Source organism: Haematobia irritans, chromosome 3, assembly GCF_050003625.1.
Source record: "Haematobia irritans isolate KBUSLIRL chromosome 3, ASM5000362v1, whole genome shotgun sequence".
NCBI classification, from domain to species: Eukaryota; Metazoa; Arthropoda; class Insecta; order Diptera; family Muscidae; genus Haematobia; species Haematobia irritans.
Window position 1 is genome coordinate 26,420,601 of NC_134399.1, and position 72,089 is coordinate 26,492,689.

Consider the following 72,089-nt stretch of genomic DNA (forward strand, 5'->3'; position numbering starts at 1 on the left):
GAAAAAAAACTTGGCGTTTAGGTGTGGTTCACATTCAACATCGGCCCTTACAGCCTCTGAAGCATTCTCCCAAGATGGCTGCGATGATTTTAGATCAAACGTCGAAATTTTTGGAAAAATTGTTTCTTACAAGTCGGAAGGCGAAATTCATATTTAATTGAATATTATTTTCGGTTGTGGCAAACAAACTTTAGCTCTGAGGTGGCAATGGGAATAAAATCGAACTTTTATATGTTGGCAGGGAATACCGATTTGAATAGAATTGGACACTAAACATGAACTGATAATCAGTTAATTTGTAAAAATACATATTTGCGTATATTTTTTTTTACATTTACTGGTCAAGTGACAACTGAAGTTTCGAAAGACAAAACCAAAAAATTTTTTGAAAGCGATTTAATTTCAAATCGTTTTCTTTTCTAAAAAACGGAAAAAAAATTAAAACATATGCCTTGAGTAATTGAAAATCCGGGATTTTTGGCAAATTTTGTGAAAGATTCGAGACACTTCCTGGAGACGAAATTCCGGGACAATCGAGGCGAATCCCCGCCATCTGGCAAGCCTACTCACATCTTGTAAGGTCTATATTGGTTTAACTCGGATACTTTCATTTCTAACTGCAAATTCTTTATTTTTCTCGGTAAAAATTTTTTGCAAATTTACATACTCAAAGTTCTCCGCTTAATTTGTTGCTAGAACTTGTCGATCGCGCGACTTGAGACTTCAAAAAAAGAATATAGTCCATATTTTTTTTGTCATTCCAAGGAGCTTTTGTGGGTTATTTCTGCCTTTAATATTATTAATAGGGGCCTTCTTGATCTCTTTTAATTTTCTGTTGTAGATGTTGGATGTTCTAAATTGGTATACCTTAGATAAATCTGGTTGCATTGTGTCCATATTGAAAGGTTCTACAAGATCTAAAACTGACTCATTGAAGCCGTGTTTATCTTAAATCTCAACTTACCATCATTCACACTTCTTAGCTTAGGAGAAATCACAAATCTTTCTAGACCTCTTTCCCGCTTGGAAGTTTGTCCGTCACCCTCTCTTGTTTCTGAATGTCGAACGAGCTCTATCGATCGACTGAAAAGCATAGAAACATCTAATTTTTGGTGAAATGATATTACATTTCACAAAATATCAAACCGACTATATCCTTTAATGACTGCTTTTGTCGATAACTTTTTTTCATAATCATAATCTTGTTTATCTCAACCTCATTTTTCCAATTCAAGTATTTTTGCTTATCCTTGTCTGTGGGGTACTCCTCTTCACATAGAATACTTTTTGACGCCGAATGCCGATTTTTGGCCAATTATCGATTTTTGGCCGAATGCCGATTCTTCGGTCGAGCTCTAACTGTCAAATCTGAGGGTCGGTTTATATGGAGGCTATACCTAAACATGGTTCGTTCGGAAGCTAGCGTGATTTCAAAAGACGTACACTGCTAGATCGATTCAGAATTTCACCACAACCCAGAATAAGGTATATGCGGTCGGAGATTAATATTTCCAGATGTTATAAACGGAATTACAAAATTAGTATACCCCCATCCTATGGTTAGGTTAAAGTGGTAGCCCCATTAAGTTTTCGGCTCACTTAGACTATTCAGTCCATTGTGATACTACATTAACTAAAAGTACCTATTACACATGGGCACTTTCATCCTATGGTTGAGTGCATAACATGGCTAATTTTTCTATCCTCAAATGCGACCCATTCCTATACAAGTATGTGAGTTTGTGTGAGTGTTCGGTATTAGTTAACCATTATCGAATTGGACAAAACATATAAAAAAAGCTCATTGCTCAAACAGTTTATGTTCGCATCGAAAGTTGGCAAGCCTGATAATCCACATCAAATGCACCAAAGACTCTATGGAAATTCATTAGCAAATTATACTGTCGACAATTTGCGGCCACGACACAATTTCCTAACGATGATAAAACTTAAAACACGAAGCTTTTGTATTGCTCTGAGAGCAGTGTGTGTGTGTGTGTGTGCAAATGGCAAATATAAACAGAGAATCAAAGAATGCACCACAATAGCATTAGCTGAACTATGTATATGAATGCACATTATTTGCACTACAAGTGCAAAAGCTTATTGCGAGAAAGAGAATGAGAAAAGCTCAAGGCTTTGCTAGCAGGCATAACTGTAGTATGACTAAATGCTCATAGAATGAAATAGAAATCAAAGCAAAGCGAAATGAAATGAAAAACCTTTGGCAAATGCTGCATTTCCTCAAAAATCATGTTGATTCTATGGTCGTCGAATGACGTCATCTAGAAAAAGAGCTTACAAAAATTGGGCAAGTGTTTCAAGATACAAAATACAGATGCACCGCAAATCCTTCTGACAACATATGATTTACATATTTATGCCATGGGACCAATGAGGCAGCGACATTGCAGTTGTCAGGTACTTTACCAAATTGTTGGTTAGATGTATTCCTACCTACAGGTTAACTAGGCCACTTGAATCCAAGGGTAAGAGTCAATCGTTGTGGACTTCTTCCTCTTCAACCCATCGTATCGGTCGTCGATAGGTGTTGCGTCAGCCGTGTTTTGGAGCTGTTGTTCGTTGTGTCCACATTAATTGTTCAGTTAATTGCTCGCGCTCGGTGTGTGTTATTGATTTGGTCGGGGGTACGTACAGTGAGTGATTTGCATGCATTTTGCAGCAGTAAAGATGTCAGTCCATTGCATTGTAACAGCTTTTAGTTACGAGTGGAGCGCACACTTCGCTTTATGAGTAGTGTCTATGTGTCGGTATTTTTGCGCGCTTTTTGTTGTGTGCTCAGTTCGTACTCAACAGCCGTTGAGTTAGGTTGGGCTTTTTTGCTTGTGCTAATATTCTAAACTGCATAGTAAAATCTAACGTGAGCGCGTGCCTCTTCTCCATTGGATAGCAGAAAACTAGAGTGGTATTGCAAAAAACAGCCAAGAGGAAAGACAAGAGTCCCCAACTAACATTCAAACGAACACGCATAGGCAGGCATATACGTGTGTGTACTTGGAACCGTTTGTTACTTGCTGCAACCTAGTTTCGGAAACTTTTGCTTTCACATGTTGGTGATATGGGGACACCAAGGGTGGGGTGTTGAATAAGGGATATAATCGTCAAAGATATCACCGCCACCACCAACTAACTAACCAGTAAGCATCACTCCCACAAATCATAACTTGACTTTGAGAGTTGTGCAAAACAGAAAAAAGCAATCGAGTATTTGAGAGAAGCAGGAGGAGGCAAGACAAAGAAATACTGTCTGCATCGCAGCAAATAAGCAAAGCGGATTACCTTAACATCATTGTGCCAAAGTAGTAGTTGCAAAATATCAACCATTACCACGTCACATTTAGCAACCCCTGCTGCAAGTGCGGCACTTGACGGCGACGAAGGTCCCCTAGCCTATATTCAGTTGCCAGTTTGTTCTACGAATACGGCCACCCACAAAATTGGTGGCAGTCAAACACTGCAGTCTTCGTCGTCAGTTATCATCATGAGTAGCCGCAAAGATGATCCCGTATTCAATGTGAAATTTGTGCAACTGGTAGAATCGAAACCTTGCCTGTGGAATTCTACATTGCCCGAGTATAGCAAAAAAGACGAAATTCAAAAAGCTTGGCAAGAGGTGGCCAATGAAACAAAAGATACGGGTAAGTAACCACAATATCAACACAAGAAAACAGCAGCCAGCCACTATGCATGCCACCATAGCCAAAGTAGAATGCAATCAAGTTAATTCTCAGGTCCGAGACCATCACACATACACACACGCACCCAAAACAAACACATATAGGAATAACGCCGTGCATTTCTAAATGGTGGCATTGCGTCGTCGGCTGGGGCTGAGGTCCATAAGTGCAGTATGCTTGCTATAATTTGTTTGAGAATGGGTGTATGCTCACTCTCTCACACTGCGACTTTTGCTCAATGCAAATATAACGCATTTATACACTTAGAAAAGCTTAGGCCTCTTAATGAAACGGATGAAAAATATGATTTAACGATCTCGCTAATTAATTCCTTCTGAATGAAGTTATGCTCTGTTCTTTAAAGAAAAAATTTTTATTTCATAAGATTCATGGAGTGTTGGTCGCAAAAAATTGCCGTTACATCTAAATTTTGGATTTACAGCCTATATTATATGCGCATTAAAATTACGATTACCTTTTTTTTGTAATAGAAAAATTGTGCAGTCTTTTCCACTTAGATTTCCATGAAAATTTTTGTGTGCTTTTGAACAAAACAAGTAGTAACTGCAGCTAAACTTTCAATCACTTGCATCGTAACACAGAATACAAGTGATCAGAAGTAGTCGCCGGTTAGCCCCCCTCCTATCTATCTCGTCCCTGACTCCCACTGTGACATATAATCACATTACCATATAATGGGAAACCCCACATCCAAGTAATACCCTATGCTTAATATAAATAATTATATAAATAATCATATAAATGATACAATATGTTAAATCAACTACACGGATGAAAAAGACTGTTTTTCATATGATTGGTGCTAAGAACTAAAAAATCTCGTGGAAGTGAGAAAGATGTGGGGGAATATACAATTGGGCAGAAACAAAATTTTGAGCATTCAGGTCGAAAACCTATGTTGTTAGCACCTATATTACCTGTTTATTTTCATAATTCATTATGATTGTAAATATATAAATAAATAAATAAAATTTTGAGCACAATATTGTTTGGGAGAATTTTTTTTAAGCATATAATATTTTTGGGTGCAAAATGCTTCCAAACATATTATATGTTCACATAATAACATATTGTTTTTTGGAAGACAACATTATTGAATTTGGATGCAAAAATACAAAATGTTTGGAACTTAGACTACCCAAACATATATTGTTTAGACCAATATGCTTTCAAACATATTATATATTGGAAGAGATCAAACATATAAATGTTTGGGCAATACCCAAAAATATATATGCTTGAAGCAAAATATGTTTGGGAGTATATGTTACAGAAGCGATTTTTTGTGAGCGTGTACATACACTCCCAACCCAAACAATGAGCAGATTGTCCTCAATGATAAGAAAACAACTCTTAGCGCCATACGAAGCGTAGGCCCGCAACTTATTTACATGGTGGATTAACCCGGAACAACCAGTCAAATCACCATACAAATGCCGCTTAATATATATACCAATATATATGGTGGTTCCAATGTCTCAACACTGTCTTGCAATGCACCGTCCATAGCGTTGCTACACGCTCACAAAAAATCGCTTCTGTAACATATACTCCCAAACATATTTTGCTTCAAGCATATACATTTTTGGCTATTGCCCAAACATTTATATGTTTGATCTCTTCCAATATATAATATGTTTGAAAGCATATTGGTGTAAACAATATATGTTTGGGTAGTCAATTTCCAAACATTTTGTATTTTTGCATCCAAATTCAATAATGTTGTCTTCCAAAAAACAATATGTTATTATGTGAACATATAATATGTTTGGAAGCATTTTGCACCCAAAAATATTATATGCTTAAAAAAATTCTCCCAAACAATATTGTGCTCAAAATTTTATTTATTTATTTATATATTTACAATCATAATGAATTATGAAAATAAACAGGTAATATAGGTGCTAACAACATAGGTTTTCGACCTGAATGCTCAAAATTTTGTTTCTGCTCAAAATTTTGTTTTGTTTCTATATTCCCCGACATCTTTCTCACTTCCACGAGATTTTTTAGTTCTTAGCACCTTTTTCTGTAATACAAACATTGTAGAAGAAATTATTCAATTTTATGATTTTTTTTATTTTAATTTTACCTTTTGCCGGACGGGGATTCGAACAGCGGACCACACAGTGTGTAAGGATCAAAGAAGTATCCGATCAATTGCCCAAGGAAAAATAAAATGTTAATTTTGTAATAACAACCACCAACTTAATTCAATATCACTCCCTGTTAAATAGCGCTCCAAGCTACTAAACACATATATGTTTATAGGCTATTTCTAAATTAATATATGTTTGCATCCAAGCATATTATATTTACAAACATTTTATATCCCAAACATAATATGTTCTAACATATTAACATATATGTCCCAAACATGTTATGCTAGTTTATGAACATTATATGCTTGCACTCAAAAATATTGTGTTTAAAAATTTGTGTTCCAAACATATAATGTTTATAGCCAAACATATGAAAAACAGTCTTTTTCATCCGTGTAGGTTAGGTTAAGTTTAGAAAATTGAAAAGATTCCCAGTGTCCTAAAACCACCCTCCCCTCCTACAAACCATTCTGACACCCCTGTAATCTTTACCCTACTTCCTTCCATGAAGTAGGGTAAACATTCTTGTCACCACAGCCATATCCGTAAATCAATCTTCTCTAATCCTTGTACTAACCTGGAAAACATTGTTGTCCCCACAGCTGCAATGCATGTTCAGTCAATTGCCAATTTCAGAGACAAGTTCGTTAAAATCCCGTGGCACCTAACATCCGAAACAAAATGAGTCAACGCTAGCGTGCGAGTACCCACGTGATCAAAGGTACGAAATGTTTTGTTTCTGGCGCGAAGTAATGGCCATATCATACAGACCATAGTATGGATTAGGTTAGGAATATAAGCAGTACGATAGTTTAGGCTCAATTGGTGATACAAATGCCGATTTTATGGTAATCTCAATGACAAGGGACCTCCTTCTTATAACGTTATGGTGTGGGGGGTCTTGGAGTGTGGATGCACGATTTTGAAGAGACAAAAAGGGCACATTCAGCTTATAAAAAGAGCACATACGGGAAAAAAGAGCACGCTCTTTCAAATAAAAGAAAAACATTTAATTCCAATTTATTGAAATATAATTCATTTAAACATAACTACACCACTTTTTAACACTTGTAATTGTTTGTGGAATGGAAAATGTTATTTAAAGAAGTTTGTTTACATTTAGAACAGAGTACAAAGTGAAGAAGCAACATCGACGTGCTCTTCTTCGATATACGCTCCTCTGATATATAAAGTAAAACACAAGTAATTTAGAAAATAACAGCGTAGGAAAATCTCGTAGTGCGACATTTACGTATGTCCAGTTTACTTTTACCATTTGTTGAATCGCGTTAGAGTAATATTTGTTGTGATGCATAAAAAGAGCACTTAACTAAAAATAGAGCACTTTGGGTGCTCTTTCGGGCTATCTTATTTTAAGAGCACATTTTGTAAAAAAGTCGGAAGTCTACAAAAACACACGTTTAAGATGGTAAAACATAGGATATCCGATGAAAACTACCGGGTGCATGACTGGCCTGCCCAATCGTCTAATTTAAACGTCAAAAATAACATTTGGAAAATTGTAAAACGAAAAATTGGTATTAAAATTTTGCAAAAGGCTTACGATCTTTATTTGAACCTGAGCCATAAGATATTATCGACCATTTAATTTTTACCAATGGCAAGCTATGACGCAAAAGTAATCAAACGATTGGCTATAGTATAAACTATTAACATTTATCGTTCAAAGTTACAAAAACCTTAATTGTCTTTAAATATATGGGACGCTTAATATTAGTTGCAAATGTTTTGAACAAGTCAAAACTCTTTTTATACCCTGCGCCACACTGTGGAACATGGTATTATAAGTTAGTGCATATGTTTGCAACACCCAGAAGGAGGCGAGATAGACACATGGTGTCTTTGGCGAAAATGCTCAGGGTGGGCTCTTGAGTCGATATAGCGATGTCCGTGAACAAATTTTTGTAATCAAAGTCTAGGTCGCAGTTTTAGTCCAATCGACCTCAAATTTGGCACAAGTATGTGTTTTGGCTCAGAATAGATCCATATTGATTTTGGAAGAAATCGGTTCAGATTTAGATATAGCTCCCATATATACAGTATGTCAAGAAAGTCTTTTGACATTGCCAAATATTTCAAATTCTAGAAATAATTGAAATATTAAATATTTTATTAAATTTTTAATTCTGTGTACGTATGTATACTTTGCAAAATACATAATAAAATATTTTTTTAAAATTTCATTATATTTAATTTTGGAACAAAACATAATTTTTATCCCATTGTCAAAACACTTTCTTGACAAACTGTATCTATCGCCCGATATGTACTAATACGGTCCCAGAAGCCAGAGTTTTACCCCAATTTGGTTGAAATTTTGCACTAGGAGTACAATTAGTAGTGTAGCCAAGTGTGCCAAATTTTATTGAAATCGGTTCAGATTTAGATATCGCTCCCATATATATCGTTCGCCCGATTTATACTCATATGACCACAGTGACCAATCTTTTACTCCGATTTAATTGAAATTTTGCACAGGGAGTAGAAGTAGCATTGGACTTTCTTTATTTGTTTTTAAATAATTTTATAAATTATCTAAAAGTCTTTGTCGTTTGTTCCCTTATTCCCTTAAAACTGGCCTAATAAGCAACAATATTGTATTAACGTCTTAGTTTTAATATTTTTTATTTTCATTATAATTTCGGTTTATTTTCAACAGGGGGGGTGGTTGCAATACACTGTCATACAGTGCAGTGTATTGCAACCACACCGATTTCGACAAAAGGGGTCACATCACATGCTCTTAATAGCTCCGTTCGAGAACCCGATAATATTTGATAATTATCACAAATTTTTAATGGAATTCGTTCGTTTACACCAAAAAGCCAGCAAAAGAGAGCTGGAGAGAGATTACAAGTTTTTGCTGGAGATTTTTGCCCCAGCAAAATCTTGCAAACCATAGCATAGATAACAAACAAAGCACCAGTACAATGTATATGTTCCTCAACTACAACTGGAAGTTAAAAAAAGAGAATCCGTTTTTTGTTTTCAATATTTTAGAAGTTAGGTTAGGTTAAAGTGGCAGCCCGATTAAGTTTCAGGCTCACTTAGACTATTAAGAGAGAAGTTCACCACTGTGGTATCACAATGGACTGAATAGTCTAAGAGAGCCTGATACATCTGGCTGCCACATAACCTAACCTAGACTATTTAGTCCATTGTGATACAACATTAACTAAAAGTACCTATTACAAATGGGCATTTCCAGTTTTAACCGCAAAACCTTCTCGATTATTTATCACTGTTGAACCAACCAGATTGTTCCAAAAACATAAGCAGACTGTTAACGTTTTCCAGGTCCGCCAGTAATCTAAAGCTATATGCCCCTAAAATTCGCTTACGCCTTACACAAAATGCAGGATACTCACACAAGAGGTATTTAATTGATTCCTTTTCCTCCGCATCATGACAGCTCATACAATAGTCATTATAATTCGCGCCAATAGTTTTTGCAAAATCGCCTATCAGGCAGCGACCCGTTATAGCAGATATCAGGAGTGATATCTGACGTCAGGAGAACACTAGCATATCTTGTGTGCGGTTTAAGTTTAAATGGGGCCATATTTGCTTGGTGTCGTTACAACCCTTGCGATGCTCCAATCGAACATTTGCCATCATGACAGCCTTCTCACGCAGTAAGAGCTTGTAGATAGCCAGAGGCATACCAACAGATTCTAGTTCCCCTGGTATATCTAAGGTAGTTCCTAGTCTTGCTAACTCATCCGCTTCGCAGTTCCCCGGTATGTTCCTATGGCCAGGCACCCATATTAGGTGAATATTGTACTGCTGAGCCATCTCGTTGAGAGACTTGCGGCAGTCGATGGCCGTTTTCGAGTTAAGGAACACAGAATCCAAGGATTTTATTGCAGGTTGACTGTTTGAGTATATATTAATGTCAACATTTTTTGGAACATTACTTCTCAGCCAATTCGCCACCTCTCTTCTTGCTAATATTTCAGCATGAAAAACACTACAGTGATTAGGTAATCTTTTCGCTATTCGAAGTTCCAGATCTTTAGAATATACTCCGAAACCCCCTTGTCCATCCAATTTGGACCCATCAGTGCAGAAATCTATATGACGTTTATTCTCCGAGATCTGTGTGCACCACGCCTCACTGTTGGGAATAAGAGTTTCAAACTTTTTGTCGAAAAGTGGTTTCGCCAGAGTGTAATCCACTACCTTTGGCACATCTGGCATTATGTTGAGGACCGAACTGTGACCGTATCTTTTTTCCGTCCACAGCGATAGCTCGCGCAACTTTAGAAGATGAACATTTGAATGTGCAAGAAGTTACTGGATGACGTTCGAGTTCTTTTCAGCAATTTTAAGCAAAGAGAGTAAAATACAAATACATCTCTAGTTTTTTATTGGATATTTTTTACTGGAAAAGTACGCGAACAGACCGAATATCAGGTATTTATGTTCAGATTGAGGTAAAGTTCACATTAATATGTAACCCTTAATTTTTTAAATAATCAAATGCGGTTTATTTTGTCAAACCTATTTCAATGATATCCCATGCTTATGTTTACTAATTCAATAAGGTTGGTTTGGGGTATGATATAGTCAGTCTCGTCCGACTTTCTACTTTACTCACTTGTTTCTTAATAAAATTGAATTAAACCAAATTGTACTGCAAGAAGAAAATTTCGGGATAACGAAAAAATCCCGGAATTCTATAGTTTTATATCCCGAATGACACCTCTAATACTTACCGAATCTAATAGTAAGTAATGAACTACAGCATCATTTTGCGCCAATGGCATGTTTTTTTTTTTTACTTTTTGTTGATTTTTATTAGAAGGATGAATGGTAGTTACAACTTCAAAACTGTTAGTAAAATGTCGTTATTTTTAACAACGCATTGTGAAAATCTACAAAAATGGTATACAATTGAGTTCAATTCTGGCACAAAGTAGTTCATTTTTCCCACAAAACAATTAATATTTTTCGGTGTATAGGTGCTCCAGCTGAGATTAGATCTAAACAGTTCTTTAAAATTACTTTCTTCTCTACTATAATTGAGAAATTTGTCTGCAACATTCTTAAGCTTTAACCAAGGCTCTATAAAATTAAATTTTATTTTGGACCACTTCTTTGATATATTCTTCAGTAAGTGTAAATAAAGGCTAAAGGTTCCTCATTCAAATATCGCTAAATTTTCAATATGTAAATGGGAGCATTGAATTACTCATTAAGTACATTAAGGCAATTGGGATTTTAACCATTCTTTGAGTGTATACATGTGTGTGGCTATTGATGATTCTCATCTATGTCAACTTTACTATGGATATACACACATACATGAGTCAACGTTGCTGCTCTTGGCGCTACAATTGTGTTGTTGTTATTTTTGGTATACAAAAGCCTATGCATTTTCTCTCATACACCTCCATATGTACATGCTAGTGTGCAAATTCCTCTATGCACTTGCATTTGTCTCTTCGCGTGTGTAAGACTCGCGACATTGGAGAAAAATACCCAATAAACACAAACGTTTGAAAAATGCTAAATTTCAACAATTTTTCATACATTTTTTCAAAGGATTAAGGTAATATTCAAGTTGAGAAATTGTTGAGAAAATCGCGTTCTCAACAAAAAACAGACATTACCCTCAACAGTGAAATTCAACACATTAGGAATAATATCTCAAGTGTTCTCCTCAAATTGAAATACATCGCTACTCAATACTTTGTCAAACAATTTTCGATGCGAGTCAAATTCAAAATTAACATCGTTGCAAATACTTTTCAACCTAAATTTGTATGAATGATATCCCCACTTCAAATTGAAAGTCAAAGCCAAAATTCTATGAATTTTGTATAATTTATTCATTTTCATCAAAATAAAATATATAATAATACACTACACTGCATAATACACTACAATACCAATTGATAAATAATAATCTTATTAAACATATCAACAAATAAGAACAAAAAAAAAAAAAACAAACAACAAAAAAAATATCTTCAACATTATTAGTAAACACTTTTGCATTGATAATTCGATTTCCTTCCTTTTGGTGTCATAAAACAGCATTAAAATTTATTAACATGCGGGCAATTTGAAATTAGGAACGTCCATTTTAAACTGTTAATAGCATATGAATTAAACTGACGATGTGATGCACATTTTCGTCCAGAAGTTGTTGATTTCAACAATTTGTTGTTTTTAACAATTTTAATTGGTTGCACTTGTAATGTTTCTGGAAACTTTTTCTTGTCGATAAGCCACTCATTTTTCATTGGTCAGCTTCTTAATGTTTGCAAGAATGTAGCATCCAAAGATCTTAGTTTTCTGCAAAGAAATTTAAATTTAGTGACTTCTCAAAAGTGTTGATTTAATTTTTCATATTGACGTACCAATTATTATAAACTATTTGAAGCAGTTCCAGTTAATTGTCCACCATTTTCTCTTGGGTCAGCTTTTTAATGTTTTCAAGAACGTAGAATCCATAATTTTAGTTTTCTGCAAAGAGATATACATTTAGTGATTTCCTTAAAGTTTTATTTCATTTTTTATTTTCACTTACCTACTTTTATAAACTATTTGGTTATTTGTCTAAAATTTTCCATTTTTTTAATTTCTTGCAATTGACCACGAACTTCGTTGCACAAATAAGTATTGAAAACCACATGGTTTTTTCGTTGCATTTTAGGGTAGTGTTTTGTCAAAGTTTTCTCACATTATCTTCAACACCTTTTCAAAGATTTCGTCAACAGTTTGGCAAATTGGAAGTAATTCGCAAACAATTTGAAGATGTATTGAAGATGAGCTATTTCAAGTCAAGTTGAATTTATGTTGAAAATTATATTTACACTCAAACTGAAAAGTTGTTGCATTTGAAAAACGCTCATCCTGTGTTTATTGGGTACTTACATGTGCTGCTTTAGTTTGCCTATCGTTGTTATTGTTTTTTATTTCTATTAGATTTCAGCTTTTTATCTCACATCTAAGTTATTAGAAGCTTTTATTGTTGACGCTTTTTGTGTGTTTATATTGCACTTTTGAACAGATATTGGAAAAGAAGTATGTTAAGTTCTTGAAGCTAAAAACCCTCATACGCATTATATGCGTTAAACCTGCAAAAGCTATACCACACCACATTTTTGGCATATTGAAGATCAATAGAATTATTATTGGTAATAAGGTGGGTCGGCTTTATAAAAGCTCTTGAGAACTCTTACAATTATAGATATGTTAACTAAGTAATAGATGACCCATCGGTGTCAAACGCAGTCTGACAGTTCCCAAAATGAGGAAAAACAAAGAAAATAGCGAGAATTACAAATTCTCTCTGAGATTCGTTTTTACATTTTTCCTATTATATCCATAATTTGAACATTTTTGATACACCAGATGATTTATAATCAAATTAAATATTCAAAAATTTACAGTTGAACAAAAAATTACGACTAAAACTGCGAAACTACAAAATTTAATTTTGAACAAATTTTCTCTTTACGAAAAACACAAAACGGAATGCCAGAAAATTCACTTGGGCTTCTTCAACATTTTCTGGTCGAAAAGGTCCTTCGATATGATAAACATCTTCTGTAATTTAAATGGAACATCTTCTATAATTTAAATTCTATAAAATGAAGAATTGGAGACCATTATATAGTCGGGGAAATCATGTACCTATTTTTCGTTACCATTAATTTTTTTTGCAGTCATTGTTTCACACTTCTTTTCTAATTTAGATATTTTTTTTGATTGAAAATACATATATAAATGAACACATAAAATATAAACACGTATATTTTTATAGATATCTATTTATATCTAGAACCAGTACATGGTCATAAAGGTCACTTACGTGTCACTAAATGTGTTACTTTTTTACTATTTTGCGCCACTTGTTTTTGTCATACTGTGCTACTTTTTAACTACATTAATTTATACTGTAATATATTTTAAAAATTCCGATCGAAAATAGCATTAAGATAACAGATATGATTGGATTCTTAACAAATAATCGAGTTCACAAGTCGAATATTATGTTATACAGTGCACTCGCGGTAACGTGAACACCCTTTTTCTTATACCAACTACTTCGTAACGCAGAAAAACGTGAAATTTGGTGTTAAAGGGTGATACGGTCAAAATTTGGTCTATAAAAACTTGACGTATTTCTTTCAATTTTGCATTTAAAAAACCTGAACAACCCTCATTTTGAAGGTGTGTGTGTGTAGAATGTTGCTCCTATTTTGATTTTGGAATTCACTCTTCAGTTGTCAAAATGCCGTCCAAGCAAGAAGATCAGCGTATCAAAATTTTGCTCGTGCATCGCGAAAATCCGAGCTACTCGCACGCAAAGCTGGCAAAATCGCTAAAAGTTGTCAAATCAACCGTTACAAATGTAATTAAAGTGTTTGGGGAACTCGTTTTGTTTTTTATTGTTGCTTCTCTTCAATCGTTATTGTTGTTTTTGATCTCAGCTTAAAGCCATGCATTGACTAAACTACAAGTGTAGCTTAACCAACAGAGGAAAAGTATGCTTGTCAAATTTATTTGGGCAAAGCCCTATAGACTGCAAGATGGTTGGATGTACAGCTGTTTCGGAATTACCACATTCCTCATCAGCATCCTCTACTTGCAGCAAAACTATCAACCAATTATCAGAATAAATTCGGGTAATTCACTCAACCCAAAGTGAACTACACTTGAACCTCCCGAAAAAGGGTTTGATAGTCGGCTACTGCCTAAACAAATTTGCCAGCATATCTCTTTTCCTTTGCCAAACTCAAATCATCGATTTGAATGTATTTGGCTGGGTTTGTTTTTGAGCGTGCTTCCTCTATCTTCATTCGTTTTGTTTTTTATTGTTGGCTTCTCTTCTTGTTGGGGAACGTTTGTCGACATCCAGGAAGTCTGGATCGGGGGGAAATCGAAAACCGGAAGCCGCTGAGACGACAAAGAGAGTCGCCGGTAGTTTCAAGCGAAACCCTAACCTCTCTCTCCGAGATGCCGCAAATAAGCTGGGTGTATCGTCTACAACCGTGCTCCAAATCGCGATGATAAACAAAATACGACGGCCAAAGCGCGATCCCGGAGGCTGTACACGCCGATGCTGACGAAGTTTGACTGCGTGGTAATGGACGACGAAACCTACGTCAAAGCCGACTACAAGCAGCTTCCGGGACAGGTGTTTTATACGGTAAAAGGAAGGCAGGTGTCAAGCGTGAGGCCCGGCAATTCGGATTTGGAAAAGCGAAAGCCTAACTGAATATTTTTCCTGAATTGTATACTAATTGAACTTGAAAAAGAAATTTAATTTGATTTTTTAAATAAACGATTTCACCGATTTACACGCGTTTTCCCTTGACCAAATTTTGACCGTATCACCCTTGAAAGGCAGATTATTAATGCCAAACTTACGGTATTTTTTAGTGATCTTATCGGCTTTTTTTTCGTGAATTTTAATTATTAATTTAAATTGCTTTATAATTCCATACCAACTGATATTTTTCCGATCTCTTGTTTTTCATTTTTTCGTGAAATTAAATTAAGTTTTTAATATTACTAATAACAAATATAAAAGAATGTCACGCTAGAACGTGTAAAACTTCCGAATATGACTATGTTTTGTTTTGAAATTTGCTGAAGTTCGCTAACGCGAACATTTTCGCTAACGCGAACATTTTCGCTAACATGCACTCTCTTTGTTTTAATTATCTCACGTTACCGCGGGTGCACTGTATATGTATTTTTTTACCATAATATTATCAGTGTATATTTTTACCGCCTAAAACTATGCACGAAGCTAAATCGGGTTAATCTTCTGAATACATATTAAATAAAGTATTTTCAATAAATAAATAAAGATTTTCAACTAAATGGACATCAAATTAATGTTAGACCAGTTAAGATCTAAATTAAAAACAAGTATACACGGCCGTAAGTTCGGCCAGGCTGACTCTTATGTACCCTCCACCATGAATTGCGTAGAAACATATACGAAAGACTGTCGTCCACAATCGAATTAATTGGGTTGTGGTATCTTAAAACTTCTTATGATCGTCTTCTAAATTGTAAGTTAGTCCATACGTGGTAGTTTAGGTTAGGATAGGTATAGTGGCGGCCCGATATATCAGGCTCACTTAGACTATTCAGTCCATTGTGATACCACAGTGGTGAACTTCTCTCTTATCACTGATTCTATGTTAAGCTTAATGACAAGGGACCTCCTTTTTGTAGCCGAGTCCGAACGGTGTTCCACATTGCAGTGAAACCACTTAGAGAAGCTTTGAAACCCTCAGAAATATCACCAGAGTTCCTGAGGTGGAATAATCCACCCCTGAACAACTTTTTGGTGTTTGGTCGCAACTGTGTTTGAACTCACGACCCTGTGTATGCAAGGCGGGCATGCTAACCATTGCACCACGGTGGCTCCCATACGTGGGATATATTAGACAAAACAGGTATATATACTAGGTAAGTCTACAAATAATTATGAACCGATATGAACTTTTGCGCGGTAATTAGAGAGCCAGAATTGAAATATTGGGGCTGCTTTATATGGGGGCTATATATAATTATGAACCGATATCGACCAATTTTTGTATGACTGGGGGCTATATATATGGACCTAGTTAGGCAAAGTTGTTAACGGCCATTTACTAGCACCATGTACCAAATTTCAACTGAATCGTATGAAAAACCAAATCTGAGGATCGGTTTATATGGGGTCTATATATGATTATGGACCAATATGGGCCAATTCTGGCACGGTTGTTAGAGACCATATACTAACACCATGCTCCAAATTTTAACCGGATCGGATGGATTTTTCTCTTCCAAGAGGCTCCGGAGGTCAAATCTGGGGATCGGTTTATATGGGGGCTATATATAATTATGGACCGATCTGGACCAATTCTTGCATGCTTATTAGAGACCATATACTAACACCACGTACCAAATTTCAACCGTATCGGATGAATGTGGCTCCTCCCAGAGGCTCCGGAGGTCACATTTGGGGATCGGTTTATGTGGGGGCTATACTTAAAAGTTGTCCATTTGCAATACCATCCGACCTACATCAATAACAGCTTCTTATGCCAAGTTTCAAGACGATAGCTCATTTCGATTTCAACAGACGGGCGGACGGACGGAAATGTTTAGATCCACTCAGAATTTCACCACGACCCAGAATATATATATACTTTATGGGGTCTTAGAGCAATATTTCGATGTGTTACATCCTATGGTGGAGGGTATAAGTATAACAGGTTGACTGATAAGTCCCCGGTCTAACAAAGAAAAACACATTTTTTGGTCAAAATTTGTTTTTATTATTCAACATAGTTCCCTTCAGGAGCGATACAACGATTATAACGACCTTCCAATTTTTTGAAAACATTTTGGTAGTACTCCTTCGGTTTTGCCTCCAAATAGGCCTCAATTTCGGTGATCACCTCTTCATTGCGGCCAAATTATTTCCCTGCGAGCATCCCTTTGAGGTTTAAAAAAAAAAAAAAATCGCTGGGGGCCAGATCTGGATAATACGGTGGGTGGGGAAGCAATTCGAAGCCCAATTCATGAATTTTTGTCATCGTTCTCAATGACTTGTGGCACGGTGCGTAGTCTTGGTGGAACAACACTTTTTTCTTCTTCATATGGGGCCGTTTTGCCGCGATTTCGACCTTCAAACGCTCCAATAACGCCATATAATAGTCACTGTTGATGGTTTTTCCCTTCTCAAGATAATCGATGTGTGTAATAACAGGTTGGCTGATAAGTCCCCGGCGTCACATAGATGGCGTCGCTAGTATTAAATGCATATTATTTTTATATAGTATCAACCTTCAAATGATTCGTGTCAAAATTTGACGTCTATAAGTCAATTAGTTTGTGAGATAGAGCGTCTTTTGTGAAGCAACTTTCGTTATTGTGAAAAAAATCTAAAAAGGGAATTTCGTGTTTTGATAAAATACTGTTTTCTGAAGGGAAAAAATACGGTGGAAGCAAAAACTTGGCTTGGTAATGAGTTTCCGGACTTTGCCCCCCAGGGAAATCAACAATAATTGATTGGTATGCAAAATTAAAGCGTGGTGAAATGAGCACGGAGGACTGTGAACGCAGTGGACGAAAGAGGTGGTTACCGACTAAAACATCAAAAAAATCCACAAAATGATTTTGAATGACCGTAAAATGATATCAAAGATATCAAAGGAACGTGTTGGTCATATCATTCCTCAATATTTGGATATACGGAAGATCTGTGCAAAATGGGTGCCGCGCGAGCTCACATTTGACAAAAACAACAACGTGTTGATGATTCTGAGCGGTGTTTGCAGCTGTTAACTCGTAATACACCCGAGTTTTTCCGTCGATATGTGACAATGGATGAAACATGGCTCCATCACTACACTCCTGAGTCCAATCGACAGTCGGCTGAGTGGACAGCGACCGGTGAACCGTCTCCGAAGCGTGGAAAGACTCAAAAGTCCGCTGGCAAAGTAATGGCCTCTGTTTTCTTTGGGATGCGCATGGAATATTTTTTATCGATTATCTTGAGAAGGGAAAAACCGTCAACAGTGACTATTATACGGCGTTATTGGAGCGTTTGAAGATCGAAATCGCGGCAAAACGGCCGCATATGTAGAAGAAAAAAGTGTTATTCCACCAAGACAACGCACCGTGCCACAAGTCATTGAGAACGATGGTAAAAATTCATGAATTGGGCTTCGAATTGATTCCCCACCCAACGTATTCTCCAGATCTGGCCCCCAGCGGCTTTTTCTTGTTCTCAGACCTCAAAATGATGCTCGCAGGGAAAAAATTTGGCTGCAATGAAGAGGTGATCGCCGAAACTGAGGCCTATTTTGAGGCAAAACCGAAGGAGTACTACCAAAATGGTATCAAAAAAATGGAAGGTTTTTATAATCGTTGTATCGCTCTTGAAGAGAACTATGTTGAATAATAAAAACGAATTTTGACAAAAAATGTGTTTTTCTTTGTTAGACCGGGGACTTATCAGCCAACCTGTTAAACTCAACGGTACTCTCCCCGTCTTTCTTTTGCTTGTTTTGGTCTATACGAATTACTTCCGGAACTAATATAGACATTTTCGAGGCAAAATAGGCGTTTTAAATTTTTGGAGAAAAACTATTTATAAAGGGTGATTCTTTTGAGGTTAGGATTTTCATGCATTAGTATTTGACAGATCACGTGGGATTTCAGACATGGTGTCAAAGAGAAAGATGCTCAGTATGCTTTGACATTTCATCATGAATAGACTTACTAACGAGCCACAACGTCGAATTTTCAGTGAATGGGCCCTAGAAAAGTTGGCAGAAAATCTGCTTTTTTATCGACAAATTTTGTTCAGCGATGAGGCTCATTTCTGGTTGAATGGCTACGTAAATAAGCAAAATTGCCGCATTTGGAGTGAAGAGCAACCAGAAGCCGTTCAAGAACTGCCCATGCATCCCGAAAAATGCACTGTTTGGTGTGGTTTGTACGCTGGTGGAATCATTGGACCGTATTTTTTCAAAGATGCTGTTGGACGCAACGTTACGGTGAATGGCGATCGCTATCGTTCGATGCTAACAAACTTTTTGTTGCCAAAAATGGAAGAACTGAACTTGGTTGACATGTGGTTTCAACAAGATGGCGCTACATGCCACACAGCTCGCGATTCTATGGCCATTTTGAGGGAAAACTTCGGAGAACAATTCATCTCAAGAAATGGACCGGTAAGTTGGCCACCAAGATCATGCGATTTGACGCCTTTAGACTATTTTTTGTGGGGCTACGTCAAGTCTAAAGTCTACAGAAATAAGCCAGCAACTATTCCAGCTTTGGAAGACAACATTTCCGAAGAAATTCGGGCTATTCCGGCCGAAATGCTCGAAAAAGTTGCCCAAAATTGGACTTTCCGAATGGACCACCTAAGACGCAGCCGCGGTCAACATTTAAATGAAATTATCTTCAAAAAGTAAATGTCATGGACCAATCTAACGTTTCAAATAAAGAACCGATGAGATTTTGCAAATTTTATGCGTTTTTTTTTAAAAAAAAAGTTATCAAGCTCTTAACAAATCACCCTTTACATACAGAGAAGGAATATGATCACCTCAAACATGTTTCAAGAGCAAAATGTTATTTTCGTACAGGGAACATGTAACATGTTAGTCGGAACCATTTTCTTTTCTCGCAATATATGTATACATATATTTGAATTTCGGCAAGCATGTATATGTGTGGCGAGAAAACAACATTTGTTTGATTTAACATAATTATATGATATAGCTTTTATCAATTTGAGTTCATCCATAAGCACAAGCTTTCCAATGACCACAGCATTTGCAGCAGTACATTGAGTGTTGGCGAAAACAAAGAAAAACTAAATGTAGTTTTTTAAGAGTATTTTATATCCAATGTTAATGTTACACTAGAGCTTTAATATTAAGCTTTTTAACATAGCCCAACAGGTACAGAAGATGCTCGTATTCAATATGCTTTCAAAGAATGTGAACGTTAATCAGTAGTTTGAATTCAAACAATTTTTATGCGGAAGAACTTTTTGCAAAGCTTTTGCTCGTTTACATATCTTTGCAGAAATGTGGATAGACAATAACAACAAACTCTGATTGCTATTTATTTATAATTGGGTAAATCAACTTAGTTATGCAGTGACAGGTGTATAGTTCATAAAATTTAAAATCGAACAATTTATTCCATGGTTTGGATAGATAACAGGTTGGCTGATAAGTCCCCGGTCTAACAAAGAAAAACACATTTTTTTTGTAAAAATTCGTTTTTATTATTCAACATAGTTCCCTTCAAGAGCGATACAACGATTATAACGACCTTCCAATTTTTTGATACCATTTTGGTAGTACTCCTTCGGTTTTGCCTCAAAATAGGCCTCAGTTTCGGCGATCACCTCTTCATTGCAGTCAATTTTTTTCCCTGCGAGCATCCTTTTGAGGTCTGAGAACAAGAAAAAGTCGCTGGGAGCCAGATCTGGAGAATACGGTGGGTGGGGAAGCAATTCGAAGCCCAATTCAACGTTCTCAATGACTTGTGGCACGGTGCGTTGTCTTGGTGGAACAACACTTTTTTCTTCGTCATATGGGACCGTTTTGCCACGATTTCGACCTTCAAACGCTCCAATAACGCCATATAATAGTCACTGTTGATGGTTTTTCCCATCTCAAGATAATCGATAAAAATTTTTCCATGCGCATCCCAAAAAACAGAGGCCATTACTTTGCCAGCGGACTTTTGAGTCTTTCCACGCTTCGGAGACGGTTCACCGGTCGCTGTCCACTCAGCCGACTGTCGATTGGACTCAGGAGTGTAGTGATGGAGCCATGTTTCATCGATTGTCACATATCGACGGAAAAACTCGGGTGTATTACGAGTTAACAGCTGCAAACACCGCTCAGAATCATCAACACGTTGTTGTTTTTGGTCAAATATGAGCTCGCGCGGCACCCATTTTGTACAGAGCTTCCGCATATCCAAATATTGATGAATGATATGACCAATACGTTCCTTTTATATCTTTAAGGCCTCTGCTATATCGATCAACTTCATTTTACGGTCATTCAAAATCATTTTGGGGATTTTATGTTTTCGTCGGTGACCAGCTCTTTCGGACGTCCACTGCGTTCACCGTCCTCCGTGCTCATTTCACCATGCTTGAATTTTGCATACCAATCAATTATTGTTGATTTCCCTGGGGCAGATTCCGAAAACTCATTATCAAACCAAGTTTTTGTTTCCACCATATTTTTTCCCTTCAGAAAACAATAACAAAAGTTGCTTCACAAAAGACGCTCTATCTCACAAACTAATTGACTTACAGACGTCAAATTTTGACACGAATCATTGGAAGGTTGGTACTATATAAAAATTATATGCATTTAATACTAGCGACGCCATCTATGTGTCAGACCGGGGACTTATCAGCCAACCTGTTATCAGTTATTATTTGTACTAGCCAGGCCCGATTCGTAGAACTTTGGCAAATTAGTCAGTACAGTCATCAATTAAACAATCAGATAAAGGGTGATACGGTCAAAATTTGGTCAAGGGAAAACGCGTGTAAATCGGTGAAATCGTTTATTTAAAAAATCAAATTAAAATATCTTTTTCAAGTTCAATTAGTATAAAATTCAGGAAAAATATTCAGTTAGGCTTTCGCTTTTCCAAATCCGAATTGCCGGGCCTCACGCTTGACACCTGCCATCAGATTTTGTATAGCCACCTTGCCCACCTTCTTCGCCGCAGAAAGCCAGTTTGCCTTGAACTGCTGCTCGTCCTTAGCAGTTTTTTTAGTCTTCTTTAGGTTCCGCTTGACAATAGCCCAGTATTTCTCAATTGGGCGGAGCTCTGGCGTGTTGGGAGGGTTCTTGTCCTTGGGAACCACCTGCACGTTGTTGGCGGCGTACCACTCCATGGCCTTTTTACCGTAATGGCAAGATGCCAAATCCGGCTAAAACAGTACGGAACAACCGTGTTTCTTCAGGAAAGGCAGCAGACGTTTATTCAAACACTCTTTCACGTAAATTTCTTGGTTGACAGTCCCGGAAGCTATGAAAATGCTGCTTTTCAAGCCACAGGTACAGATGGCTTGCCAAACCAGATATTTCTTTGCGAACTTTGATAGTTTTATGTGCTTGAAAATATCTGCTACCTTTTGCCGTATAAAACTCCTGTCCCGGAAGCTGCTTGTAGTCGGCTTTGACGTAGGTTTCGTCGTCCATTACCACGCAGTCAAACTTCCTCAGCATCGTCGTGTACAGCCTCCGGGATCGCGCTTTGGCCGTCGTATTTTGTTTATCATCGCTATTTGGAGTCACTACCTACTTGTAAGTCGATAGTCCGTCTACGGTTGTAGACGATACACCCAGCTTATTTGCGGCATCTCGGAGAGAGAGGTTAGGTTTTCGCTTGAAACTACCGGCAACTCTCTTTGTCGTCTCAGCGGCTTCCGGTTTTCGATTTCCCCCCGATCCAGACTTCCTGGCTGTCGACAAACGTTCCCCAAACACTTTAATTACATTTGTAACGGTTGATTTGGCAACTTTTAGCGATTTTGGCAGCTTTGCGTGCGAGTAGCTCGGATTTTCGCGATGCGCGAGCAAAATTTTGATACGCTGCTCTTCGTGCTTGGACGGCATTTTGACAACTGAAGAGTGAATTCCAAAATCAAAATAGGAGCAACATTCTACAAACACACACCTTCAAAATGAGGGGTGTTCATGCAAAATTGAAAGAAATACGTCAAGTTTATATTGACCAAATTTTGACCGTATCACCCTTTACTCTTATTTATTAACCAATGTTACTCAAATTTAAATTTTTGATGTACTAGCCGATCGTATTTATACGTACTTGTAGCTCTTACATAAGAATATTGCTCGATTTTTACAAATTTGGATTTATTACCCACACTAATTGAGCGATTTTCTCTTTTTTAATAATGGACTCAATATTAGTGGCATACTAACCCCGTAGGTGCAATATCAACTACAGCCAGTGTTGCAAGAAGTAGGGGAAATTCCCTATACACAGAAAAAAAATTCACGAAAAATTTTCCAATTAAAACTTTAATTGAGTTTTAAAAAATATTCAATTAAAAATTTAATTGAATCAACAAATTTTTTAATTGAAACAAAAATCAATCACAAAAATTAATAGTATCAATTAATTTTTTAATTGGATCAAATAATTTTTTAATTGACCTTCAATTAATTTTTTAATTGATACTATCATTTCTGTGATTGAAGACATTTCAATCAAAAAATTAATTGGATCAATTAATTTCGTGATTGAATCAGAAAACAATTTTTTTTTGTGTTTGTAGTTTTTTTTCCAATATTTAGTGTCTTGTAGGGACGTAGGGCCACAATGTAGGGATATGTTCACTCAACACAATTTGTAATAATTTTTACATTGTGGTGGCTCTAGAGGAGGAAATTAGAAGCCGGCAAGGCTTGATCTTTAACAATGTGTGGTAACAACAGTTACCACTCGTGCCAAAAAAAAAAATCTAACAAAATTTGAAGATTACCACAAATAGAAATTTCTGTCAAAATTTTATTCCTGTAGAAAATTTTGTCAACATTTTATTTCTATAGAAAATTTTGTCAAAATTGTATTTCTATAGATTTTTTTTTTCAAAATATTATTTCTATAAAAATTTTTCTCAAAATTTTATTTCTATTGAGATTTAACAAAAAAAAAAAAAAAATACTGTGGCAACCGTGGTGATAATACAAATTTATTTTCTAGGTTATATACGTTGCATTTTCACGTTTTAAGATAATAAAGTACTTCGAACCATTTTTGTTTTGTAAAATTTGTTTAAATTTAACGAAAATATATGTATGGAAAATTGTTTGGGAATGTATGGGAAAGTAGGGAACTTTTTTTGGCCTTGCAGGGTAAACCAAACATTTTCCCTGGCAACACTGACTATGAGCTATAGTCAGATTGTCACAAAGCACCCATAAACATGTACCCCTTAATTTTCTTAAATATGCAACTGCGGTTTATCTCCCAGACCTATATCAATGTTACCCCACAAATGCTTACGATTACTAATTCAGTAAGTGTGGTTTAGGGTATGATATAGTCGGCCCCGCCCGACTTTCTACTTTACTTACTAGTTTAATAATGGACTTAATATTAGTGGCATACTAACTCTGTAGGTGCAGAATCATCTGTAGCTCCAAATATTCGACATTTCTTTTCAGGTTGTTATAAAACTTCTATAAACATGTACCCCTTACTTTTCTTAAATATGGAGATACGGCTTATCTCGCAACCCTATTTCAATGGTACCTCACAAATCCTTATATTTACTAATTCAATAGGTTTGGTTTAGGGTGTGATATAGTCGGCCCCCACCCCGACTTTCTACTTTACTCACTTGTTATACCCACCACCATAGAATGGTGACGGGGGTATAATAAGTTTGTCATTCCGTTTGTAACACATCGAAATATCGATTTCCGACTATATAAAGTATATATATTCTTGATCAGGGAGAAATTCTAAGACGATATAACGATGTCCGTCTGTCCGTCTGTCTGTCTGTCTGTCTGTCTGTCTGTCTGTCTGTTGTAATCACGCTACAGTCTTCAATAATGAAGCAATCGTGCTGGAATTTTGCACAAACTCGTCTTTTGTCTGCAGGCAGGTCAAGTTCGAAGATGGGCTATATCGGTCCAGGTTTTGATATAGTCCCCATATAAACCGACCTCCCGATTTGGGGTCTTGGGCTTATAGAAATCGTAGTTTTTATCCAATTTGCCTGAAATTTGAAAAATTGAAGTATTTTATGACCATAAAGAGGTGTGCCAAAAATGGTGAGTATCGGTCCATGTTTTGATATAGCCCCCATATAGACCGATCTCCTGATTTTACTTCTTGGGCTTATAGAAACCGCAGTTTTTATTCAATTTATCTGAAATTGGAAATCTAGAGGTACTGTAGGACCACAAATACGTGTGCCAAAAATTGTGAGTATCGGTCCATATTTTGGTATAGCCCCCATATAGACCCATCTCCCGATTTTACTTCTTGGGCTTATAGAAACCGCAGTTTTTATTCAATTTACCTGAAATTGGAAATCTAGAGGTACTGTAGGACCACAAATACGTGTGCCAAAAATTGTGAGTATCGGTTCATATTTTGGTATAGCCCCCATATGGACCCATCTCCCGATTTTACTTCTTGGGCTTATAGAAACCGCAGTTTTTATTCAATTTACCAGAAATTGGAAATCTAGAGGTATTGTAGGACCACAAATATGTGTGCCAAAAATTGTTAGTATCGGTCCATGTTTTGGTATGGTCCCCATATAAAAAGACGTCCCGATTTTGAGTCTTGAGCTTATAGAAACCGTAGCTTTTATCCAATTTGTCTGAAATTGGAAATCTAGAGGTATTTTAGGACCATAAAGAGGTGTGCCGAAAATGGTGAGTATCGGTCCATATTTTGGTATAGCCCCCATATAGACCGATTTCCCGATTTTATTTCTTGAGCTTCTAGAATCCGAAGTTTTTATCCTATTTGCCTGAAATTGGAAATCTAGAGGTATTTTCGGGTCATAAAGAGGTGTGCCGAAAACGGTGAGTATCGGTCCATATTTTAGTATAGCCCCCATACGAACGATCTCCCGATTTAACTCCTTGGGTTTCTAGAAACCGTAGTTTTTATCTGATTTGCCTGAAATTGTAAATATTCTGGTATTTTAGGCTCACAAAAACGTGTATCGGATTAAGTTTTTATCGGTCCATTTGGTAATGCCTCCATATAGACCGACTTCACTTCTTGAGGGTGTAGAAGGCGCACTGATCATGAAAATTGCTTGAAACTCAATGTAAAATTTCCAGATTTTACTTCTACAGATTTAAGATTTCAAATCAAGACGTTATTTTATAATTTTCTTGCACACTTACAAGACATGTTAACGATTCCTCTAAAACTCGAACAAAAATGGTTCTTATAAATCCAGAATCTGATATAGTCCTCATAGGTGAAATCCTTAAATTTATCTTCGGGAAGTGTCCTCAAGTCCTCAATCCCTCCTGACATTTCAAAGGAAACCGTAATATTTGGTTCATGGTGGTGGGTATTTAAGATTCGGCCCGGCCGAACTTACTGCTGTATATACTTGTTTTAAAATAAATTTGCTACTTGTATAATATTTTTTTCTATGGCTATGATGTATTTTTGTGAGTGGTCAATTATTCAATTACTTTTTTTCTATTTTCAGTACGAAACTGCCGTGAACGATGGCGTACAATACGAAGCAGCTTTCTACGATCGTTAAAACTTTCTCGCACTAGTACGGGACGAGGCAAACGTAAATACTATCTCTCGAAATATCTACAATTCTTGATACCGTTCACGAAAACCCGTCTCAAAAATAGCGCTAGCATTATAGCCCAAAGAAAAGCGGCAGCAACTGGAAACATTCCGCCCATGACCCGTATAAGTAACATGCCCATAGTAAGCAGTGATGATACCAAAGATTCGACAAATTCTGGAGATGTTACAGCCATAGCTGAGGGTGATGTGGTCGTTTCATTACATGAGGGAGCAAACTCCGGGGCTATGACGATGTCGCAGCATGTGCCAGTACCATTACCGCAACCGTTAAACTTACAGGCCATAAAACAAGAAAAAGATGTAGTGAATGGTGGTTCCAGCTCGGCCAATACTCTGATTAATTGTAATACTTCGGTAGTAACTTTGGCTGGAAATACCCAGAGACCTTTCATAAATAATTCGGCACTTACCTGTCTGTCGAATACGAATAACAATTTGACCAACTGCACCAGCAACTTCAACCAAGTAGCGGATAGTAACCCAATGGCCAATAAAATCCCCATCAACAATCCTCCTCCTCCTCCTCTTAGCCGTTCATCATTTCCCCATACTCCCTCGTCAGCACCCCGAAATTCTGAGGCCTCGGTTGACCTAAAAGAATTTGCCGATTGGGTCAAGAGTAGAAGTGATTATCAGCGTCATTGTCAGTTGACCTCTGTGCCCGATGCCGACCAATCGTTTCTCAATAGTTTGCATCCATTTCTAAAAGAGATGTCCGGCAAACAGAATCGACGATTTCGGCAAAAGGTAGTGGCTTTAATCGATGCCATACTTGATAATGCCGACTGAATAAAAATACCATAAATTGCATTAATCATAACTTTGTATTTTTTGCCCATTTTAACTATGATAGTGTATATACATAAATAAAATATATTTCGTGGAAATAATTTCATTGACAACTGTTGTTAGTTGCATTAGATTTGTTTTTGTTTGATTTTTAGCACACTTACACCAAATATGTATTATGAAAATGTAATTAAAAAAATAAATGTAAAAAAATAAAATAAAAATAATTTAAAATTGTTTTGATTTTAATTTAATCCTTATACTACGTTGGCAATACACTGAAAAAATATTTACGTGGTATTAAATAATCTTAATTTTAGGATGCGCAATTTACATAATCCCAGCAAAAAAATTTGGAAATTCTTCCAACAGCACATCTTTAAAAGCACTTCCAGCAGATGTACTCCCAATGATGTTCTTTATTTTAACAACACAGGAAGTTCTTTTAATTCAATTTTTTATAACTTGGGTTTTTAATGGGTAATGTTAACTTTTTTGTTTCAAATAGGTTAAAAACAAAGTAAGAATTCCTAAAATGGTACAAATTGTTTAAATTTTGCCGAAAAAAATGCCAAATCCAATCCAATGTTTGCTTCAGCATTTTCTTAAATTATTATTATACAAATGTTGAATTTTATTTCTATATAAAATTTTGTCGAAATTTTTATTTCTATAGAGAATTTTGTCAAAATTTTATTTCTATAGAAAATGTTGTGAAAATTTTATTTCTATAGAAAATTTTGTCAAAATTTTATTTCTATAGAAAATTTTGTCAAAATTTTATTTCTATAGAAAATTTTGTCAAAATTTTATTTCTATAGAAAATTTTGTCAAAATGTTATTTCTATAGAAATTTTTGTCAAAATTTTATTTCTATAGAAAATTTTGTGAAAATTTTATTTCGTTTTGTTTGTTATTGTTGGCTTCTCTTCAATCGTTATTGTTGTTTTTTTTGTTTTTTGATCTCAGCTTAAAGCCATGCATTGACTAAACTACAAGTGTAGCTTAACCAACAGAGGAAAAGTATGCTTGTCAAATTTATTTGGGAAAAGCCCTATAGACTGCAAGATGGTTGGATGTACAGCTGTTTCGGAATTACCACATTCCTCATCAGCATCCTGGGCCCAGCCAAATACATACAAATCGATGATTTGAGTTTGGCAAAGGAAAAGAGATATGCTGGCAAATTTGTTTAGGCAGTAGCCGACTATCAAACCCTTTTTCGGGAGGTTCAAGTGTAGTTCACGTTGGGTTGAGTGAATTACCCGAATTTATTCTGATAATTGGTTGATAGTTTTGCTGCAAGTAGAGGATGCTGATGAGGAATGTGGTAATTCCGAAACAGCTGCACATCCAACCATCTTGCAGTCTATAGGGCTTTGCCCAAATAAATTTGACAAGCATACTTTTCCTCTGTTGGTTAAGCTACACTTGTAGTTTAGTCAATGCATGGCTTTAAGCTGAGATCAAAAAACAAAAAAAACAACAATAAAAATTTTATTTCTATAGAAAATTTTGTCAAAATTTTATTTTTATAAAAAATTTTGTCAAAATTTTATTTCTATAAAAAGTTTTGTCAAAATTTTATTTTTATAGAAAATTTTTGTCAAAATTTTATTTCTATAGAAAATTTTGTCAACATTTTATTTTTATAGAAAATTTTGTTAAAATTTTATTTTTAGAAAAATTGTCAAAATTTTATTGCTATAGAAAATTTTGTCAAAAGTTTATTTTTATAGAAAATTTTGTAAAAATTTTCAAAAAATTAAAAAATAAATGTCAAAATGTTCTTGCTTTAGCAAACTTTTTTATCAAAATTGTATTTCTTGTTTTAATCTCAGCTTAAAACCATTGTGTTGACTAAACTGCAAGAGTAGCTTAACCAACAGAGAAAAATAATGTTTGTCAAATTTATTTGGGCAGAGCTTTATAGACTGCAAGATGGTTGGACGCACGTTTCGGAATTACCACATCCCTCATCATATAGAACATTTTGTCAACATTTTATTTCGTTAGAAAATTTTGTCAAAATTTTATTTCTATAGAAAATTGCGTCAAAATTTTATTTCTATAGAAAATTTTGTCAAAATTTTATTTCTGCAGAAAATTTTATCAAAATTTAGTCAATGTATGGTTTTAAGCTGCAATAAAAACAACAACAATGCTTAAAGAACAAAACCAACAATAACAAAACAAAAAGAATGGAAAAAGAAGAGGAAGCACGCTCAAAATAAACCCAGCCAACTGAATTCAAATCGATGATTTGACAGTGGCATAGGAAAAGAGATATGTTTGTTTTGAATTTATTTCGGCATAAGCCGGCTATCATACAAAACCTTTTTTCGGGAGGTTCAAGTGTGGTTCATTGTTGGGTTTAATGAACTGCCTGAATTCATTCTGATAATTGGTTGATAGTTTTGCTGCAAGTAGAGGATGCTGATGAGGAATGTGGTAATTCCGAAACGTGCGTCCATCCAACCACCATCCAACACCCTAAAAAAAACTGCTTCTTTAACATATGTTCCAAACATATTTTGCAGGAAGCATATATATTATTGGATACTGCCGAAACATTAATATGTTTGTTTTATGTGAACATATTATATGTTTGGAAGCATTATGAGCCCAAAAATATTATATGCTTGGAAGAATTTTTCCCAAAGACGATTGTTCTCATTGCCTAACATACCCGTAATTTTCACTTCCACGAAATATTTTAGTTCTTGGCACCTTTTTCTGTAATACAAATAATGTTGAAGAAATTATTCACTTTTATAAATTTTTTAAATTTTAACTTTCGCCTGCACGGAGAATCGAACCGAGTACCATACAGTTTGTAAGTCAACACACTATCCACAGGGCTACGTAGCTGTCATGGTCACCAGCAGATAATTATCGTTATAAGTTCCATTTATATAGCATAGTTTGCAGCGCCCACGAGCCCATGCAAACATAACATTATTTAACAGAAACATACATTTGTTTGCCATACAAAAACCTTTTTTTGTTACAAAATTTTTATTTTTGCAATCAAAAAAAATAATATATGATTTGAACTCAGTCCATTTCGTTTATATCAAGCACTGTTCTTTTCTCACTTTAAGTCTTTTATAAGACACACTTTACAGTTTCGTAGTAAAAATTTAATATAATAGTATGTAATGTTGAACACCTTGTCGGGATATTCCGAACGTATGTGGAATATATATAAAAAAATAAAAATAATAAAAAAAATGGTGTCAGTCGAAGCAGGGATCGAACCCAGGACCCTTGGCATGCAAGGCGGACGTACCAACCACTGATCCACGTCGCCAACAAATGTATGTTTAACTATGTTCTGTTGTTAAACAATGTTATGTTTGGAACGGCTCGTGGGCGCCGCAAGCTATGCTATATAAATATAACTTATAACGATAATTATCTCTTGATGACCATAACAGCTACGTAGCCTAGTGGATAGTGTGCTGGCTTACAAACTGTGTGGTCCGCTGTTCGAATCCCCGTCCGGCAAAAGGTAAAATTAAACAAGTATATACAGCAGTAAGTTCGGCCGGGCCGAATCTTAAATACCCACCACCATGAACCAAATATTACGGTTTCCTTTGAAATGTCAGGAGGGATTGAGGACTTGAGGACACTTCCCGAAGATAAATTTAAGGATTTCACCTATGAGGACTATATCAGATTCTGGATTTATAAGAACCATTTTTGTTCGAGTTTTAGAGGAATCGTTAACATGTCTTGTAAGTGTGCAAGAAAATTATAAAATAACGTCTTGATTTGAAATCTTAAATCTGTAGAAGTAAAATCTGGAAATTTTACATTGAGTTTCAAGCAATTTTCATGATCAGTGCGCCTTCTACACCCTCAAGAAGTGAAGTCGGTCTATATGGAGGCATTACCAAATGGACCGATAAAAACTTAATCCGATACACGTTTTTGTGAGCCTAAAATACCAGAATATTTACAATTTCAGGCAAATCAGATAAAAACTACGGTTTCTAGAAACCCAAGGAGTTAAATCGGGAGATCGTTCGTATGGGGGCTATACTAAAATATGGACCGATACTCACCGTTTTCGGCACACCTCTTTATGACCCGAAAATACCTCTAGATTTCCAATTTCAGGCAAATAGGATAAAAACTTCGGATTCTAGAAGCTCAAGAAATAAAATCGGGAAATCGGTCTATATGGGGGCTATACCAAAATATGGACCGATACTCACCATTTTCGGCACACCTCTTTATGGTCCTAAAATACCTCTAGATTTCCAATTTCAGACAAATTGGATAAAAGCTACGGTTTCTATAAGCTCAAGACCCAAAATCGGGACGTCTTTTTATATGGGGACCATACCAAAACATGGACCGATACTAACAATTTTTGGCACACATATTTGTGGTCCTACAATACCTCTAGATTTCCAATTTCTGGTAAATTGAATAAAAACTGCGGTTTCTATAAGCCCAAGAAGTAAAATCGGGAGATGGGTCTATATGGGGGCTATACCAAAATATGGACCGATACTCACAATTTTTGGCACACGTATTTGTGGTCCTACAGTACCTCTAGATTTCCAATTTCAGATAAATTGAATAAAAACTGCGGTTTCTATAAGCCCAAGAAGTAAAATCAGGAGATCGGTCTATATGGGGGCTATATCAAAACATGGACCGATACTCACCATTTTTGGCACACCTCTTTATGGTCATAAAATACTTCAATTTTTCAAATTTCAGGCAAATTGGATAAAAACTACGATTTCTATAAGCCCAAGACCCCAAATCGGGAGGTCGGTTTATATGGGGACTATATCAAAACCTGGACCGATATAGCCCATCTTCGAACTTGACCTGCCTGCAGACAAAAGACGAGTTTGTGCAAAATTCCAGCACGATTGCTTCATTATTGAAGACTGTAGCGTGATTACAACAGACAGACAGACAGACAGACAGACAGACGGACAGACGGACATCGTTATATCGTCTTAGAATTTCTCCCTGATCAAGAATATATATACTTTATATAGTCGGAAATCGATATTTCGATGTGTTACAAACGGAATGACAAACTTATTATACCCCCGTCACCATTCTATGGTGGTGGGTATAAAAAAAAAATTATAAAATTTAATAATTTCTTCTACAATATTTGTATTACAGAAAACGGTGCAAAGAACTAAAAAAACTCGTGGAAGTGAGAAAAATGTGAGGGAATATACAATTAGGCAGAATCTTCTTTGGGAGAAAATTCTTCTAAGCATATAATATTTTTGGGTTCAAAATGTTTCCAAACATATTATATGTTCACATAATAACATATAGTTTTTTGGAAGAAAACATTATTGAATTTGGATGGAAAAATACATAATGTTTGGAACTTAGACTACCCAAACATATTATATTGTTTAGACCAATATGCTTTCAATCATATTATATATTGGAAGAAATCAAACATATAAATGTTTGGGCAATACCCAAAAATTTATATGCTTGAAGCGAAATGTGTTTGGGAGTATATGTTACAGAAGCGATTATTTTTGAGGGTGTGGGGGCTATATATAATTATGGACCGATATGGACTAATTTTCACGGTTGTTAGCGTCCATATAATAACACAACATAAAAATTTCAACTGAATTGGATGAAATTTAATCCCCCAAGAGGCTCCGGTGGTCAAATCTGGGGATCGGTTTATATGTAGGCTATATATAATTATTGACCGTTATGAAGCAATTTTTGGATGGTTGTTAGAGATCATATACTTACACCACGTACCAAATTTCAACCGGATCGTATGAAAATTGCTCCTCCAAAAGGCTCCGGAAACTTAATTCCCCATCATCAGTTTGGGTTTCGCCGAAATCATTCAACAATGAACCAAATTCATCGGGTCACACATACCACAGAAGATGCACTTGAACCTAAGAATGTATGTTGCGCAATTTTTCTAGACGTATCGCAAGCATTTGACGCCGTATGGCACAAAGGCTGTGCTCCAAAATAAAAATTATGCAGAAGATTGTCAAAGATCCATGGTACATTAGAAACGGCGATCTGCGTTTCTAATGTACTGGGATTTATACCAGTTAAAGAAGAAATAATGTACCAAGCAGGAACACACAAAAAGAGGCTTGAATGCCATACAAACCAGTTAATTCCTGAGAAAAAGAAGCTTCAAAAATAGTCGAATGCTTATTTTGGAGGATTTTGTATCTTTGGTTTAAAGTTTTATTTACCTTCCACCATAGGATGGGGGGTATATTAACTTTGTCATTCCGTTTGTAACACATCGAAATATTGCTCTAAGACCCCATAAAGTATATATATTCAGGGTCGTGGTGAAATTCTGAGTCGATCTAAGCATGTCCGTCCCTCCGTCCGTCTGTTGAAATCACGCTAACTTCCGAACGAAACAAGCTATCGACTTGAAACTTGGCACAAGTAGTTGCTATTGATGTAGGTCGGATGGTATTGCAACTGAGCCATATCGGTCCACTTTTACGTCTAGCCCCCATATAAAGGGACCCTCAGATTTGACTTGTGGAGCCTCTAACAGAAGCATATTTCATCCAATCCGGCTGAAATTTGGTACATGGTGTTGGTATATGGTCTCTCACAACCACGCAAAAATTGATCCACATCGGTCCATAATTATATATAGCTCCCATATAAACCGATCCCCCGATTTGGCTTGCGAGGCCTCTAGAGAAGCAAATTTCATCCGATCCGGCTGAAATTTGGTACATGGTGTTAGTATATGGTCTCTAACAACCATGCAAAAACTGGTCGATATCGGTCCATAATTATATATAGCCCCCATATAAACCGATCACCAGATTTGACCTCCGGAGCCTCTTGGAAGACCAAAATTCATCTGATTCAGTTGAAATTTGGTACGTGGTGTTAATATATGGCCTCAAACTCCCATGCAAAAATTGGTCGAAATCGGCCCATAATTATATATAGCCCTCATATAAACCGATCCCCAGATTTGACCTCCAGAGCCCCTTGGAAAAGCAAAATTCTTCCCATTCGGTTGAAATTTGGTACGTGATGTTAGTATATGGTATCCAACAACCATGCAGGAATTGGTTCCTATCAGCCCATAATTATATATAGCTCCCATATAAACCGATCCCCAGATTTGACCTCCGGTGCCTTTTGGAGAAGTAAAATTCATCCAATCTGCTTGAAATTTGGTACGTGGTGATCGTATATGATATTTAACAACCATGCCAAAAGTGGTCCATATCAGTCCATAATCATATATAGACCCATATAAACCGATCCCGAGATTTGGTTTTGGAGCCTCTTGGAGGAGCAAATTTCATCCGAGTGAGTTGAAATTTGGTACATTGTGCTAGTATATATATTAACAACCATGCCTAACTAGGTCCATATCGGTCTATAGTTATATATATCCCTCAGATAAATCGATTTCCAATCACACAAAAATTGGTCCATATCAAGTTCATAATTGTATATAGCCCCCATATAAGCGACCCCCACATTTCAATTCTGGCTCTCTACGTACCGTGCAAAAAGTCCATATCGATTCGTAATTATTTGTAGACTTAACTATACATAACTATTTTGTCTAATATATACCACGTATCGACTAACTCACAATTTAGAAAATGATGTTAAGAAGTTTTAAGATACCACAACCCAAGTATTTCGATTGTGGATGACAGTCTTTCGTAGAAGTTTCTACGCAATCCATGGTGGAGGCTACATAAGATTCGGCCTGGCCGAACTTACGACCGTATATACTTGTTGAAATTAAGAAATCCTTTTTTTGCTTTGAAATATCATTTATATTGTGGATTTTTAAACTAAAATTTATTTAAACATGGATACCTGTGTTGATATAAAGGGTGATACGGTCAAAATTTGGTCAATATAAACTTGACGTATTTCTTTCAATTTTGCATTTAAAAAACCTGAACACCCCTCATTTTGAAGGTGTTTGTGTGTAAAATGTTGCTCCTATTTTGATTTTGGAATTCACTCTTCAGTTGTCAAAATGCCGTCCAAGTAAGAAGAGCAGCGTATCAAAATTTTGCTCGCGCATCGCGAAAATCCGAGCTACTCGCACGCAAAGCTGGCAAAATCGCTAAAAGTTGCCAAATCAACCGTTACACATGTAATTAAAGTGTTTGGGGAACGTTTGTCGACAGCCAGGAAGTCTGGATCGGGGGGAAATCGAAAACCGGAAGCCGCTGAGACGACAAAGAGAGTTGCCGGTAGCTTCAAGCAAAACCCTAACCTCTCTCTCCGAGATGCTGCAAATAAGCTGGGTGTATCGTCTACAACCGTGCATCGAGCCAAAAAACGAGCCGGACTATCGACTTACAAGAAGGTAGTGACTCCAAATCGCGATGATAAACAAAATACGACGGCCAAAGCGCGATCGCGGAGGCTGTACACGACGATGCTGAGGAAGTTTGACTGCGTGGTAATGGACGACGAAACCTACGTCAAAGCCGACTACAAGCAGCTTCCGGGACAAAAGTTTTATACGGCAAAAGGAAGGGGAAAGGTAGCAGATATTTTCAAGCACATAAAACTGTCAAAGTTCGCAAAGAAATATCTGGTTTGGCAAGCCATCTGTACCTGTGGCTTGAAAAGCAGCATTTTCATAGCTTCCGGGACTGTCAACCAAGAAATTTACGTGAAAGAGTGTTTGAATAAACGTCTGCTGCCTTTCCTGAAGAAACACGATTGTTCCGTACTGTTTTGGCCGGATTTGGCATCTTGCCATTACGGTAAAAAGGCCATGGAGTGGTACGCCGCCAACAACGTGCAGGTGGTTCCCAAGGACAAGAACCCTCCCAACACGCCAGAGCTCCGCCCAATTGAGAAATACTGGGCTATTGTCAAGCGGAACCTAAAGAAGACCAAAAAAACTGCTAAGGACGAGCAGCAGTTCAAGGCAAACTGGCTTTCTGCGGCGAAGAAGGTGGACAAGGTGGCTATACAAAATCTGATGGCAGGTGTCAAGCGTGAGGCCCGGCAATTCGGATTTGGAAAAGCGAAAGCCTAACTGAAAAATTTTCCTGAATTTTATACTAATTGAACTTGAAAAAGAAATTTAATTTGATTTTTTAAATAAACGATTTCACCGATTTACACGCGTTTTCTCTTGACCAAATTTTGACCGTATCGCCATTTATCTTAAAAATTGAATTGAAATTCGATAAATGAGGATCCTAGTTTTAAATTTATAGAGCCTAGATAATAGCTCCTTAAAAATTTATTTTCTTCAAAGAGGCATCACCATTGGCTCGGAATCAATTACCAAAATATTTAAGGGAAGGTCGAAAACTTTGAATCTAAGTAATTTTTTGAGTGAATACTCTAAGCAAAAAACCACAAAACTGTGTTATAGATGCGACAACAATAAAAGGAAGACAAATAGAAATATCATGATCATGGGTTAGATTACGTTATAGAGGATGACTCCAAATCCGTAGAAAGGGAATTGGTTTTCACACTGAAAAAAATATTGTCGTGTGGTCAAAGATTTCATGTCTTTAAAATACGAATACAAATTTTGCTTAGCATAGAAGACGCATTTCTCTAAAATAAAGTTATTTTCCTTGTCCAAAAGTCGATAAACTTTTCAATGAAGTCGTATTGTCCTTATAATTAAGTGATTTGACTTAAAAATGGGTATCTTAACATGAAAGAAAAAATGTATAGGCTAAGGTCAACTTGACTTTAATAATTCAGAAAAATTCTTTAAATTTAATGAAATTGTCTTTAAATTTGTTGTCCTTTTGCATCTTGACTACAAAGCAAAAAACGTTCAAATATAGGACATTTTTTTCAAAACTTTATTTTAAAGAAGTTTTTTACTTCAAACATAGCATAATTTCTACTGGAAATCGAGTCCTAATTTGGAAAATAAAGTTGCCGTTAACTCGTTTTTAAAGGACTTTGATAGCATATGAAGAAAAAAAGCTGAGAAAGCGAAAAATTAAAATTTGCTTCCTAGAAGCAAGTACTCAAAACCTAAATTTAAAAGAGAATTGTGTCTTAAAAGTATCCTTACTTGTATTCTCCGCTTCTTTGGCTCGGAATCAATACCAAATTTTTTAAAGTAAAGACAAAATCTTTGGAACCGAGTATGCTTTTTTTTCAGTGCACTTAGACCATATTAGTCCATTGTGATTCCTCATACTTGTTTCTTTCTTGTTCATTATATATCTTCCTCCGCCAGGGTTAATCCCATCAAATTTTCGTTTTCAAACGGATTTTTAGGTCTTCCATCCAAAAGCCTTTAGATTACAGTCCCGTAACATATATCAGTTTCTAAGCGAGTATCACCTCAGCTGTCTTTCTGCTATGCAGATCAAATGGGCAAATTCCCATCAAAACCTCCAGAACTCCAGAGGCCGTCGATCTCATTGCAACAGTCATAAATATAAGTAAAACTATTGAATTTCTGTATATGATTCCGATGGTTCGTAATGGTCCATCAGACGTGGCATTCATAGGTAGCTATTGGTCTAATAACTGCTCTAAAAAGTCAGTTAAAGAGGGATGGCTTCTTCCTCCAGCGTTCCCCGACCAACTTTTTGGCACGCATACAGTGCCGTGTGGGTTTCCCTGAGATGAACTACCGTATTTTCTAACCACATTAGTCTGGACAACCAAGACAACTCCCAAGTACTTAGCCGTTTTGGAGAGACTCAATTTCGAAATAAAATTTTGACTAACTTACAAGTTAGAAGTCGGTGTTAAGAGGTTCTAAGACATCGTCAAGTGTTACCACAACCCAGGTAATTCGATTGTGGATGAAGTCTTTAATAGAAGTTTCTACGCAATCCATGGGTTCCTCGTCATAGAAACATACCAGGGAACTGCGAAACGGATAAGTTAGCAAGGCTAGGAACTACCTTACATATTCCAGGAGAACTAGAATCTGTTGATATTAGGAGGTTTTCCCGGACTTTTTCCATTCTTGGGAAAGGATTTTTTTCGAATTTGCCGGGATCACGGTCAAAGGGAAACGTGCTTCGATGTGGCATATATTTGGACATTTAAATAAATTCCCAGCAAAAAATGCGTCACCAAAAAAGTGATGAAAATGTTCTTTTTGGATCTGGAAGTGGTGCAAAATTGACGCAGAAGTGATGAATTTTACATGGACTTGTCAAAGGATGGAAGTTCTCCATTTCAACAGCCGTTGCACAGAATTTGCATCACTTCTTTAGGTGTGATCCGAATTCAATGTTTTGGATGTAAATTAAAAAATTCTGTGAAATTTTGCCAATAAATAATTTTTATAATTTTTTATAATTTTTATAGGATTCTAACGCTTGTTGGAAACGTTTGACCTCAAATATTTTCAAAAATTCACAATTTTTTCCGATTGGATTTAGCATTTTTTTCGACAAAATTTAAATGATTTGTACCATTTTATGAATTCTTAAACTGTTTTTAACCAATTTGAAACAAAACAAGTTAAAATTACCCATTAAAAGTATGAAAAAAAACAAGTTATAAGAAATTGAATTTAAATAACTTCCTGGGTAGTTAAAAGTTTGTTTGTGTAATAACTTCTCAAAGACTTTAGACAGAAAACACAGAATTGCTATTGGACGGAATTCCTTATTCGTTTTTGGTACTGGCACAATTTATTTATTTATTAATTTGTATATTTCTACACAGCAAGACAATGTCTTATAATTATAGTGCAGATTTCAATAGTTGAAATAATATCCATCTTAACTAGGATTACAATAATTCATATAATGGGAAATTTTATAAAAAATTGAGGAAAAACATAGTAATATCGCAGAAAATTTAACATTTAAATTCAAAGACGTGATAGTATGTAAAAAAGAAGTTTATGATGGACTTGAGAGATGTAAATTAATTCCGATACAATTGAATTATTCGCTTTTTAAAAATAAAGGGGTTGCTGATGCTTTGTATGTTGCTTGGTAATGTGTTCCAAAGACGTATTGTACTGATAAAGAAATGCCATTCGGAAACAAGACATCGACGTCTAAATGGTATTATTTTTCTTCATCTGCTTGATCTTGTGAATCTCAATTTGCAATACAAGTTATCCTGTGTCCGTTTTACTATAAGTTTCTGCACAAATATCAAAGCCTTTGAATTGAGGAGAGTCTGAAAACTAAATCCATACAGAGAATTCGCTAGCTTTGTGACACGTTGTCGCCTATTCAGTCCATACACATAACGGATGATGCTATTGAAGGCAACATTTAGCTTCCGTAGACTCCCCGAGTCACAATTAGCAAAAAGTTCACAGCCATAAATCAATCCTGGTACCAGTAAAGTTTTCGCCAAGAGAATTCGTATGTTCAGTGGCGTATAGGAATGGCTAAACCACAGCGCTCTTAACCTAGCATAAGTCTGGCCCGCAGCAGAATTGACATGATCTGTCCAACTAAGTGAACTATTGAAAATTACTCCTAAATTCTTCGCTCTGGTGACAACATCTACCTTCTGATCATTTATAATAATATCCGGCGCATGTGGGTGGAAATGCTTGTTCCTGTGTATTATAAGGTATTTCGATTTCGTAGGGTTCAGCAATAATCCGTTCGCCTTCGCCCAATTAAATACACGGTTAAGATAATTGTTAAACCTCTCTACAGTGTCCCTGATACTGCCAACATTGCCGCTCAGGAAAACCTGGACGTCATCAGCATACATGACAGTCTTGCAATGCTCTAATTGTAGGGGGAGATCGTTGGCATATAGTGAGAATAATAACGGACCTATAATGGACCCCTGTGTCACACCCTTATATACAGGTAGAGGTCCCGATCTAACGCCTCCACTATAAACTGTTTGAGTCCTGTCCTAAAGGTACGACGTAATCAGGTCCAATGCGGTTGATGTGAATTTAAAGAAACGTCTCAATTTCATGGTCAGATTTTGATGTTCAACAGAATCAAACGCTTTTGAGTGGTCCAAAAGTACAAGAAACCCAACTTTGTTGTCATCAATATCTCCTCTCAACGATTTTGAAACCTCCGCCAGGGCAGTGATGCAACTATGGTCCGGGCGAAACCCAGACTACCTACCAGTCAACTCCCGGTGAAGATATTCTGACATCTGAGAGTGCAATATCTTCTCCAAAACCTTAGACAAGTAGCTGAGTATAGATATGGGACGGAAATCCAAATTAGATTTAGGAACCGGAATGATTTTCGCATGTTTCCACATAGTGGGGTACATACTTGTGGTTAAAATTGTATTAAAAAAATGGGTAAGAAAAGGCAAAATCATTGGAAGTATGATGCTAATAAATTTTGGATCAATACCATCAAGACCAACGGCGTTAGACTTCACTTTGGAGAAGCTAATAACCACCTCATCATATGAGACACATCGAAACTCAAAAGAGTCATAAATATCAGAATCGGCCGCTATTCTACTACTATTACCATAAAAGGAAACATCAATTGGTATGGTCGGAATATTAACGAAGGCCTTGTTAAGTTCATTAAGATCTCCGCAGTGCTGAGAAAGATACCTGGACTTACCAACATTTATATCCCGTATAACCCCCCATCTACTTCTCGAGTCTACTGCCCTATGAAATTTCCCGGCGTAATACCGAACCTTGGCCGCTTTTATGTAGCTATTGACCCTATTCTTTGACGAACGATATTCCTTAAGGAGCTCAGGTGTCCTAAATATTTTGCATCTGGAATACGCAATATCCCTCTCCCTAATACAAGACTTAATTGTGGAGTTAAACCAAGGTCTATTGTTAGACTTTGTTCTTCTATTCCTGATGGGGATGGTCTCATCATATATACGCACAATATTACCCTGTAGAAATTCAAATCCACAGAGCTAAAGGTGTAAATATTGTCCCAGCCTACCGAATTGATCCTATCTTGCAGGTCCGTGTAATCAATACTCCGATAATCCCGATACGTGTAATTGTATGTTCCCACCTTTTCATGTTTAGGAAAATTGTAGTCCAGAAATATCAGGTCATGATCATAATGCAGAATTTCACATGGGTTGTTCACAAGAAAGAAATCCAAAAGTGTGCTGGAACCTGATGAAGAGAAGTTTGTGGGTTACACATTGTTAGTAGTAACGAGACTCAAAGTCAGCATTTTATCTAACAAGGAAGAGTCTACAAGAATGTTCGAATTAAAATCGCCTGCCAATATAACATCATTAAAACCCAGAGTTTCACTTTCGAGAACCTCTAAAAGGGGCTGTATATCAACCGTGTTGTTTGGTCGATATATGCAACCTATAAGAATTTTCCTAATCCCTGTGGTAATCTCCATAAAAACGTATTCTACCGAATCACCAACCGCCGATCGCAACTTAAATCTCCCTTTCAAGTAATCCCTAGCAAATATGGCCACACCACCACCGCGACTTTCCCTATCGGATCGAAAAACTGTGTATCCATTGAGATTCACTAAACCATGAGGAATAGACGAGTAGAGCCAAGTCTCCGAAATACAAATAATGTCCATGCCAGAGTCCTCAAATACATATTTGAATTCATCAATCTTATTTAACAAGCTCTGTGAGTTAATATGACATATCTTTAATCCATTATTTTGTTTGATTAAAATTGTTATCAGATTTAGCATGTCTCCATGAGTAAATACTCGTTGTTATTATAGTATTAAAAGAGTGGGTTAAATAGGGAAGGATAAAACGTATAAATTTAGGATCCATGTTATCAGGACCAATTGCATTGGATTTAATTTTTGAAAAACATGCCATAACTTCCTCCTGGTCTACACATCTCAACTCGAAACCATATCCATTAGCTACACTCCTGAAACCGTAGTAATAATCTCTATCAGTACTTGACATCGGTATACTTGTAAATAAACTGTTTAACTCTTTAACATCCATTTGGCATTCCTCAAAATTCCTGCCATCTCCAATGCCTATTTCCTGAAACAACAATGTACTCCTGGTATCAAGGACCTTATACTTGTAAATAAACTGTTTGATTCATAAGCCAGAAATATTAGGTCATGCTTAGAAAACATTTGATCATACAAAACTATATTGGAGACATCTCCAACGAAAAAGACATTTAGTAGTGTATTGGAGGTTGTAGAGAAATGAATAGGATTCGTGATGTTGGCCGCTGTTAATCCCAGAGACAATATGCCATCTGATAGCATGGTTTCCATGAGCAAATTCGAATTAAAATCACCACAAACTACGACATCCACATAGCTTGTCTTTCAAATTTCCTGTCTCATCAAAAACCACCGGGTGACCATCGAAGGAAAAAGTGTCACCGTAATTTCTTACAGAGGATAATAGTTATTACCTCTTCAGCACATAACAGTTTGATGCCAAACAAGTATATACAGCAGTAAATTCGGCCGGGCCGAATTTTAAATACCCACCACCATGAATCAAGTATAATAGTTTACTATGAAAACTCTTCGTCGTAGTGGGTTACTTGATAATATATAGAATTGTAGGGGGTTTGATGACAAATCTTCTCCCAAACGAGCCAGCTCCCGAAGACAAACTTTAAAGATTCTACCTATGAAGGCCAGATAAGATTCTGGATTTATGAGAACCAATTTTGTTTGTGTTTTAGAGAAAATATAAACATATCGTGTATATGTTGATATTACGCCTTGATTTAAAATCTTAAATCTGTAGATTTTTCCGCATTTATTTAAATACGATGAGTAAAATCTGGAACTTTTACTTTCAGTTTGAAGCAATTTCCATGATCAGTGCGCCTGCTATACACTGAAAGAAGTGTTTTCTTTTTTGAGAAAAAGTTTTCTTATGACACAAATTTTAGAGACAATCGTTGAATAAACGAAAACACATTATAAGAAAAAGAAATTCGTTTGTCTAAAATTTTATTATAGATTACTAATTTCCAGCAAATCGGGTAAAAACTACGGATTCTAGAAGCCCAAGAAATAAAGCCGGGAGATCGGTGTATATGGGGGCTATACCAAAACATGGACCGATAGGCACCATTTGCTATATTTGTGATCTTAAAATATATATATTTGTGATCTTAAAATACCTCCAGATTTTCAATTTCAAACAAATCGACCAGAAAATATAGTCTCTAGACGCCCAAGATAAAAATCGAGAGATCAGCCTATATGGGGGTTATACCAAAAAATGGACCGATATATGTACCTCAATTTCGGCACTCTTATTTGTGGTCTAAAAATACCTCTAGATTTCGAATTTCAGGCAAATCATGTAATAAATACAGTTTATTGTAGCTCAAGAATTTCAGGCAAAGCGGATGGTAAATATAGTTTCTAGAAGCCGAAGAAGCAAAATGGGAGATCGGTCTATATGGGGGCTATACCAAAAAATGGACCCATGGGCACCATTTTCGGCACACCTTTTTATGGTCCCAAAAGAACTCTAGATTTTCAATTTCAGGGAAATCGGATAGAAAATATAGTTTCTAGAAGCCCAAGAAGCAAAATCGGGAAATCAGTCTCTATGGGGGCTATATCAAAACATGGACCGATGACCACCATTTTCGGCACACCTTTTTATGGTCCTCAAATACCTCTAGATTTCCAATTTCAGGCAAATCGGATGGTAAATATATTTTCTAGAAGCCCTAAAAGCAAAATCGGGATATCGGTCTATATGGGGGCTATACCAACCCATGGACCGATGAGCACCATTTTCGGCACACCTTTTTATTGTCCTCAAATGCCTCTATATTTCCAATTTCAGGCAAATTCGATAAAAACTACGGTTTTTATAGGCCCAAGACTCCAAATCGGGAGGTTGGTTTATATGGGGGCTATATCAAAACATGGACCGATGCGGACCATTTTCGACACACCTCTTTATGGTCCCAAAATACCTTTAGATTTTCAATTTCATACAAATCGGATAGAAAATACTGTTTCTAGACGCGTAAGAAGCAAAATCGGGAGATAGGTCTATATGGGGGCTATACCAAAACATGGACCCATATGGACTATTTTCGACACACCTCTTTATAGTCCCACAATACCTCTAGATTTCCAATTTCAGACAAATCGGATGCTAAATATAGTTTCTAGACGCCCAAGAAGCAAAATCGGGAGATCGGTCTATATGGGGGCTATATCAAAACATAGACCGATACGAACGATTTTTGACACACCCCCTTATGGTCCTAAAATACCTCTAGATTTTCAATTTCAGACAAATCGGATAGAAAATACTGTTTCTAGACGCCTAAGAAACAAAATCGGGAGATCGGTCTATATGGGGGCTATACTAAAACATGGACCGATACGGATCATTTTCGACATACTTCTTTATGGTCCCAAAATACCTCTAGATTTCCAATTTAAGGCAAATCCGATAAAAACTACGGTTTTTACAGGCCCACGACCCCAAATCGGGAAGTCGGTTTATATGGGGACTATATCAAAACTTAGACCGATATAGCCCATCTTCGAACTTGACCTGCCTGCAAACAAAAAACTAATCTGTGCCAAATTTTGGGACGATAGCGTCATTATTGAAGGCTGTAGCGTGATTACAACAGACAGACAGACGGACATGCTTATATCGTCTTAGAATTTCTCCCTGATCAAGAATATATATACTTTATATAGTCGGAAATCGATATTTCGATGTGTTACAAACGGAATGACAAACTTATTATACCCCCGTCACCATTTTATGGTGGTGGGTATAAAAAGTGGGTAATTCTATTGATTTCATGAAGTTAATGAAAGTCGATTTAGTTTTACAGAAGTGGAAAAACTTTATCTACCTAGTTTCTGCATTTGATCTGACTAATTTGATATCTTCTGTGACGTGAATTTCGTTATTTTATCACTACAATTGAATTGATCGTAATATGTGCCTATTACGTTGAAACTCAATTTAAACAAGTATATACGACCGCAAGTTCGGCCAGGCCGAATCTTATGTACCCTCCATTATGGATTGCGTAGAAACTTCTTCTAAACACTGCCATCCACAATCCAATTACTTAAGTTGCGGTAACGCTTGCCGATGGCAAGGTATCTTAAAACCTACTAACACCATCTTCTAAATTGTATGTAAGTCCATACGTGGTATATATTAAATCAAAAAAGATCGATCCAATACGTATATAATTCAGTTTGACAAAGTAGACATAAAATTTTGACAAAATTTTCTACAGAAATAAAATTTTAACAAAATTTTCTATAGAAATAAAATTTTCACAAAATTTTCTATAGAAATAAAAATTTTCACAAAATTTTCTATAGAAAGAAAAATTTGACAAAAATGTCTACAGAAATAAAATTTTAACAAAATATTCTATAGAAATAAACTTTTGACAAAATTTTCTATAGAAATAAAATCTTGGTAGATTATTTTTGGCTCGAGTGGCAACCATGATTATGACCCGAATAAAATTTAAAAAAAATTTTCTATAGAAATAAAATTTTGACAATGATGAAAATTTTATTATGAACCGAATAAAATTTTAACAAAATTTTCTCTAGAAATAAAATTTTGACAAAATTTTCTATAGAAATAAAATTTGGTAGATTATTTTTGGCTCTAGTGGCAACCATGATTATGAACCGATATGGACCAATTTTTGTGTGATTGGACCAATTTTGGTATGGTTGTTAGCGACCATATACACACAAAAAAATATCACCAAAATATTTCCAATTAAAAAGTTAATTGAAGTTGAAATTTTATTCAATTAATAAATTAATTGGTACAATTAACTTTTTAATCAAGATAGAAACATTAAGTTAATTAAGTCAATGATTGAACATTTTAAAATTTTTAATTAAAAAGTTAATTGATACAATTAACTTTTAATCAAATTCGGAAGACTAAGTCAGTTTATGATGATGATGAAAAATTTTTTTAAATTTTTAGTTAACATTTTTTTTCAAACAATCAATTGTTAATCCAAATAAAAATTATAAGCCAATTCAGAATGTAATTGAAAATAGTTACCTTTTTAATTAATAAATTAATTGGGTTTTGCAATCAACATCAATTAAATTTTTAATTGAATCAATTAAAAAATTAATTGAAATTTGGCAATGAAATCAATTAATATTTTAATCAAGAATTTTTTCTATGCCCAATTAAAACTGTGATTGATACTATCATTTTCGTGATTGAAGACATTTCAATTAAAAAATTAATTGGATCAATTAATTTCGTGATTGAATCAGAAAAAAAATTTTTTGTGTGTACTAACACCACGTTCCTAATTTGAACCGGATCGGATTAATTTTGCTCCTCCAAGAGGCTCCGGAGGTCAAATATGGAGAACGTTTTATATGGGGGCTATATATAATTATGGACCGATATGGACCAATTTTTGCACGGTTGCTAGAGACCATATACCATTACCATGTACCAAATTTCAGCCGGATCGGATGAAATTTGCTTCTCTTAGAGGCTCCGCAACCCAAATCTGGGGATCGGTTTATATGTGCGCTATATATAATTATGGACCGATGTCGACCAATTTTTGCACGGTTGCTAGAGACCATATACCAATAACATGTACCAAATTTCAGCCGGATCGGATGCAATTTGCTTCTCTTTGAGGCTTCGCAAGCCAAATCTGGAGATCGGTTTATATGGGGGCTATATGGGGGCTATATATAATTATGGACCGATGTGGACCAATTTTTGCATGATTGTTAGAGACCATATACCAACACCATGTACCAAATTTCAGCCGGATCGGATGAAATATGCTTCTCTTAGAGGCTCCACAAGCCAAATCTGGGATCGGTTTATATGGGGGCTATATATAATTAAGGACCGATATGGACCAATTTTTGCATGGTTGTTAGAGACCATATACCAACACCATGTACCAAATTTCAGCCGGATCGGATGAAATATGCTACTATTAGAGGCTCCACAAACCAAATCTGGGGATCGGTTTATATGGGGGCTATATATAATTATGGACCGATGTGGACCAATTTTTGCATGGTTGTTAGAGACCATATACCAACATCATGTACCAAATTTCAGATGGATCGGATGAAATTTGCTTCTCTTTGAGGCTCCGCAAGCCAAATCTGGGGATCGGTTTATATGGGGGCTATATATAATTATGGACCGATGTCGACCAATTTTTGCATGATTGTTAGAGACCATCTACTAACACCATGTACCAAATTTCAGCCGAATCGGATTAAATATGCTTCTCTTAGAGGCTCCACAAGCCAAATCTGGGATCGGTTTATATGGGGGCTTTATATAATTATGGACCGATATGGACCAATTTTTGCATGGTTGTTAGAGACCATATACCAACACCATGTACCACATTTCAGCCGGATCGGATGAAATATGCTTCTGTTAGAGGCTCCACAAGCCAAATCTGAGGGTCCCTTTATATGGGGGCTATACGTAAAAGTGGACCGATATGGCCCATTCGACCTACATCGATAACAACTACTTGTGCCAAGTTTCAAGTCGATAGCTTGTTTCTTTCGTTCGTTAGCGTGATTTCAACAGACGGACGGACATGCTTAGATCGACTCAGAATTTCACCACGACCCAGAATATATGGGGTCTTTATGGGGTCTTAGAGCAATATTTCGATGTGTTACAAACGGAATGACAAAGTTAATATACCCCCATCCTATGATGGAGGGTATAAAAATCAGCTGAGAACGATATTTTTCTCTTCATCCAGGCAGTTTTAGAAGAAGCGATCGTTTAATTTTGCAAATTTCTGCATATTCTTGAGCCCTTTTAAAGTGTTGCTCTGTTTTATTCGCCACACGCATGGTATAAACAAAGCCTTTCGTTACTTGTGTCTTTCCTTGTGTTAATAATCTTCTTTATATTTCCCAGTAGCATCCATATTTAGTTAAAAAAGCTCTTATTATATTCTTATATTTCGAGTTAATAAAATCTAAAATTCCTTACATATTCCTACCATATCTACCTTTCTATATCCTCTTTAGTTAGGCATTTGGAAAGAGCGTCCCAATTCCTTTAAATATCACATTTTCGACATCTTTATTGTTTTTCCACATTTTTGTGGCCTATTTTGAGAGTGTTGTGGATAAATACCATGTACACATTTGGCGTTGTTGGTTAGTCATAGCGTTTGTAGTACATCGACTCCGTTTACTTAATCGCCCATTCGCTTCGTTTAGTTTCATTTCAGGTTTTTTCATTTATCATCTGCCCATTGAGCTGATGTATAGGTGTATAAATGTAAGTGTGTATGCGTGTGGGTACATGGTCATACTTGTGGGGATGTATATTTTCCCTCGATTTTAATTATTTTGTTATTCTATTTTAGCGTGTTTGCTGACGTGTTTCGTTTTTTTTTTTGCTTTTGCGTTATTGTGATTGTTGCTGTTTTTGCTGTTTACTCGAATGATGACGATTTACGACGATGTATGGATGGAAAAGAAAGAAACGAAACCTTGAAAGTGTGTATTCACATTTGATAGTTCGTTTGGCATTCGTATCGTCGTTCGTATGTGGTTCGACGACTCGTTTGTTTATGTCTCGTTATATTCATATACTCAAGCAGAAGACTACATTCCAATGACATTTTTTATATTTATTTTACGATTTCTCTGCCATCGTCCGCAGCAGCATTTAATATATACCACAGGCACTTTGTTTGCTTGCTTTTAACTTTAATTAACATTTAAACTTATTGCAAAATATAAAGGCCACTTACGCATTTGACAAACATACTGAAACTATTACTGTTTTTCTAATTTAAATATTTAGTTTTTTTTTTAATTTGCAAGGGTTTCTCCTGCAATTTAATTTAATTAACTATTGCTTGATTGCTTGGTTTGGATCGTTAGTGATATCATGCTCTCAATGTATGATGTCACTAACGATCCTTATTTCATTAAACCTTTTACATTTCCCCCATAAGAGCCATTCTGGATTTCTCGTCGATTGTATGGCCGCAAGATATTTAAGAAGGATTGTGGCGACAAAAAGTTCTACTTGAAAAAAATTAAAAATTATATAAGCTGTTGAAATGAAATAGAAATTTTTGAAAATAATTTAAAATGTGTCAAAAGAAAAAAAATTGAGGGGATTGAAAAAAAAGAGGGAGAGAAAGGAGTCATAAAATTTTTTATGTCGAAAAAAAAATAGAAAAAATATATAATTGAAAATTAATTGGAAAGAATACCAAAAATACATAATAAAACAAGTAAGGAAAGTCTAAAGTCGGGCGGGGCCGACTATATTATACCCTGCACCACTTTGTAGATCTAAATTTTCGATACCATATCATATCCGTCAAATGTGTTGGGGGCTATATTCAAAGGTTTGTCCCAAATACGTACATTTAAATATCACTCGATCTGGACAGAATTTGATAGACTTCTACAAAATCTATAGACTCAAAATTTAAGTCTACTAATGCGCTAGGGCACACAAAAAAATTTCACGAAAAATTTTCCAATTAAAATTTTAATTGAGTTTTAAAAAATATTCAATTAAAAATTTAATTGATTCAACAAATTTTTTAATTGAAACAAAAATCAATCACAAAAATAATAGTATCAATTAATTCTTTAATTGGATCAATTAACTTTTTAACTGACCTTCAATTAATTTTTAGTTGATACTATCATTTCTGTGATTGAATACATTTCAATTAAAAATTAATTGGATCAATTAATTTCGTGATTGAATCAAAAAAAAAATTTTTGTGTGGGTGGAACACAATGTTAGTAAAAAAATATGGGAAACATTTAAATCTGAAGCAATTTTAAAGAAGGTTCGCAAAAGTTTATTTATGATTTATCGCTCGATATATATGTATTAGAAGTTTAGAAAAATTAGAGTAATTTTTACAACTTTTCGACTAAGCAGTGGCGATTTTACAAGGAAAATGTTGGTATTTTGACCATTTTTGTCGAAATCAGAAAAACATATATATGAGAGCTATATCTAAATCTGAACCGATTTCAACCTAATTTGGCACGCGTAGCAACAATGCTAATTCTACTCCCTGTGCAAAATTTCAACTAAATCGGAGCAAAAAATTAGCCTCTGTGGTTATATGAGTGTAAATTGGGCGAAAGCTATATATGGGAGATATATCTAAATCTGAACCGATTTCAAACCAAATTTGGCACGCATAGCTACAATACGAATTATACTCCCTGTGCAAAATTTCAATTAAATCGGAGTAAAAGATTGGCCACTGTGGTCATATGAGTGTAAATCGGGCGAAAGCTATATATGGGAGCTATATCTAAATCTGAACCGATTTCAACCAAATTTGGCACACATAGCTACAACGCTAATTCTACTCCCTGTGCAAAATTTCAACTAAATCGGAGCAAAAAATTGGCCTCTGTGGTCATTTGAGTGTAAATCGGGCGAAAGCTATATATGGGAGCTATATCTAAATCTGAACCGATTTCAACCAAATTTGGCACGCATAGCTACAATGCTAATTCTACTCCCTGTGCAAAATTTCAACTAAATCGGAGCAAAAAATTGGCCTCTGTGGGCAAATGAGTGTAAATCGGGCGAAAGCTATATATGGGAGCTATATCTAAATCTGAACCGATTTGGATGATATTTTGCAAGTTTTTCGAGACTCATAAAATATTCGGATGTACGGAATTTGAGGAAGATCGGTTAATATACACGCCAATTATGACCAGATCGGTGAAAAATATATATGGCAGCTATATCTATATCTGAACCTATTTTTTCCAAAATCAATAGGGATCGTCTTTGAGCCGAAACAGGACCCTATACCAAATTTTAGAACAATCGGACTAAAACTGCGAGCTGTACTTTGCACACAAAAATACATCAACAGACAGACAGACAGACGGACAGACAGACAGACAGACGGACATCGCTAAATCGACTCAGAATTTAATTCTAAGACGATCGGTATACTAAACGATGGGTCTCAGACTTTTCCTTCTTGGCGTTACATACAAATGCACAAACTTATTATACCCTGTACCACAGTAGTGGTGAAGGGTATAAATATAGAACTCCAACAATATATATATATATATACGAATATCGACCAGTTTGGCCTGCAGGAACAAATCTTAATTTTATGAATAGTCAAGCAGCCCTTAGCCGTAGAGGACAACAATTTAGAAAAATTGTAAATTGCCGTTACGTGGTTTGAATTTCAAGAATCCCAATAATAAACCTGGAAAAGGAAGATCAAAAATCATTTGGTTCATACTACATATCGTCCTCTTAAATACCAAATCAACAATATTAAATCTTCCGACAAATAAAAGTGTCTATAAATTATCTCGGCAACTATATCACTGTAAACGCAAGATTGATAATTGTATCTGGAACCATCCCCTGTCTATGCAAGATTAATATAATGGAGCTTTATCTTAATTTAATACATATTATTGTTCACAACTAATTTACCTCCACTGAACGTACACTTCGAGCGAGTTAATTCGATCCTAAAATTATAAAGGCCCGACTTCACTATCCTCCTTCATCAGGCCTGAGGACTGCGATGGATTTTAAATGGTAAGTCCAACGTATTTGACATTCTCCTAATACATATGGAATTAGTTCGCTATTTCGTTGTTATACATATTATTATACCTTTTAGTCAAAACATATAGTTTTCTAATATTTTATATATATCCATACATAAATTTATCATTTTACATGCCATTATATTCAATCAGCTATAAGACCTCTCATTTGTTATACTTTCATATGTTTAATCTACGAACCTTACTTTCATTGTATTAAATGAAATTTAATATTAAATTCTAAATTTTGTTTGGGATTCGCGAAAGAAAAGGTTAGCCTAATCAGAGGTAAGATGTATGCCATATAATACCCTGGGCAAAGTGGATTTAATACCAAAATAGTACTGTCATTCTATTAATTTATCTACACGAACACTATAATAACAGGCTACCTATTGTACACTTTTAGTTTATGATAATGTATCCAAAACCATCTTCTCTGACTAAGAACCGCCCCAAGACTGAGCATGGCCGGGGCCATTAGGTAGCCAAAGTCAGAGGAGATGGGACCAAAAAGGGGGATCGTTACAGATATGATTGTCATATTGAAAGGCTTCATTATTTAGGTTGGAGTAGTTTTCGGGAATTACCTCACTACGTTAATCGACTTCAATTTATTGATTTACGTTTTTGCAAATTGCTAAAAAGAGAAAAAGACTACTTCTTTTGAATAAACTTAGGGCAATCAATTTCGAGAATGTTGCACCTTTTTCCCAATCGAAATCGCCATTAGTCCCTTTGTTGCTAACTGAGAGCAGAAAACTCATATAACGTTCAAGATCAAAATGTTATTTTGGTGGGGGATCATGGGTGTGTAGTATGTCTCATAATCCTATTTATGATTTAAAAATAGTATAATGAATTATGACACTTATTTTCTATTTCTGACTCAATTATATAAATTAAACGGATTGGATACCACGTTTTTTGTATAAAACAAGTAAGGAAAGTCTAAAGTCGGGCGGGGCCGACTATATTATACCCTGCACCTCTTTGTAGATCTAAATTTTCGATACCATATCACATCCGTCAAATGTGTTGGGGGCTATATATAAAGGTTTGTCCCAAATACATACATTTAAATATCGCTCGATTTGGACAGAATTTGATAGACATTTTCAAAATCTATAGACTCAAAATTTAAGTTGGCTAATGCACTAGGGTGGAACACAATTTTAGTAAAAAAATATGGGAAACATTTAAATCTGAAGCAATTTTAAGGAAACTTCGCAAAAGTTTATTTATGATTTATCGCTCGATATATATGTATTAGAAGTTTAGGAAAATTAGAGTCATTTTTACAACTTTTCGACAATCAGTGGCGATTTAATAAGGAAAATGTTGGTATTTTGACCATTTTTATAGAAATCAGAAAAACATATATATGGGAGCTATATCTAAATCTGAACCGATTTCAATCAAATTTGGCACACATGACTATATTATTAATTGTACTCCTAGTGCAAAATTTCAACCAAATTGGGTCAAAACTCTGGCTTTTAGGACCATATCGGGCGAAAGATATATATGGGAGCTATATCTAAATCTGAACCGATGTCAATCAAATTTTGCACACTTGACTATACTACTAATTGTACTCCTAGTGCAAAATTTCAACCAAGTTCGGCCACAAATCTGGCTTCTGGGGCCATATAAGTCCATATCGGGCGAAAGATATATATGGGAGCTATATCTAAATCTGAACCAATTTCAATCAAATTTTGCACACTTGGCTATACGACTAAGTGTTATGTTTGTACAAAATTTCAAGCAAATCGGTATAAAACTCTGGCTGCTGGGTCCATATTAGTGCATATCGGGCGAAAGATATATATGGGAGCTATATCTAAATCTGAACCGATTTCTTCCCAAATCAATAGGGATCTATTCTGAGCCAAAACACATATTTGTGCCAAATTTGAAGTCGATTGGACTAAAACTGCGACCTAGACTTTGATTACAAAAATGTGTTCACGGACAGACGGACAGACGGACATCGCTATATCGACTCAAGAGCCCACCCTGAGCATTTTTGCCAAAGACACCATGTGTCTATCTCGTCTCCTTCTGGGTGTTTCAAACATATGCACTAACTTATAATACCCTGTTCCACAGTGTGGCGCAGGGTATAAAAATGTTTGAATAATGTAGACTTATTCTAAACTTTTTATACCCTTCACCACTACTGTGGTACAGGGTATAATAAGTTTGTTCATTTGTATGTAACGCCAAGAAGGAGTAATCATAGACCAACCTTTTAGTATACGGATCGTCTTAGAATTAAATTCTGAGTCGATTTAGCGATGTCCGTCTGTCGGTCTGTCTGTCTGTTGATGTATTTTTGTGTGCAAAGTAGAGCTCGCAGTTTTAGTCCGATTGTCCTAAAATTTGGTATAGGGTCCTGTTTCGGCTCAAAGACGATCCCTATTGATTTTGGTTCAGATTTAGATATGGCTGCCATATATATTTTTCACCGATCTGGTCATAATTGGCGTGTATATCAACCGCTCTTCCTCAAATTCGGTATATCCGAATATTTTATGAGTCTCGAAAAACTTGCAAAATATCAGCAAAATCGGTTCAGATTTAGATATAGCTCCCATATATAGCTTTGGCCCGATTTACACTCATTTGCCCACAGAGGCCAATTTTTTACTCCGATTTAGTTGAAATTTTGCATACACGCTCACAAAAAATCGCTTCTGTAACATATACTCCCAAACATATTTTGCTTCAAGCATATATATTTTTGGGTATTGCCCAAACATTTATATGTTTGATCTCTTCCAATATATAATATGTTTGAAAGCATATTGGTCTAAACAATATATGTTCCAAACATTTTGTATTTTTGCATCCAAATTCAATAATGTTGTCTTCCAAAAAACAATATGTTATTATGTGAACATATAATATGTTTGGAAGCATTTTGCACCCAAAAATATAATATGCTTAAAAAAATTCTCCCAAACAATATTGTGCTCAAAATTTTATTTATTTATTTATATATTTACAATCATAATGAATTATGAAAATAAACAGGTAATATAGGTGCTAACAACATAGGTTTTCGACCTGAATGCTCAAAATTTTGTTTCTGCCCAATTGTATATTCCCCCACATCTTTCTCACTTCCACGAGATTTTTTAGTTCTTAGCACCTTTTTCTGTAATACAAACTTTGTAGAAGAAATTATTCAATTGAATGATTTTATTTTATTTTAATTTTACCTTTTGCCGGACGGGGATTCGAACAGCGGACCACACAGTTTGTAAGGATCAAAGAAGTAGCTGATCAATTGCCCAAGGAAAAATAAAATGTTAATTTTGTAATAACAAGCAACAACCACCACTTAATTCAATATCGCTCCCTGTTAAATAGCGCTCCAAGCTACTAAACACATATATGTTTATAGGCTATTTCTAAATTAATATATGTTTGCATCCAAGCATATTATATTTACAAACATTTTATGTCCCAAACATAATATGTTCTAACATATTAACATATATGTCCCAAACATATTATGCTAGTTTATGAACATTATATGCTTGGACTCAAAAATATTGTGTTTAAAAATTTGTGTTCCAAACATATAATGTTTATAGCCAAACATATGAAAAACAGTCTTTTTCATCCGTGTAGGGAGTAGAATTAGCGTTGTAACTATGCGTGCCAAATTTGCTTGAAATCGGTTCAGATTTGGATATATCTCCCATATAAAGCTTTCGCCCGATTTACACTCATATGACCACAGAGGCCAATTTTTAACTCCGAGTTAGTTGAAATTTTGCACAGGGAGTAGAATTAGCATTGTAGCTATGCGTGCCAAATTTGGTTGAAATCGGTTCAGATTTAGATATAGCTCCCATATATATGTTTTTCTGATTTCGACAAAAATGGTCAAAATACCAACATTTTCCTTGTAAAATCGCCACTGCTTAGTCGAAAAGTTGTAAAAATGACTCTAATTTTCCTAAACTTCTAATACATATATATCGAGCGATAAATCATAAATAAACTTTTTCGAAGTTTCCTTAAAATTGCTTCAGATTTAAACGTTTCCCATATTTTTTTACTAACATTGTGTTCCACCCTAGTGCATTAGCCGACTTAAATTTTGAGTCTATAGATTTTGTAGAAGTCTATCAAATTCTTCCAGATCGAGTGATATTTAAATGTATGTATTTGGGACAAACCTTTATATATAGCCCCCAACACATTTGACGGATGTGATATGGTATCGAAAATTTAGATCTACAAAGTGGTGCAGGGTATAATATAGTCGGCCTCGACTCCCGACTTTAGACTTTCCTTACTGGTTTTTTATGATTTCGTGTTTCAGCCTCTATGGGACCCTGGTCATGTTTGTTGGTAGAGTGGAGGCAGGTCATGGGTTGCTGAGACATTGAGGATTTCGCTGAGGATTCCTACCGGTGGTAGATATAGCATGTCCGTCAGTCCGATCTAAGCATGTCCGTCGGTCCGTCTGTTGAAATCACGCTTACTTCCGAACGAAACAAGCTATCGACTTGAAACTTGGCACAAGTAGTTGTCATTGATGTAGGTCGGATGGTATTGCAAATGGGCCATATCGGTCCACTTTTACGTATAGCCCCCATATAAAGGTACTCTCAGATTTGGCTTGTGGAGCCTCTAACAGAAGCATATTTCATAGCATATTTTCTAACAACCATGCAAAAATTGGTCCACATCGGCCCATAATTATATATAGCCCCCATATAAACCGATCCCCAGATTTGGCTTGCGGAGCCTTAAAGAGAAGCAAATTTCATCCGATCTTGCTGAAATTTGGTACATGGTATTGGTATATGGTCTCTAACAACCATGCAAAAATTGGTCTATATCGGTCTATAATTATATATAGCCCCCATATAAACCGATCCCCAGATTTGGCTTGCGGAGTCTCGAAGAGAAGCAAATTTCATCCGATCCGACTGAAATTTGGTTCATGATGTTGGTATATGGTCTCTAACAACCATGCAAAAATTAGTCCACATCGGTCCATAATTATATATAGCCCCCATATAAACCGATCCCCAGATTTGGCTTGCGGAGTCTCGAAGAGAAGCAAATTTCATCCGATCCGACTGAAATTTGGTACATGGTGTTGGTATATGGTCTCTAACAACCATGCAAAAATTGGTCCACATCGGTCCATAATTATATATAGCCCCCATATAAACCCAGATTTGGCTTGCGGAGGCTCAAAGAGAAGCAAATTTCATCCGATCCGGCTGAAATTTGGTACATGGTGTTGGTATACGGTCTCTAACAACCATGCAAAAATTGGTCCACATCGGTCCATAATTATATATAGCCTCCATATATATATAGCGATCTCCAGATTTGGTTTGCGGAGTCTCTAAGAGAAGCAAATTTCATCCAATCCGGTTGTAATTTGGAACATGGTGATCTTTAACAACCGCATAAGCGTAGGAAGGCCTCTGGGGAGGGGGCTTAGACCCCCCAGAAAAAGTTTAGCCCCCCCAGAACTTGAAAACCTAGTTACGATTTTCCATTTTTATAAAAATTAAACAAGTATATACAACTGCACAAAGTCCCGCTAAAGACTTTCATGCACAATCGAATTACTTGGGTTGTGGTAGCAGTTGCCGATGGCAATGTTTGAAGTCTGATATTTATGAAATAAAGCTGTGGTTGTGATTTAGTTTATTATTTATTATTTTGTTTAGTCTGATTTAGTCAATTTAATTAAAAAAATAGTAATTGATATTAAAACTATTCTTTCATAAATTAATATCTTAATAATGCTGCAAAAAAGCGTTGCCAAAAGAGAAGCGAAAATGTTCTTTTTGGGTCCGGGAGTGGTGCAAAATTGGCGGAGAAGCGATGAATGTAATATGAATTTGTCATAGAACGGATGTCCATCGAACAGCCGTTGCAATTGATTTGCACCACTTCTTAAGGTGTGATCCGAATTCAGTATTTTGAATGTGAATTCAAAAATTGTGTGATATTTTCCCAGCTAAATAAAACAAAAAATTACGCATTAAAATATGAAAAAAATGAAGTTAAAAAACTTCCTGTGAAGTTAAAATAATTAACTTCTTTGTGGAAGTGCTTTTAAAAAGTTGTGCCTTTAGAACAACTCCCATGCTGGGAAAAGTGTGGAACTACTTTTAGTTGCTTTATTATAAATTAATTGTCGAGTTATTTTGATGTCTATTTTTTTATTAATTTTTATGAAATAAAACATTAATTGAAGTTATAAGTTCAGTCTATAAATTTTTAGCTAGGGGGGCTATAGCCCCCCCTACGAAGATTATCCAGCTATGCTAATGAACAACCGTGCCATATATGATATTTAGCAACCGTGCCAGAATTGGTCCATATCGGTCCATAATTATATATAGCCCCATATAAAACGTTCTCCAGATTTGACCTCCGGAGCCACTTGGAGGAGCAAAATTCATCCAATCCGGTTCAAATGTGGAACGTGGTGTTAGTATATGGTCTCTAACATCCATGCAAAACGTGGTCCATATCGGTCTATAGTTATATATAGCCGATCTCCAATCACACAAAAATTGGTCCATATCGGTTCATAATCATGGTTTCCACTGGAGCCAAAAAATAATGTACCAAAATTTTATTTCTATAGAAAATTTTGTCAAAATTATATTTCTATAGAAAATTTTGTCAAAATTTTATTTCTATAGAAAATTTTGTTAAAATTTTATTTCTATAGAAAATTTTGTTAAAATTTTATTTCTATAGAAAATTTTTGTTAAAATTTTATTTTTATAGAAAATTTTGTCAAAATTTTATTTCTATAGAAAATTTTGTTTAAAATTTATTTCTATAGAAAATTTTGTTAAAATTTTATGTCTATAGAAAATTTTGTCAAACTGAATTATACACGTATTTGATCCATCTTTTTTGATTTAATAAATACCACGTATGGACTTACATACAATTTAGAAGACAATGTTAGGAGGTGGATGGCAGTGTTTAGAAGAAGTTTCGACGCAATCCATGGTGGAGGGTACATAAGCTTCGGCCTGGCCGAACTTACGGCCGTATATACTTGTTTTTTTTTTTTTTTGTGTTTTGTAGTGTCGATTTTGCTTGGGAATTGAATTTCAATAGGTTTTAAAATGATAATCCTAAATATTTTATTGCATGTTTGAAGGGGATTTCAATTCCATGTAAGAAGGCGGTTAGAGACTCGCTTTCCGGTACAACGTTTTTCGGGCATTTTCCAGATGAATTTCGGAAACAAATGGTCTCAGATTTTGCAGCATTATTCTTAATGCCCCACGTTTTATAGAAATCGCGGATTATATTTAAATGATTGGTCCGGGTTTGTAAGAACTGGCGTGACGATTTGTGGTGTGCGTATATTATGCAGTCATCAGCATATGGGATGACTTTGGAATGGTTGGTGGTATGAGAGAAAATATGAAGTAAAAGGTAAAAAAGGAATGGAGCAATGATACTTCCCTGTGGTACTCCAACTGGATGGATAAGGTAGATGAATCCTGGACAGGAACTAAGAATTATCGGTCTGAAAGAAAGCTCATAATAAGCTTAATGAGAAATGGGTCGATGCCAAGATCAATCAATTTATATAAAATTCCTTTATGACGTACTGAGTCAAATTCTTTTTCTATATCTAAAGATAATATTACTGTGCATGTTTTAGTCGTTATGGAATTTTAGGCAAACATGTTGTGTTAAGTATTTTTGATAAAACCCAAATTGAAAGTTTGATATGTGTTCTATAACAAATTATTTTTCAATCTTATATTTCAGTATTTGTTCTAGCACTTTCCCAACATTGGATAATAAGGAGATTGGACGAAAATCTGCTGAAGGAATGATCAGGGTTGGCCTGTCACAAACTGTGACTTTTTATTACATACATTTGCGACGGTATAATACGTACGCACAAGTCGTAAACCTACTGTATAAAACCTAATTTTGAATAGAAGAAATCCTGAACATTTTTTAATTTAGTTCGACAGCATTTGCTGTGAGTTTCTGCAGAAATTTGTGAAAGTTTTCCCACGGTCAAGCCTATTTTCTTAGGTGGTATCGAAATTCCCGTTGGTGAGTGTGCGAAATACCTTGGGGTTATATTGGACAGGAGACTGAACTTAAAGGTAAGAAAGGCTGAGAAAATCCACGGTACTCTTGCAAAATGCAATAGGGAAAATGTGGGGACTAAAACCGAAAATTATGGACATTCCTAAGAATTGAAACTTCTTCACACATACCATCGTCTTGGATATCATCGAATTCGCTGCCTAGCTGACACAACTAAAGTATTTTGAGTTTGCGACTTTGTTTTACTTTTTCTACATTTACGACGCGTATGTGACGTTTACGACGTTTACAACTTTGCGACAGTCGCAAACCTAAAAAAGTTTGATACAGACCATCTCTGGGATTTTGGTCATTTTCCAATCTGTTGGGAAATAGCAAATATTAATGCAGTGATCATAGATTATCGTAAGTAAGTTTAAAGTTGAATATGGGAATTTCATGATGATGAAGTTTGAAATCCCATCAACACCATTGGATGTTTTGTTATTCATTGCATTAACAAATTCTTTAAGTTTTCCAGGATTTGTTAAGTGGAAATTATCGAGATTGTCCATAGCACTGACATTTTGGTCAAATGTGTATATGTGATCTGGAACGGGTTCAACGCAAGATGTCACTCTGTTGTTAAGGTCGGATAGTGGTATCGTTTCTCGAAATAATGAGGAATAAAAATTCTTGAATTGTTCTACTATTTCGTTGCTGTTGGTAATTGGTGTGCCGTTGGTGCACAGTTGCTTACAAAAGGGAAATTTAATTTTACCAGATATGCTGTATATATCTTTGAAAGCTGAAGGGCCTGGTTTTATGTTCTTCAGTTTGTCACTAAAAGTTTTGGAACTATCTATTCCAATTGTTTCTTTTAAAATTATTTTTAATAGTTGTAGTTGCTTTGAGATAACTTTGTGCTAAGCAGCGTTGCCAAAATGAATTTTTATTTTGGACCAACATTTGTCCAAAATTGGACTAAAATTCGTACCAGCGGACCATTTTTCCAAATTAAATTAATATAATTTAAAAGTTAAAATTTTTCCAAAATTTTACTTCGATAGCAAAATTTTTTTTCTATTAAATTTTTTATTTCTATTTATTTCTATAGAAAAGTTTGTCAAAATTGTATTTCTATAGAAAATTTTGTCAACATTTTATTTCTATAGAAAATTTTGTCAAAATATTATTTCTATAAACGATTTAGTCAAAATTTTATTTCTATAGAAAATTTTGTCAAAATTTAATTTCTTTAGGAAATTTTGTCAAAATTCCATTTCTATAGAAAATTTAGCCAAAATTCTATTTCTTTGGAAAATTTTGTTAAAATTTCATTTCCATAGAAATTTTTGTCAACATTTTATTTCTACAGAAAATTTTGTCAATATTTAAAAAATTTTGAAAAATTACCGATTTGATGAAAATGGACCAAAATCAACCAAATTGCATTTGGTCCGACTATCGGACCAAATTTTAAAATTTTATGGACCAATTTTGGTCCGATCGGACCAAAATGACAAACCTGCTGCTAAGTCTATTTTCTGTTCTGTGACTTATTTTTTATGCTCTAGATGTTTAATTTTGAGTCTATGGTCCATAACCATATTGTGTTTTGACTTTGTTGAAAAGGCGCAAAAATTGGATGTTTGCATAATCTTTTGACATATTTTGGAAATCATTCATAAAGATGCATATTTCTTGTTCTAAGGTAAGTTCTTGTTACTTCAAGAAGTAGCCGGACAGTTTCATTAAGGACGATTTGTTTTGTTTACCACTTTCTTCCAATGTGGTTGGTTTAAAAAGACTTACAAACGATTTGTTTGTAGTTCTGGTGGAGTAGTTAAGTGCCTTTTTTCATTGTTGGCTGTAATGTCACTTTGTTCTAGTGCTGCATGTAAGCGTTCTTTCTTTGCAGCAACGTACTTTCTGAATATTGGATATCCCCTCCAATTCGCTGGGTGCCCGGTTACCTCGCAGTTTTTACAGTAAGGATCTGTGGTATCAGACCTTTGTCTTTGGACCAATTTTGGTCCGATCCGACCAAAATTGGTCCAAAAAATTTTAATGTTTAAGTTTGGTCCGATAAACGGGCCCAATGGAATTTTGTTTATTTTGGTCCATTTTCGTCAAATCAATAACTTTTTTCAAAATTTTCTATAGAAATAAAATCTTAACAAAATTTTATGTAGAAATAAAATTTTGACAAAAATTTCTATAGAAATAAAATTTTGTCCAGAAATAAACTTTAAAACATAATTTTGTATAGATACAAAATTATGCAAAAATTTTATATAGGAAGAAAATTTTGTAAAATTTTTAAATAGAAATAAAATTTGTTGATAATTTTCTATAGAAATAAAAATTTTACAAATTTTCTATAGAAATAAAATATTGACAAAATTTTTTGTAGAAACAAAATTTTGGCTAAATTTCCTAAAGAAATGAAATTTTGACAAAATTTTTCTATAGAAATGAAATTTTGACAAAAAGTTTCTAATGAACTAAAATTTTTACAAAAATTTATAATGAACTAAAATTTTGACAAAATTTTCTATAGAAATAAAATTTTCACAAAATTTTCTATAGAAATAAAATTTTCACAAAATTTTCTATAGAAATAAAATTTTCACAAAATTTTCTATAGAAATAAAATTTTCACAAAATTTTCTATAGAAATAAAATTTTCACAAAATTTTCTATAGAAATAAAATTTTCACAAAATTTTCTATAGAAATAAAATTTAGAAAAAAAATTCTAATGAACTAAAATTTTTACAAAAATTTCAAATGAACTAAAATTTTGACAAAATTTTCAATAGAAAAAAATTTTGTCAAAATTTTCTATAGAAATAAAATTTTCACAAAATTTTCTATAGAAATAAAATCTTCACAAAATTTTCTATAGAAATAAAATTTTCAAAAAAAAATTCTATAGAAATAAAATTTTGACAAAATTTTCTATAGAAATAAATTTTTTGACAAAATCTTCTATAGAAATAAAATTTTGACAAAATTTTCTATGGAAATAAAAATGTTCAATAGGATTAACAATTTGATAACATTTGCTATCGAAGTAAAATTTTGATAACATTTTAACTTTTAAATTATTTTAATATAATTTGGAAAAATGGTCCGCTGGTACGAATTTTGGAAAAATGTAGGACCAAAATAAAAATTCATTGTGTCAACGCTGGATTCATCACCAATTTTCTTTCCCGGAAACAGAGTTGCCAAGAAAAGAGAGCTATCAGTGTTATTTTTCATTGAACCAGCAGTTTTAAACTTACTGCTATTTGAGAGGTACCTTTTGTTCAGCTCCTCTTTAATACTGTCGATGTGTTGGTATAGTCCTTGTATCACCACTGAGTCCTTTTTGAGTTCCTTTGGAAAAGGAGTAGGAATGAATATTTTTTTCCTGCAGAAGCGCCATCATTGATGTGTGAACATTTGGGTCAGCAAAATATAATTTGATTTTATTCTTATTTATGTTTTCAATTTTAAATGTAAATCCAGGAACAATGTTTTAATGTTGACATTGTATACAGAAATTTTCTACACTGAAAAAACAGTGAACCCACTAGAAAGAAAACTTTCGGTTAATTTTAGAAAATTTTGAATATTTGTAGAAAATTTTGACTAAACAGTATTACAAACGTTGGCATCACGCCGATGTTATAAAAATAAGTAAATATTTTTCGACAAATTCAAGAAATTTTATTAGGCATAACTAAGTTTTTTCACTTGTTAAAGAACATTTTGTAGTTCGAAGGAAAAACTTGGAGTTCAAAATTGCAAGAATGTCTTTAGTGACATACGAAGTTCATGATGGACGCATTTTTTGTGAAATTTACAAATTTAAAGAAATTCTGAACTATTTTGTGGAAGACACGAATTTAGTTAATCTTTACGCTTTATTTGAGTATATTTTTTTCCTCGGTTTTAGTTAATTTAACTAACGTACACAAAAAATTATTAGAGTAAAGGAAACTTTCTCCAAACATAAAATTCCATGAACTAAAATAAAGTTAAATTGGCTTTAGTGAAATAGAGAGTTCACTTTTTTTTGAGTGTATATAAACCGTTCTCCAGATTTGACCTCCGGAGCCTCTTAGAGGAGCAAAATTCATCCGATCCGGTTCAAATGTGGAACGTGGTGTTAGTATATGGTATCTAACATCCATGCAAAAATTGGTCCACATCGGTTCACAATTATATATAGCCCCCATATAAACCGATCCCCAGATTTGGCTTGCAGAGCCTCTAAGAGAAGCATATTTCATCCGATCCGGTTGAAATTTGGAACATGGTGTTAGTATATGGTCTCTAACAACCGTGCCAGAATTGGTCCATATCGGTCCATAATTATATATAGCCCCCCATAAAAACCGTTCTCCAGATTTGACCTCCGGAGCCTCTTGGAGGAGCAAAATTCATCCGATCCGGTACAAATTTGGAACAGGGTGTTAGTATACGGCCGCTAACAACCATACCAAAATGGGTCCATATAGCTCTATAGTTATATATAGCCGATCTCCAACCACACAAAAATTGGTCCATATCGGTTCATGGTTGCCACTCGAGCCGAAAATAATCTACCAAAATTTTATTTCTATAGAAAATTTTGTCAAATCTTTATTTCTATAGAAATTTTTGTCAAAATTTTATTTCTAAAGAAAATTTTGTCAAAATTGTATTTCTATGTTATAAAAAATTTTGTTAAAATTTTATTTCTATAGAAAATTTGGTCAAAACGTTATTTCTATCGAAAATTTTGTGAAAATTTTATTTCTATAGAAAATTTTGTGAAAATTTTATTTCTATAAAAAATTTTGTCAAAATTTTATTTCTATAGAAAATTTTGTCAAACTGAATTATATACGTATTTAATCGATCTTTTTTGATTTAATATATACCACGTATGGACTTACATACAATTTAGAAGTCGGTGTTAGGAGGTTTTAAGATACCTTGCCATCGGCAAGCGTTACCGCAACTTAAGTAATTCGATTGTGGATGGCAGTGTTTAGAAGAAGTTTCTACGCAATCCATGGTGGAGGGTACATAAGCTTCGGCCTGGCCGAACTTACAGCCGTATATACTTGTTTTTTGTTCACAAAATGCCCAATTTGAAATGGCTCTTCATCGGAGGAACCAAAATAACTGGCCACTTATGTAGGCTCTTTTCAGTCTAGCTGTTTTTTGTGCATCGATTCAATATGCATTGCATCCATTCTCACGATTCTTGGTCGTGAGTTGACCAAGTTTTCCGCCAGGTTTCATCGAAGGATCTAACGATAGCCACTTGTAGTTTTCTAGTAAAATATATAAACACGCTTGAATTCCATCACGAATAACTTTATTTCTAAATGCTGTAAATGAAAATGTAAGCTTATAAATGTATAAAACAAATGAGCGTTTTAGAAGTAGTGGCAACTTGAACTTGGTTCCGAAACATATCAGCCACCCTTACCTAAGGAAAATATGTAGATGTTTTCCGATACTGAAGTCTGGAACAAGGTATTAGATCAGAGCGTAGGACCATTACTCTTTTGCCTCATGGACCCTAAAGTTCAGGGATGGAAAAGCTCGTATTATTGTACGAATATGAGTAAAATACGTACAATTGTACTACAATGACATAAAAGGTGGTTAAAATTTCAAGGGCCGATGTTGATTTTGAATAAAACACAAACTATTTAGGAAATTATTGTAATTTTATTTTATTACGATATATTGGTATTACTCAATTATATATGGAACAAAATATCGGCCAAATGGGCTCCGCGACCTCGGTGGCACACCTTCATCCGATGGTCCAATTTTTCGATGACGCTGAGGCATAATGGAGGTTCTATGCCGTTAATGTGCCGAATTATCTCATCCTTTAGCTTTTGAATTGTTGCTGGCTTATCGACGTACACCTTTTCTTTCAAATAACCCCAAAGAAAAAAGTCCAACGGTGTCAAATCACATGATCTTGGCGGCCAATTGACATCGCCATTACGTGAAATAACACGGCCATTGAATTTGTTTCGTTAGCTGTGTGGCAAGTGGCACCGTCCTGCTGAAACCACATATCGTCCACATCCATATCTTTCAATTCGGGCCATAAAAAGTTCGTTATCATCTCACGATAGCGAACACCATTCACAGTAACTGCCTGACCGGTCTCATTTTGGAAAAAATACGGCCCGATGATGACGCCAGTCCATAAACCGCACCAAACAGTCAGTCTTTGTGGGTGCATTGGTTTTTCGACAATCACTCTTGGATTCTCATTCGCCCAAATGCGGCAATTCTGTTTATTGACGAATCCACTGACGTGAAAATGTGCCTCATCAGTGAAGATGATTTTCTTTGAAAATTGATCATCCACTGTTGCCATTTCTTGGAACCATTTAACACGTTGTTGGATTGTGTATCGCTCCATGGTTCAAATTGAGTAAGTCTGAAATAGAGAAATGTCAAATAAAATTCGGAAAAAAACTTGGCGTTTAGGTGTGGTTCACATTTAACATCGGCCCTTACAATTTAACCACCCTTTATTTTGCACAAATTTTGTTTTTCGAAATACTAATTCAAAACACAACACAACACACAACAAATCTACAGTTATGTTAAAAAGGTATGGATAGTGCTCACACAATTTTAGCATTTAAAACAAGTAAGGAAAGTCTAAAGTCGGGCGGGGCCGACTATATTGTACCTGAACCACTTTGTAGATCCGCATTTTCGATATTATATGAAATCAGTCAAATGTGTTAGGTGCTATATATAAAGGTTTATGTTCCCATATACATATATTTAAATCTGACCCGATCTGGACAAAATTTTTTAGACTTCTACAAAATCGATAGACTTAAATATAAGTCGTCTGGGGTGGAACACAATATTAGTTTCACAGTGTGGCGCAAGGTATAAACATTTAAAGCTGTATCAATTTTGAGGCAACTTCGCAAAAGTGTATTTATGATTTATCGGTTGATAGATGTGTATTAGAATTATAGGAAAATTGGAGTCATTTCTACATGTTTCGATTTAGCAGTGGTGATTTGTGAAAGAAAATGTGGGTATTTTATTCCCAATTTTGCCCAAATCTAAATATATATATATATATATATATATATATATATATATATATATATATATATATATATATATATATATATATATATATATATATATATATATATATATATATATATATATATATATATATATATATATATATATATATATATATATATATATATATATATATATATATATATATATATATATATATATATATATATATATATATATATATATATATATATATATATATATATATATATATATATATATATATATATATATATATATATATATATATATATATATATATATATATATATTTAGATTTAGATATATATATATATTAAAATAAAAAAAATCATACAATTGAATAATTTCTTCTACAATGTTTGTATTACAGAAAAAGGTGCTAAGAACTAAAAAATCTCGTGGAAGTGAGAAAGATGTGGGGGAATATACAATTAGGCAGAAACAAAATTTTGAGCATTCAGGTCGAAAACCTATGTTGTTAGCACCTATATTACCTGTTTATTTTCATAATTCATTATGATTGTAAATATATAAATAAATAAATAAAATTTTGAGCACAATATTGTTTGGGAGAATTTTTTTAAGCATATAATATTTTTGGGTTCAAAATACTTCCAAACATATTATATGTTCACAAAATAACATATTGTTTTCTGGAAGACAACATTATTGAATTTGGATGCAAAAATACAAAATGTTTGGAACTTAGACTACCCAAACATATATTGTTTAGACCAATATGCTTTCAAACATATTATATATTGGAAGAGATCAAACATATAAATGCTTGGGCAATACCCAAAAATGTATATGCTTGAAGCAAAATATGTTTTGGAGTATATGTTACAGAAGCGATTTTTTGTGAGCGTGTACCTGGTCACAAAAATGTGTTCACAGATAGACGGACATGGCTAGATCGACTCAGGGAACCACCCTAAGCATTTCTGTCAAAGACACCATGTGTCTATCTCGTCTCCTTCTGGGTATTACAAACAAATTCATTAACTTATAATACCCTGTTCCACAGGGTATAAACAATTTAAACGATTTATTTAAACCCTTTCACTACCGAAAGAAACCTAATAACAAAAACTAAAATTTTTCTTCTATCTTCTACGTGTACTAACAGCATGTAGAACAAAAATTTTAATTTTGAGAACCTACCTCAATTACTTCAAGAGCTATATGTGTTTGTTCTGAAAACTTGATTTTTGAATTGAGACCAAATGGCTTTAGGAAAATAAGCGCTATGAATGTCCATTTACTAGAGACATACAGTAGAAAAAGGGTCTCAAAATTTCGTATTTTTCGTTTATTGTTAAAGAAATTTATAAAAATGCATTTTAGTGTTCACCAATATGGAAAATATTAAAGCGTATTCAGATTAAGGTCTCTACTTTGAAATAACATAGACAAATAAATCGAAACTAAATGGGGAAATAGAGTTTGGTGTACGTACAGAAGGAATATGATCACCACTACCATGTTCCAAGATCAAAATGTTAGTTTTTCACGGAAAACATGTAGCATGTATGTCAAAGCCATGTTCTTTTCTCGGAAACTATGTATCTGACTTCGGAAAGCAGAAAAAAAGAAAGAAGAAAAAAGAAGAAAAGAATATTTTTGCGACAAAAATGCTACACTTGGTGCTCTTGAAACATATTTGAGGTGATCATACTCCTTCTCTAGGTGTGTCGTTTTCGAATGTCATCCTATATGTGGACATCGGTAGTCAAATGGGTAAACTATAAAAAAAAAACAGGTATATACGGCCGTAAGTTCGGTCAGACCGAGTCTTATGTACCGTCCACCATGGATTGCGTAGAAACTTCTACTAAAGACGGTCATCCACAATTAACATAAATTACTTGGGTTGCGGCCGATGGCAAGGCATCTTAAAATTTCTTAACATCATCTTCTAAATTGTAAGTTAGTCCATGCGGGATATATAGTAGACAAAAGAAAGGTCGATTAAATACGTATATATTCAGTTCTTGACCGGTATATATAGGGAAGAAATAATTACGAACCGATATGAACTTTTGTGCTGTAATTGTAGAGCCAGAATTGAAATATGGGGGTTATATACAATTATGAACACGAGTCTACCAAAAACGTCAGATTTTTTACTGTTTGGCATATTGTTGAATTCTTGATGTTTTGGAAGATTTTGCAAAATATTCCCTTTCAACTATGAAATGCTTCATAAATTTTCTATAGAAATAACATTTTGACAAAATTTTCTATAGAAATAAAATTCTCACAAAATTTTGACAAAATTTTCTATAGAAATAAAATTCTCACAAAATTTTGACAAAATTTTCTATAGAAATAAAAGTTTGACAAATTTTTCTATTGAAATATAAAATGTACACAAAATTTTCTATGGCAATAAAATTTTGGTAGATTATTTTTGGCTCGAGTGCAAATCGTGATTTTTCTGTGAGTGGGGATCGGTTTATTTGGGGGCTATATATAAAGGGTGATACGGTCAAAATTTGGTCAATATAAACTTGACGTATTTCTGTCAATTTTGCATTTAAAAAACCTGAACACCCCTCATTTTGAAGGTGTGTGTGTGTAGAATGTTGATCCTATTTTGATTTTGGAATTCAGTCTTCAGTTGTCAAAATGCCGTCCAAGCAAGAAGAGCAGCGTATCAAAATTTTGCTCGCGCATCGCGAAAATCCGAGCTACTCGCACGCAAAGCTGGCAAAATCGCTAAAAGTTGCCAAATCAACCGTTACAAATGTAATTAAAGTGTTTGGGGAACGTTTGTCGACAGCCAGGAAGTCTGAATCGGTGTGAAATCGAAAATCGGAAGCCGTTGAGACGACAAAGAGAGTTGCCGGTAGTTTCAAGCGAAACCCTAACCTCTCTCTCCGAGATGCCGCAAATAAGCTGGGTGTATCGTCTAAAACCGTGCATCGAGCCAAAAACGAGCCGGACTATCGACTTACAAGAAGGTAGTGACTCCAAATCGCGATGATAAACAAAATACGACGGCCAAAGCGCGATCCCGGAGGTTGTACACGCCGATGCTGACGAAGTTTGACTGCGTGGTAATGGACGACGAAACCTACGTCAAAGCCGACTACAAGCAGCTTCCGGGACAAGAGTTTTATACGGCAAAAGGAAGGGGAAAGGTAGCAGATATATTCAAGCACATAAAACTGTCAAAGTTCGCAAAGAAATATCTGGTTTGGCAAGCCATCTGTACCTGTGGCTTGAAAAGCAGCATTTTCATAGCTTCCGGGACTGTCAACCAAGAAATTTACGTGAAAGAGTGTTTGAATAAACGTCTGCTGCCTTTCCTGAAGAAACGGTTGTTCCGTACTGATTTGGCATCTTGCCATTACGGTAAAAAGGCCATGGAATGGTACGCCGCCAACAACGTGCAGGTGGTTCCTAAGGACCAGAACCCTCCCAACACGCCAGAGCTCCGCTCAATTGAGAAATACTGGACTATTGTCAAGCGGAATCTAAAGAAGACCAAAAAAACTGCTAATGACGAGCAGCAGTTCAAGGCAAACTGGCTTTCTGCGGCGAAGAAGGTGGACAAGGTGGCTGTACAAAATCTGATGGCAGGTGTCAAGCGTGAGGCCCGGCAATTCGGATTTGGAAAAGCGAAAGCCTAACTGAATATTTTTCCTGAATTTTATACTAATTGAACTTGAAAAGAAATTTAATTTGATTTTTTAAATAAACGATTTCACCGATTTACACGCATTTTCCCTTGACCAAATTTTGACCGTATCACCCTTTAATTTCTGCAAAAACTGACAGCGAGAGAGAATTTTATAAAATCACTTTTTGACTTATTAGAGCCAATTTCCATAGTAATTACAAATTGTTAAAACTCTAGCTAGTCATTCGCTGATGCACCAAAGCTTGGAATGGCTATCCATGAGCCACCGTGGTGCAATGGTTAGCATGCCCGCCTTGCATACACAAGGTCGTGGGTTTCATTCTTGCTTCGACCGAACACCAAAAAGTTTTTCAGCGGTGGATTATCCCACCTCAGTAATGTTGGTGACATTTCTGAGGTTTTCAAAGCTTCTCTAAATGGTTTCACTGCAATTTGGAACGCCGTTCCCACTAGGCTATAAAAAGGAGGTCCCTTGTCATTGTGCTTAACATATAATCGGGCAGCACTCAGGAAGTTCATCAATGGATTGAATAGTCTAAGTGAGCCTGATACATCGGGTTGCCACCTAACCTAACCTAACCTATCCACGGAAACCCAGAATAGTTTGAAGTTGTGAATCAGAGACCTAATTAGTTAAAAATGTTTCATTTTTTTTTTATTCAAAATTAGGTTTACGGCTTTTGCGACATACGCATTATACCGTCGCAAAAGTCACAGTTTGTGACAGGCCAACCCTGAATGTAACAGTTAATATTTATACCCTGCACACAAAAAAAAATTTCACGAAAAAGTTTCCAATTAAAATTTTAATTGAGTTTAAAAAAAATTCAATTAAAAATTTAATTGATTCAACAAATTTTTTAATTGAAACAAAAATCGATCACAAAAATAATAGTATCAATTAATTTTTTAATTGGATCAATTAAAAAATTTTTAATTGACCTTCAATTAATTTTTTAATTGATACTATCATTTCCATGATTGAAGATATTTCAATTAAAAATTAATTGGATCAATTAATTTCGTGATTGAATCAGAAAAAAAATTTTTTTGTGTGTGCATCAGTCTGTGAAAACATTTTTCTATGTCGAAACTTTCGACCAATCGACTTCAAATTTTGCACAAGTATGTTTATTGGTAAGAAGAAATCAGTTCAGATTTAGATATAGCTACCATATATGTCTTTCTCCCGATACACAGAAAAAAATATCACCAAAATATTTCCAATTAAAAAGTTAAATGAAGTT

At 35.1% G+C, this 72,089-nt stretch overlaps 1 protein-coding gene across 1 annotated transcript; it reads left to right on the plus strand.

Annotated features, from left to right (window-relative positions):
• The first annotated feature begins 2,592 nt into the window (after positions 1 to 2,592).
• On the plus strand, positions 2,593 to 27,730 carry LOC142229760 (uncharacterized). The gene is made up of 2 exons (XM_075300327.1): positions 2,593 to 3,659; positions 26,592 to 27,730. Exons 1-2 carry the CDS (start codon positions 3,503 to 3,505, stop codon positions 27,494 to 27,496), a joined length of 1,062 nt encoding a protein of 353 aa, XP_075156442.1. The 5' UTR covers positions 2,593 to 3,502; the 3' UTR covers positions 27,497 to 27,730.
• The last annotated feature ends 44,359 nt before the right edge of the window (positions 27,731 to 72,089 follow it).

Bases quoted from the DNA above. Each gene is read 5' to 3' on its own strand.
- LOC142229760 (XM_075300327.1), top strand. From the start codon at position 3,503: ATGAGTAGCCGCAAAGATGATCCCGTATTCAATGTGAAATTTGTGCAA. The intron at 3,660-26,591 runs GTAAGTAACCAC...TTCTATTTTCAG, and splicing joins CAATGAAACAAAAGATACGG to TACGAAACTGCCGTGAACGA.